Here is a 72,089-nt window from a genome sequence, read left to right on the forward strand (position 1 = left end):
AAACTTCTCTATTTATTTATTTATTGTACACAAGAAATCTAAAAAATTAAAGAATATATATATATACTAAAAAAATTTAAGTCAAATTTACACGATTTACTTTTAATAAAAATAAAATTTTTAATATAGTATGTTATAAACAATTAATGACGTAGAAAATTGTGAAATGAGATCATTAATATATGTTTTTAACACCTGTATAAATTAAATTTAATAAATTATAAAAGCTTATTTATACAAACATCATAAGGGTGAGAAGTATAAAAAACATAAGCTACATAATTGTTGTCTTTCTATGATTAAAAAAAATAAAAAGAAATAAATGTTTGATAGTAAAAAAAATTGTTTTTCATTAAAAAATGGTTCCAAAAATTAGGGGAAATGGAATTAAAATCTATGAAAAATCACTAAATAGTTACAAGTCTATAAAATACTAAGGTTGCGTTTGAATGGAAGAATTTCAAATATATTTATGTTGTTTAGAGAAGAAACATCATAAACTTCAAATCCATTATTTTTTATGTTTATATAGTATTATTTCATGTTAATTAAGATAGATTTCAAGTTCACCCAATAATTGTGTCATTTTAAATCCATTCTATTTTATATAACTAATGTGTAATAGTGTATGAATTTAGAATTTGGCCTATTATTTAATTTTTAACCATAAAATACAATTGAAACCATAGATTTGAAATCATTTCATCCAATTGCAACCTAAGAAAATTGAATGTATGTTATGTTAATTGTTGAATGTCATGAAATGCACGTCTAAATCAACATTAAATTTAAAAAAGAAAAAAGAAAAATGTAGCCGACAAAATATATATATAAATTAATTTTTTTCATTCAAAAAGTACAGAATATATAAAATTAAAAATAAAATAATACCCTTGTCAATTAATTAAATGATCAATAATAGCAATGTTTCAACTTTAAAAAAAAAAATCAGTGTTAGCAATACATGATACCAATTTACATATATCAAAGCTTTACAAATGGAATATGATGTCTTGAGAATCAATTAAAATATTGTGTTTAATCAGTTAAAAAAATAAATACACAAAATAAATGAATAAGCAACACATTGACTTCCACAAATTGACTATCTAAAATTTAACCTTAAATTTTACACCTTTTTTTTTCAACTATGCACATGCAATTAACACAAACAATACATAATTTTTGGATTATGAAGAAATTCGTATTTAATGAAAAAATTTTCCCCACATTTATACTTTTATTTATAATAGAAAAAATTAGATATTTTAAAAAAATTATATGAGGGTTATATATATAAGGAGCAATGGATATACATACTCAACCAATGATGTCCAACTCGTTCTCGACAACTAAAACTCGATACCGTGTTTTAGTGATACGAAAATTTTAAAAAAAAACAACTAAAAGCCGGTACCGAGTTTTAGTGATCGAGGACGAGGTGGACAAGAATGGTTGGACAGCTGAAAATTACTATATATATATATATATATATAAAGTTTCTTTCAAGTGTCCACCTACCATGCCCACCAATGATGTGACACTATTCCATTGGACCTAAATTTATCACATTTTTATCATTTCCAATAGAATAGTGCCACATCATTGGTGGACATGGTGGTGGGCACTTGAAAGAAACTCTATATATATCCCAAAGAAAAAAGCTAGTGATTCATATATTTTATATATATCCCAAAGAAAAAAGCCAGTGATTCAACTAGACAGGAATCAGCATATGTTGAAGAGGTCGTATCAGAGGACGAGAGCTTTTATTTTTGTGATCTAATTTGTCCAAGTTGGATTTTAGTCTTTTGACTTTGATTTTTTGGTTGCCTTTTGTGTTCTCAATTTGTTTTAGCGCTAACGTGATATTAGAAAATGTTGAAATATAATAAAAAATTGCTGATATTGTTCGACACCAAATGTCAATATTCCAACCAAATACGATTAAAAACCAACGAAAACCAAAGTTACACCAAAAATCGAACTTTGAGAAATTACGAAGTCGAAATATTTAGAATATTAAAACGATTTTTTTCCCAAAAATAAAAAAGTAGAAGGGACAACAGTTAATCGATCAATAAATAAATAATTTATTGTTCTATATAGTGAATGAAGGTTTTCACAATTGTGAACCAACCAAAATAATTGAGAATGAAAGAAATAAACTTGTAGAGTTTATACATTTTTAGTACGTAGTATAACAAGATACAAGGCTCTAATTAGGGGTGTTCACGGTTCGGATAACCGCCCGATCTGAACCGAAACCGAAAATTCGGTTCGAACCGAAAACCGAACCGAAAATTCGGTTCGGTTTTTGAATTTCCGGATTTTTGGTTTTTCGTTTCGATTCGGTTTTTTTTTGTGGTTAACCGAACCGAAAAACCATTTTTTTTTTTTGAATTTGAATTTGAATTTTTTAAATTACTTATCCAATTAGTCAAACATACTTGAATTGTGGATTCAACTTGAAAAATGTATTGATTTAGTGATTTTAAAAAATATTGATTTTTGAAATAGAAATAATTAAAAATTAATGAAGTTATATTATATATACATATATTTGCATTATATATTACATTATTTTTATAAATTCATAAATTATTATTATTGAAATAAAAAACGTTAGCAATTTTTTTGTTCTAAGTGCAATTATTTTCAAATATATTTTTCGAAGCATTAAATCACAAATATTTGATTTAACCATTAATTTTTTCCAAAAAATCATTCCAATAACTAAAAATATTTAGTTTTTTTTAAAAAAAATTAATTTTAATTTTTTTTTTACAAAAAACCGATTTTTAGAAGAAAAAAAAATTCCTAAATTTTTTTTTAAAAAAAAAACCGAAAAACCGAAAAACCGAAATAATTTCGGTTAAAAACCGAACCGAACCACCCAATTCGATTTGGTTCGATTTTCGGTTTGGCTTTTCGGAGAACCGAAATTTCGGTTCGATCCAAACTGCCCGAATGAACACCCCTAGCTCTAATATAAAAGATAGTAACCCATTTTAAATATTAATATATGCAACTTGAAGCCTATTGTAATTTCATTTCAAATCCATTTTTTTAATGCATTCCTCAAAAGTAAACGTTGTATTACAACTACGATAATAATGCTTGTCAGGGCAAGAAATCTGATTAATTTATCAAAATCATCAATTCATTGTTTCAACTTTTACCCTAAATTATCATAGAAAGATTTGTTACATAACAGGTGAATTTATGGAGTACCAATTTATACAAGTTACAATGTACATGATATATGTAACTAAACATAAAATTTTATAAATAAATTAGATGTTGGAAACATACAAATTCATAGGAAACTCACAGAAAGGAAAAAAAGGACGTGAAAACCAGGAGAAGTGTATTATATGGTTCGGAAACAATTCAAATTTGATGTAAAATAACAAATATCCGTAGTCATTCTGCTTCAACGCTAATTGGATGAAGAACTCAACTCGTTCCAAAAAGTTCAAAATCCCCAAATCCAGCAAAACTCGACACTAAATACAGGCAAAGGCACAAAGAGCTAGATCCTCCACGACCCATGATTTGGGTGGGTGAGACGAGCCAACCCGACGGACTCGACCTATTTTGGCGGCTGACGAATCTTGACCAATAAACAATCTGAAGAATAAGACAATCTTCTTTTCTTGATTACTTTTTTAGATGCTCAGAATAAGACAGCTAAAATCAATGTTTACAAAGTCTATGCACAATGAGAACCGTAGGTGAAATCAATTAACTAAAGAAAACTTCATCTGTCGCCATTCAGCCTAAAACAAGAAGCGACTCCAACTACACACTAGGTTCTATACCGGGAAATTAGTCTAATGCCGATATTCAAAAGGAAAATTGTGACTGAGATAATCCGACAAGAAAGAACATCGAACATTTTTAAATCCCGATGCCATTCCAGCCGAGTGAGTGAAGAATTCGCAATCTAGTAAGCTGAAATGCTTCCAAAGATCAACATTTGGGGGTTCGGGAGAGCTCGAATCATCTGCAGAAGAGGAGAGAATAATATCAAAGAAACAAACGTGCGGTGAGTATGAAAATAGTTATCAACATACAGAACATCCCACAGAGAAGGTAATAAATGACTCACGTAAACTGTCCTATAAAAGACAGTGACAGCATACAAGATATGCTTGGTTGAGACCAAAAGTGATGTTTTAGAGTTTCCCCGTTCGCCTTCACATGTAAGCTGCTCACAAACTAGTCTAGCTGACCACGTGGTTATTGAGCAACTTCCGAAACACAATATAATACTCACTGTAAGCTAATTCCTTTCCGATACAACTTGTGCTTAGTATCATCTGCTTTGATATTTTCAGGATACCAAACAATACGTACAAATGAATATCTAAAAACAACACTTTATGTTAAAAAAATACCACATAAGTTGTCAGACTTGTACATTCCACATTCCGGAACATTTCAACAGCAGTACTTGTATATATCAGAATCTGTCATCTTTCCTGATTTATATATAATATAATGTGCACACCAATAAAAAAAAAAGACAGCTGCTAATATTGTTTATATTACAGTCTAACATTATTTTTGAAAAAATAAATAGTCCATATTGCAACAATCATATTTTGTTTCATCAAAGTCAATACCAGCGCATGGAAATGAATTACATGATAAAACAAGATAACAAAGATAAACAAGAATCAGTGCAAGGAAGGACCACTTTCTGTATAATCAATCTTTCACAAAAACGTTGAAAAATTACAGTCACATCTTGATCTTCTATGATGGGCAATCACACAGTTCATATTTTTAATCAAGACAAGAACTCTCAAGATGATTGCGCAGATGGCAAGTCATGGTTTGAATCTAAACACGTAATTTTTTCAGTGTGCCACAGGCAGTTGCAATCACATAAAAAACAGAAAATAACTATGAAACACAAGGACATATAAAAACTCAGATTCTTAGTCTCAAGAGTAACAAAAATTTCACTAAGGTAAGTTGATCACAGTAATAAAAAAAAAGGCTACAAAAAAGACAAATTGGTAAGAATAATGAAGTACATGACAATGCACCAAGCACTTTTGTTTTCACTGATGAAGGCTGATTGTCCTCAATTCTGTATCAGAATGCATATTAGCTTCAACAACTGAGCCAGTGTGGGAGCCTTTCGTCCTCTTGACATACTTAAAAAAATACCGGTCAGGTTCTTCATCATTGCCGCCACGTGGCAAACGTAACTCGCCATCACATTTTTCAGAATACCCAGCCTGCAAGTCAATTAAGCAAGATGCACAAGCCTGTTTTGTACTCAGAAAAGTATCAGAAACCTGTCCAGCCAAACCAGATTTAGTACATTTTATCCTCCTGCTGTACTTCACAAAGTAGCGGTCACTCTCCGCATTGCAACTCCCGTCTGGCAAACTTACCTTATCACCACACTTGAAACCACGATTAGTCCTAGTATACTTCAGATAATAGCGGTCATTCTCAGCATTGCAATTTCCAATTGGCAAATTTGCCTCAGTATTGCAACTGGCTACACAAACAGTTCCTGACTCAACCAAAGGTAACTCATGTGTTGTATCAACTGTTTGTGGCAAATTTTCCTCCGTATTGCACCTGGCTACATAAACAGTCCCTGACTCAACCGGCAAATCATGTGTTCTATCATCTGATTGATGATTCTGAGATTCAAATGTAGCTCTCCGATTGTGAAAGGAGTCTACCATGCCATTTCCTTCGCATGTTTTCTGCCTGAATCTAGTTCGCTTGTAAACTACCAGATCTTGTCCAAATCTATTTATATTGACACAAGGACCACTTTGCTCAGAACTAACACAAATTAAAATCTCCCAAATATCACCATTCCACTTGATAGGCCTTCCAGTCCCAGAATCCTTCAGCTGTAACCTGACCTGCGTCTGTTCGGGCAGGGTAGACCTAATTTCCTGCCATGTCTTCCTCTTTTTCTCCCGTTTGTACATGAATGGCCCTACCGCTAATTCATTAGCATCAGAATACAACCTCTTCTTGTCAGTCAAATAATTCCTTTCAATCTCTGCACTATTAGCACTCTGGTCTTCACTTTGAACTCCCTCTGCAGCTAATCTATTACACGATAAACCATTCAAATTACCATTTTCCAAGTCATCTGAACATGAATTCACCTGGCACTTATCCCTCAATATCCTCGGAGAACTATTCATTGCTCTATGCAATCTAAAAGCCAACTCCGCATCATCGACAACCTTAATTTTTCCATTGCTATCGGAACTTGCATCCTTCTGCTCGTCCCTATCTTTCTTACTCCCAAAATCCAAAATGTGCTTCGCATTATTTGCAGTATTCTTGGCGGCTGTGGCCTTCTTCAATGCCTGAACTTTGTCAGTCCCCGCCATCTTCACCTTCTCAAGGTGAAGGGTAGCATCCTTCAAGGTCTTCTCGGAGGAATCCTTAGCTTCACTATTGTGTTTGGTTGCGTCTATATCATCGCTCCTCCCAGAAGTCCTAATCGAATTCTTAAGTGAATCCGGAACCCAACAATCCACGCAAACCCTAAACCCCAAATCTACGCCCGAATAGCAAAACGGCGCGCAATTCCTGTACTCCCCAGCACAATCTTTATGAATATTACGGTGACACACACAACATGTGAAAAGATTACCTGAATGCTCCGTTTCTTTGAAGCAATAAGGGCAGGTTTGACCGGAATTGAGCTTCTTGCGGCATTTCCTGCAAAGGAGGACGATGCGCCAAATGCTGTCCAAGGGTTGCAGTCGATCCTTGGGATTCGTGTGGTTGATTCGGCGGCCACAGCAATGGCAATCGGATAAATTGGGCTGGTCTCTGGTCCTCTTCTCGGGCGGCGGAAAGGTGGTGGTTGAGGAAGACGAAGCGGAGTTGAGAGGAGCGGCGGGCTGGTCGGTTGCGGGCTTGGGATCGGTTCTGAGAAGCTTCCGCGGAGGGGAAAGAGAATGAGGAGAAGACGAGGGTGCCATCTTTCCACTCAACGGCTGCCTCTTCTCCGAAATTCTGGTGCTCTTGTTATATGTCACTGTAAATGTAATACATACATAGTTGAATTTTTTGTTTTAAATAAAATGAAAAAAAATTTATTTTAGGTTGATATGACTATTATTTTAAATTTTAAAATAAAAATAAAAATAAAATTTTAATTTAAGAAAAAAAAAATCATTTGTGATGATGACACGAAGCTCGGATGTCAAAATATATTTTTCGTTGCAAATATGAACGTTGCCAATTCATAGTAGGAAATTGGACTACAACTTTAATAATATGACATATATTATCATTAGTTTTCTTATGAAATAGTATATACTTGAAAAGGTGTCGATTTATATGTAATTTTTTAAACATAAAAAAATATGTAATCAAGTTTGATATCCATATAACAAACATTGAAGCTTATATCACTGTATATTTGTTATTCAAGTCATTCACCATATGGTGATCGAGTGCCGATTAATTCGGCGAAACAAATCAAGATTATCGATTTAAATAACAAATCAAATCATTGAAAATCAAGAAAAGAAACCAAACCAAACCAAAACTCTAATCCAACTTTGCCTGGATAATAGATTTACTACTTTAATTTATATAAATGAAAATTTTCATGTATAACCTATTCATAAAATTTAGTTTCCTCGCATTTTATTCAGTCAACCTATACGATTTTGAGGAATCATATCTGATTGATATTTTTGAAATTACTAAGTTTTCAACCATTTGATTAACTCTGCATATAATCTGTTATTTATGTTTAATTGAAATCATTTGTTTTTTTTTTGTTTCTTAAGTGTGAAGATAGAGTAAGATAGTGTTTGAAAGAGCTTCTAGAAAGCATTTCTTTAAAAAAAATTGAAATTTTGTGAAATTTTGTTAAAGAAAAGCCAAGAAGTGCTTCCTAAAAGATGGCTCAAACAATACCTAAATAACAACCAACAAAAAATGGTAAATGGATACAGAATTCAACCTCCAGATAATAAAAACAGACACAAATGACTGCATCCAAATCGTGCACATGAATGAGTTTGATGCAAAAGCAAAACGTTAATTCAATTACGCTTTTGTATTTTTATTTATCAAGCAAGTCTCCATCCATCAAAATTCCATCCTGTTGAGTTGCTGACAAAGCATCAAGCAATTTCTTGCAAGAAACAAATGAACTGAATTGCTTGGTTTAGGATGTTCCGTCATTTAAGATGAGTAAATAGCTTAGTAGCCACCTGCGTCCAAAAAAATTTTCGGCGGGAAATTAACAAAAAATGCAGCAGTGGAGTCGTGCTCCAAAAATAATGGGGGAAAGGGGCTTACGCATTTGTCTACGCAGCGCCAATAATCGAAGTATTGCCCAGTGCAGTGCTTGTGACCAGATTCGTCCCCTTGAATTCTTTTCGCACATGCCTGCCAAATGTTCAGGTGATTAACATCGTCTGTGACACTAGAGATTTGGGTAGAGTGTAGCATATATGTTATAACCAGTGAAATCTGGAAGACCACTAGTTATAATTATAAAGGAAAAATATTGGAGAAATGATAGAAATGGTCTTTCATCAAATCCAACATCGTTAAACCGATAGTGAACGATGAACTACTATATCATAATTCATAAAATCATCCCATGCTGAAAGGGCATATTTAATGCCAGAACGCATGCTTGTAAAAGAAATTTTATTTGCTACACAGGACTTGAAGATAATACAAGTAACAGGCAGATTAAAAAAGGACAACTATAACTCGCCAAGATCAATTAGGATTGCAATTGAGGAAATAATCAGTTCCACAGTTCAACCGCAGAGGCCATTATTTGAAGATTGTAAAAGTATGAGCAAACGATCCATGACATATAATTTAAGGAAAGTCTAGAACATCACCAAATTAACCAGAACTCTATCAACTTCAGCAATAGAATGACACAATACTCGTGTGCGGTGTGTCCCAGATTTGTGCATCCATTCTGACCGTCAAATATCCCCATCCACACACAAAGCAAATTTTTTTTTTTTTTAAAAAAAGACTCCGCAAAAACAATCTAATATAATGACATTGTAGATTCATGGAAACACATTCTACTCAATATGAGAAAGGACATCAAGTATCCACTTTTCGAATTTTTCTTACACTCCCGCATAACTCGATTCAATACACAGTGATGTTCAATTTAATAAAGAGAATGGTGGCATTTGGTTGGCCTCTCAACCCAACTCAAAAGTTACAGGGAAAAAATATTAGTAGAAACTTTTGAAGTGTCACATGGAAATCGAATGTGACGTGTTTGATATGTTTACATGAAAATAATAATTTACTTCCAATTCTCAAAGCAAATTTTGCGTGCAGTTTTCAAATTTATTGATCAAATTATTTTCAAGTTTAGTTTTGAAGAGCTTGAACCCAGACAAACAGAGAATATATTTTTCTATAATAAAAGTGTCAAAGAAAATAAATGATGATTTGTTATTCTGAATCCAAAAATTATTAAATTTGTTCAATGGTTCCACTTATTTGTTATTCCTTACGAGTTCTCCAAAGCTGATCTGCTGGGATTCAATCCCCACATCCAATAATCAGTAAGATCGTTCCAATCAAGGTAATAATTCACAACTTTATCAATTCGGTTTTCCGCTCAACAGGATTTATCCCAAGAGAATTCCAATTTTTACAAGTTTCTAGGGTTCTACTTACCAGACACGACGTGAAAATAGAGACGTCTAGATATCATCCTGAATATATTCAAGCTAATTAATCTTTTCACAATCAAGAAAACAAATGCATAATTTAAAAATCATTGACCATACAAAAACTTGATCCCTGCGAACATTGAAATGCCTAATACTATTATTTTGAGGCAAGATAAAAATAAGCACCGTTTGTAACATAACATTTGACAATAGTCTGAACTTCAAATATACTGTTTCAGGGAAAAAAAATTGGATATCAAATTTAAGTATAGTTGCATACACAATACCTAATAAAGTACAAGTCCCATAGATGGCGATGGTGTTTATTATCTAATTTTTGTTTACAAGCATACATACCCTTGCACGCACATGACCAACACAAACTCCAGATTACTTTTTTTTAAAACAAAAAAAAACCTCGTTTTTCTCCAGGATAAAACAATAGCAAAGATGTTCAAATTCATTTCCAACTCTCTCTTTTAAATTTAATTCTCAGTGTAAATGTCAATTTTGGATTGGCATTTGTGCAAAAGAGTACCAAAGCGTTAATGATATGATTACAACAGTGATGTCTGTGCACGTCTAAAACACAACATAGGCCTTGAGGCACTCAGAGATGCCAGAATGGTAAAACTACTCTATCTTTATTGTTCAGGGAGATGCTGCAATCAGCTAATGCTATGATAACGCCTAAAACAAGAAAATAAAGGAATAACCTAAGAGATGAGGACAAAAAAATGAAACAAACTGTTGTCATGTGATAAAGTATAAAGAACAAGACAGCAATGAGTTGATTTTTGTTGAGATAAATTAACTTCAACTGAAATCACCTGATATTCCTTCAGTGGCCGTGTACATGGGGCTTTACATCGGTCCTCGAATTCCTTCTTTGGATCTACAGGCTCTTCGTCAGACCTAAATGACACAAATACATGAAAGAGTTTAGAAAAGGCACATACTTCTCTAATTCAGATAAACACATAAATACCAAGCATCTGCTTGCTATGTAAGAAAACATTTCTAACCTAACAAAAAATTACAATTGCCAAGATTGTGCACAGCCTTGGTGTTGAGACAGGAAGAAGAATCATTTAATTTCTTTTGAGAAAGAAAGAAAACTCATTGTCCAAAGATAAGCTAAGCCTCTTTAGAAAAGCCAAATCTATAGTTTAGTCAAGTAGATAGTGATTTACATAAAATTGTAAACTACATTAACTTCTAAAAAAAATAAAATCATGGGGCAAGTGGGATCGAGCCAAACCAAATTTCCTAAGGATGATCCAAGGATGTATATTCTAATATTAGTCAAGAATCAAGATCCATCACCAACTAATGAATACCGATAAAAGGGCATTAGTTGTTTCCAAACCGGATGGACATCTTTATGGGTGGAAACCAAGGAATGAGCAGGTCAGTGGACTTGAGTAAATGTCCTATTAATATACGCCTAACCACAAATTACACTAACTTGGCTTTATCGCTAGAAACTTGGCCTCTGGCTTTCACACGAAGTCACGAACATCTAATTGCATCCAGAAATACAAACAACACACACTAAATAACAAGAAAAATCTTACATTTACAGCCCAGTATTTAAGAATCTCACAAGGTTTGTATGCTTCTAGAAAGGGAATTAGGGGGAAAAAAAACTCCGATATCAACTGTGGCAGGCCACCATTTAATAATATGGATCGATAAATAAGGAACATATACAAAAACAATTTCTTTAACAATACGAAGGTGAAACATTTGACAGTATGAGAAAAAAACACAAGACTTACATAGTTCCAGCAGCAGAAAACTATCTAGCGAGAGAACCTGCAAAAAATTTCGGCCAAAGTCAATCGATCTACAATGGAAAATGTGACAAGCCGATAAAGAACTGCAGTAAAAACTTCGATTTAGAGATCTTACAGGAAGAACAAGATCTAAAATGTGTACGCGATAATTAGTGAGCCTCACCGGAGGATGCAGGCGGCGGATCTGATTGGAGGTGCGACGCAAGCCGGAGACGGGAGAATGGTCCGTATAATTTTAAGAAATTGGGGGTTTAGGTTTTGGAATGTTTCTGCGCCAATCACCGTGCTCCAGGTGCGTAGGGTTATTATAGGTATTTTCTTTTTTAAAAAGAATTTATTTTTGACACATTCATTTATTATTTATATTTATTATTCTTTATTTATTAATTAATTATTATTATTATTATTATTTACTATTACTATTTTTAATTTTAATAATTAAATCCTTATAAATTATTATTATTATTATTTACTATTAATATTTTTAATTTTAATAATTAAATCCTTATAATTTATAATATATTTATTAAATAATTAACTTTAGGTTGCGTTTGGACCAAAAAATCAGAGTGGATTTGATTTCAAATTCACGTCTCAAATTCATTTTATTAAATTAGTTCAAAATTTAAGAGTATTTGAAATTGAAATCATGTAATGTATTATTTAAAATTAAATTGTAACAATGAATGTGAGAAGGTCGTATCTATATCAATGATGTAGGTTAATTCGATCCATATTTATGATAAAGAGTAATAATTTTGGTTTAAAAAAGTAAATAAAAAAAATTATGGATTGACTAAAATAAAATATTTGTTTCACAAAATTAACTTGTAAAAATGTATGATATGAGTTTTTATGATTAATATATGTAACATAGCGAGGTAATAGTTTATTGTAAATTTCATTTAAGAAAATATACATATAGACACACACCCAATTTGAGGATTAAGCAAATCCATAATATAATAATGTTGCTCAATTATCTCAGTAGGTACACCAATTATAGTAAGAAATCAATTTACAAAAATATTGATTTCAATTAATTGAATACCATCGAAAGCAAACATGGATAGATTCAGTGTAATGGACTAGTTATATTTTTTTTATAAAAAAAAAAAGGGAAAAAAATATTAATAAAAATATATCAAAATCTCGTTCTCAAGCAGTAGCTTTGGTGGATTTCTCCTCCTTTTCGGAGGAGGCTTCCGCGACTGGACCGGTGACGGGAAGTGGTTCGGGACTTGATTCTTCTTCCTCAATCTCGTTCTCTGGTACTGTTGTGGCTTGGGAGGTCCCCTCGGGTTCCTTTGGAGCTTCCTCCTATGCATATTAATGTCATCGACAAATATTATATTATATATATTATATACCACTAGTCCAAGAACATAACATATATATTTATAATAGATTTTATTTATATATTATAAATATTTTCAATTTATCTTCAACAGCTCAAAATATATCACGTTTTTAACCTGAAGATAGATATGTTTTTGCGATGATTTCTAAGTTGGTTTTTAATATCTCCAATTTTCCATGAAAATGTGAAGAAGAGCTCGCCTAAAAAGTTATTAATTAATTAATATTGATGGGTTATAATGACTACATCAAATATCATATATTTTGGTCATTAAAATTTTTTTTTTCTTTTGATCAACAAATAGTAATAGTATTATTACGGAAAAATTAACGATGGATATATGAAAAAGAATAATAATTACCTCAACGAGCAACGTTCCGAGAGACTGGTGGGTCTGATCGACGTTTTCCACGACCTCCTTCTCTTCCTCTGTCTTGGCATCCTCCGCTTCCGCCGACTCCGTGGGGACTGGCGTCTCCTCCGTCGGCTGTTCCGACGGTGGTTCGGCGGCGATTTCACGCCTCATGGCCTTCGGCACACTAGCACAAGCACCCATTTTTCTATTAGTCTCTTGATTATTGAATTATTTTTCAGACCAAGATACTAGGAAAAATTGTCTCCTAAAATTAAGATCATATATATATATATATATATATATACACGCAAACCGGAAGGAAAGTGGAGATTCTTTCCTCGTATTGCTTGTTCAATATTTGTTTCCTAAATCAAATGCTTGCATTAATGTCTTTGGCTCCAAGGTTTTTAACCCGATCGAGCTCATCAAGTTAATTTTGTTAAACACATATTTGATTTGATCAGACCCATAAAAACATGACAAAAAGTTCTATGAGCGGTCTCAAGAGTCATTTTTTTTTAGACGGGTCTCTTATATGGGTTTTTTATTAAATTAATATAAAATAAATAAAAAATAATTAAAATATAGCATTTTTAAAATTTTTATCAATCTATACTAATCCGATGTCCCGGATTCAGCAGAAATGTCTGTCATCTCTGCTGACATTTAAAAAAACATATTTTTGGATAAAAAGACAGAAGAGAGGAAAAGAAATGGATTGGAAAAAGTACGGTGGGTTCTCGCATGTTGCAGAGAGAAAAGACATTGCACGATAAACAATAAAAGCCTAATCTCATACAATCCAATTAAACACACTAACTATTGTTTGTTTACAATTGATCATATTTCCAAGACCATAATAAGAATTTCATAAAGTACGTGATTTAAAATTAGAGTTATTTTCACAAAATAATCCTGTGAAATATTGGAAATATACATTTTTTTTCTGTAAAATTTTAATAGACATCTTTAACTCTGGTCTTTTATAAAATTAGCACACATATTTTTTCATATGAGCGATTGTTGCGCACGTACCCTCATTCGACTGGGCAAATATTTTGATTTTTTTGCGCCAAATATATTTCCCAATGAAATATTAAAATTACATATTTTATCACTTGATAGTATAATTTTTATATATATTCAACCCATAATATCCAATTATAAAATATTTATCAAAAATTTACATTTTATGAATTTTTATTTTTATTTTTATTTTAAATTTATTATTATTAATTAATTTGTTTCTAAAAAAATATTATTACTTTTATTTTATTAAACTAACTTCATGCTTCCCACTTTTCCATTAAATATTCATTCATAAACAAGGATTTAAATACATAAATTACCAAAATATTGAACTAATTAAAATGATAAGTTCAAGCATATTATTTTTTCGATTTCGAACTCTATAATATTGAATCAAAATCTAAATTTTTTAAAAATCCATTGCACAATTTACAGTAAATAATAAAAAAATTAAATGGTTATATAATGATAAAATTTAATTTTAAATCTATATTTAATTACTTAAAATAATATTTTTAATTAAATAACTCTGATAGTAAAAATGATGGACAAAGTTTTTTCATTATGAATTTTCTACCATAAATTTTTTGCTATCATTATTTTATTAAAATCACTTCGTGTTTCCAACATACCTTTTCAATTTAAGACTATATAATATTAAACCTAAATCAAAAAATTTCGAAAATATATATTGCACAATTGACAATAAATAATAAACAAATAAAGTGGTTATATAATGATAAATTTTAATATTAAAATATATTTTTTGTGTAAATAATACTACGATGAAATAACTAATATTTTTCATAGTTATTTAATTAAAAATATTATTTAATTCAATTAAATATAGAATTAATAGTAAATTTGAAAGTAAGAAGTGAGTTTAAAAAAATAGATCATATTAAGTTAAAGTGATAATATTTTTTTAGAAACAAATTAATTAATAATAATAAATTAAAAATTAAAAATCATAAAATGTAAATTTTTTATAAATATTTAATAATTGGATTTTATGGATTGAATATATTTAAAAATTATACTCTCAAATTATCAAATATATAATTTTAATATTTCACAGGGGTATTTGGTGAAAAAAAAATCAAAATGTTTACCTAGTCGCATGAGAAGTGCGTGCGCAATAATCGCTCATATGAAGGGGAACGTGTGTTAATTTTATTTAAAAAAAATCAGGGTTAAAGAAGCCTATTACAATTCACAAGAGAGAAATGTGCATTTTCAATATTTCACGGGAGTATTTGATACAAATAACTCTTTAAAATTATATCTTTACAACTAAAAAACGTAGTGTTTTTTCACATTAAATAAAATATAACAAAAATTGTTTTTTTTTATTTTAACATGATGACAAAATATTATCATAATAAATATAACGCAATACCATTTAACTAATTATTCTTATATTCAGATAATTAATTATTTAATATTTCATAAAATAAATATATAACATACTAAATTAATTTATTAGATATATCAATATTTTAAAGCATACAATACATATTAACATTTTTTAATAAAATTATTTTTCATTTGAGAATAATGAAATAATAATAATACAATTTATAAAAAATTAATTACAATAATTACCTTGTAACGGCTTATGAAATTAAGATAAATCAATAAATTCAATTATGATTTGAAAATATTAAAAAATGATTATAATAAAACATTATAATAAAAAAATCCATCATATAAATATATTTATTAAAATATAACAAAATTGTTATATTCTATTTATTGTGAAAAAACACTACTTGATATAATTTTAAATCACGTACTTTATAAAATGTTTATTGTGGTCTTGTAAACAAACAGGAGTTAGTGTGATTAATTCGATTGTATGGGATTAGGCTTTTATTGTTTATTGGCAATGTATTTACCTCTCTGCAACATGTCAGAACCTATCATACTTTTCCAAATCCATTTCTTTTCCTCTCTTCTGTCTATTTTACCCAAAAATATGCTCTTTTTTTTTATTATTAAAAATGAATCCAGGACAGTCTGTCCCGGATTCAGCAGAAATGTCAGCAGAGATGTATGTCAGACATCTCTGCTGAATCCGGGACAGACTGTCCTGGATTAGTATAGATTGATAAAAATTTTAAAAATGCTATATTTTAATTAATTTTTATTTATTTTATATTAATTTAATAAAAAAAAACCCTCTTATATGGGTTATCCATGCATTAAAAAGTATTATATTTTATGCCAAAAGTATTACTTATTATTATAAATATGGGTAGGGTTGACTCGTCTCACGGATGAGACCGTCTCACAGGAGTGTTACTCTAAAAACATATCATCCTTCATTTATGTGTCGACCCGTTTTACGGATAAATCAATATTTAATTTGGAAGGGCCTATATATCCAATCCAAAACTATGAAATATATGAGTAATATTCATTATGGTATACGAACTATTGATAAAATGTCAAATTGGTATATGAACTATTGTAAATGGTTTAATTGGTACATTATCAAATTAAAAGGTCAAATTTACCCTTAATCTAAATTGCTATTAAGTCCAATTAATATTAATAAAATTTGATTAGGTACATAATTTTATTTTCAAATTTATTTATTGATTAATTTTAAAAATATCATATTTATTTAAAATTATATCATGATAAATAATTCTCAAGTAAATTACACAACAACAAATATTGTAATATATTGATGAAATTATAATAAAATAAATATATATAACCGTAGCCCGTTGATCTTGTTTTTAAACTGTTGAAGAATACATAATCACCATTTTATTTTTTTCAAAATCTAGTATTGTTATGTTGTGAATTGAAAAAAATGTTTTCAAAAGAAAAGTGGATAATTATTTAATATAGATAGAAAAAATATCATTTTATTATATATTTATTAATATTTTAAAATTATATTATATTTGAATAAATAATTTATTAATGATAAATATAAATATATTATAAAAATAGTAAGATAGTTATTTCTTATAATTTTAAAGTTAATATAAATTTGTTTTTACACTTTTAATAAATAAAAATTACTTTAAAATAAAATATGCACTAGTTGAATGTAGTAAAAATAATTAGACTTAAAAGCAATTTTACTAAAAGATAAAATCGACTTTTTAGTTGGATTGTGTACCAATTAAGCCATTTTTAATAGTTCATGTACCAATTTGACATTTTATCAATAGTTCGTGTACCAAAATGAATTTTACTAAAAAATATATGGATATGGAAATTAAATAAACTGAATACCCACGTCGGTAAGATTAATAACTTTATAAAATTAAATTGGGAACAAAGTTTAATTAAACTAATAGATATCTAGTAGGATTCAAATAGATAAAATGGAAACCGTGAGTAGCTAAGATTACATATCCTCTTCGTATATTGCACGCACGCATCTGAAAACAACTACAAATATTTCTCACGTTGCGCGAAAAACAACTACAAATTAAATATTTGGTGGTCGATCAGTTCAGATCAATAAACACTTTTGTTCATTGATTTACGTACCAAGTAGAAAGTTGTTGTGACCGTGATCCACAATGCAAAGGTTTCACATATTATATAGTTTGCCGCTTTTATTTTTTATTTTTATTTTTATTTCTCATGTTGATCGATCGATCGATGTTACGTTTTGTTAATTACAGGTACAAGATAATCAAAGAACTTGGCAGCGGTTCATATGGAACTATTTCGAAGGCTGTTTGTATGCAATCTGGTGAAGTGGTACGTACCTAGCTAGCTCTCATAAAGGATCGAAAATCGATTACGTTTCTTGTTCTTTCTTTGCATCGATGAATTTATTTATTTCTCATCATCATCAAACTACGGGTTGCTATCAAAAAACTGAAAACAAGATATCGCTCGTGGGAATCGTGCATGAACCTCCGAGAAGTCAAGGTTTGTTTAATTTGTTTATTATTATTATTATTGGATTTCAAGAGATTTTGTTCGAGGAGTCGACGATTCATTAATATCGGTTTATTTTCTTGATGATCTTGATGTGCAGACGCTGCGAGCGATGAACCATTCAAGTATAATAAAACTCAAAGAAGTTATTATGGAACACGGTGAATTGCACTTTGTTTTCGAATACATGGTACGTACTTGCGTGCGTTATAATTCCCTATTCTCGCGCTTGGTTTAATTTCTTGATGATCTTGTACTTTGTTTCCCGTTGGTAATATCAAAATTTTGTGTTTCAGGAATGCGATCTATTCCAAGTAATGAAGAACCGCAGAAACGTACCATTTTCCGAAGCTGAAGTGAGGATGTGGTGCTTCCAAATATTTGAAGGCCTTGCACATATGCATAATCGTGGCTACTTCCATCGTGACCTCAAGCCAGGTTGGTATTTTGTAGTTTTGATCATAAAACAAAAAACTAAAATTCAGAAATAGTACCAATATTGATCATAGGTGAAATTAAATCTGATATAATGTATCATAATATAAAACAGTGCATGATATTGTAAATAATATTGACTGGAACAGAAAATTTGTTGGCGTCAAATGATGACATTAAAATTGCTGATCTTGGGATGGCTAGGGAGGTTGATTCACATCCTTTATTCACAGATCATGTCACCACACGATGGTGAGTTGTTTGTTGTTCATCTCTCGTATAGTCTTTAATTACTTTCGATCAGTATAAATAAATTTGAACTTCTAAATTAAATTTCCAATATATGTATGTGTTGCAGGTATCGAGCCCCTGAAATTCTGCTTGGTTCTCCAATTTATGGTCCACCAGTTGGTGAGTATATAGACATACGACACATTTTCTTAATTTTTTTTTCTTTCTTTTGGAATGAATTCCTTGACCAAATTAACATGTTTGCATGTATATATCTATTTGGTAGACATGTGGGCTATGAGTGCTATAATGGCGGAACTGTTTATTCTTCGCCCACTTTTTCCGGGCTCAAGGTACATTTCATGTCCTCCCACCATGTTTCCTTGTATTTCTCTGATGTGTTTGATTGAACATATTTTCTAAATATTGTCTGAAGTATTCACACATTTGGCATTTATTATTTTGCGCTAAATAGCCTTGTGAAGTTGAAATATTATCAGCACCTTGTCACGGACTTAGCCCTTCTAAGATCACGTGCGGCCTTTGCTCCTTGACTACGCCCCTCGCGAGTACTAGCAAAGCAGCCTTTGTTGCGCAAGTGTGTGTAAGTGTTTGAGTAAGAACACAAGAGAGCTTGGAGAATACTTTGTATTGATTTTCAACTTGGTGGTTTACAAATGAGGGCTATCACCCTTTTATAGTTGAGCTCCCTACAATCTACATGATTCTAGATTCTTCCATCTACACCAATCTAGAGTCTACTTTCTACAAGTTTCTATACAAGTCATTTATATACAAGTGTATTCTAGAGAGTTCTACATAAGCCTATATCTTGAATATTGTAGAGACTTCTAGAATATGCACAACCTCTACCTTGCACCATGCTCTAGAATCTTCCGAAATGCGCAAGAAGGTGCCGGTTGTGACAACCTGCTGTGAACATTTGCTTCATGCATGGCTTATATATGTTGTCCTTTCGTTTTGGCCTTTTAAAAACATTGAATTGTTGCTGTGTCCTTTGTATTTTTTTTTTTTTGCAGTGGAGCAGATGAAATTCATAAAATAAGCTGTGTAATTGGGAGTCCGACCAAGAGTGAATGGCCTGAGGGCCTTGAACTAGCTAAAGCAATGAATTACAAGTTTCCATTCTGTTATCCCGAGAAAATATTTCAACCCGAGCCCGTTTATAATGGGTCTACCAGATATGACCAGGGCTGGTATTTTATGGGCCGACTTGGGCTGGGCCTAATAGGCCGCATGCATCTTTTTCGAGTTCAGGTAGGACTCTGATATATATGAGATAAACCTGGATCTTTTCAAATATTCCTGAGATATAGATAAGCTTACAAAGGGACCAATGGATGAAGAGTCCTAATCCAAGACATGTTATAATTCTACTAGGTAACTTATTATTCTTTCCCTATAAATACAGGTATTGTTATGATTCATTATTGATAATTCATTATTCATTATTCACTAATCATCATTCATCATACATTCACCCTCACTTTTACATTCACGCACTCATATCTCTCAGTTTTCGCATTAATCATACCCTCTGCCTTCAAGACACTGACTTAGGCATCGGAGGGGTCACGCCGAAAACACTTTCGGCGCCCCTTGACCTAGCTGTTGCTTGCGCAGATTTCATTGATACCCGACCCGACCTACTCTATAAAGGAATTGGAGGATCCATTCTACCAGACCGAACCCGAGGTAAAATTTCGACATCATCACATTCCATTTGCTCCTTAACACTATTTTTTTTTTTTTTGGACTGTGCAGTTTTTCACTTACCCATAATCTTTTAATTTTATATGTATTAGGTTGCTGGTGTCCATCTTTGCGACATTGATGCCAGGCATTAGCGAGGACGCGATCGATCTTATTACAGTAAGAACTGAGACCCTTTTCTGATCATTCTAAATTTATATATGAATATAGATGTACTTACAAGTTTGTTTTTGCTCTACTTGTGTCTGCCAAATATAGTCCCTTTGTTCGTGGAATCCATCCAAGAGGCCCACAGCAATAGAGACCCTTAGGCACCCCTTCTTTCAGGTAGGTCGCTTAGCTTGCTTGCTTTGTTTCTGCAGTTTTTGAACATTTATCCTAATTAAAAACAGTACATTTTAAATGCTAAATCAAATTTTTGATATATTTTCTGAAATATTATGTGTTTTTTTGCAGAGTTGCTACCACGTCCAGCCATCTTTAAACTATAAAGATGCTCTTCAAAGTTCACCTCATCCCGGAACTTGGCATTTGGCCATTAAAGACCGCTCTATCATGGCCTAGGCGACGCAAATGAGGCAGCAGATCTGCATTGGCTAATCTGGAACTTGAAAATAGTTGGTTGCCATTCTTCTTAATTTTATCTCAAGATTTGTCCGATCCCATTTTTTGTAATTTGAATACAATAAGTAGTCTTCTTTGTTTTTGAATTAGAGAATGGTTGTCTACTCTAGTAAACTTTTGTGAATGATTTCTTGGAGAAGTTTTGGCATAGTGTGTACGTATTAGCTTCTTTTTTCTATTTCTAATATTAGTGGCTGCGAAACCCCATCAAGTATCCGGCCGTGTGTTTTTTTTTTTTAAAGAAAAATGATAAATCGAAATGTAAATGAATTAAAAGGTTAAAAATAATTCGTCCCACTAAGTTAAGACAAATACAATAATCACCAAAAAATAGTGTTAGAAGTGAAATATTATTTTTCAAAAAATGAAAAAATATACCTTAGAATATGACTTCAAAATATTTTTCATTTCATAGATAGTAAATATTAAATAATAATGATTAACATTTATTTATCTATTATCTATATCTATCTATCTATCTATCTATCTATACACACACATATATATATACATATACCTATCTAAAAGTATGAATCATGAATGATCTATTCATATATTAATGTGTATAAATATACTTTATTAAATGTTTTTTTAACAACAATAAAAAAAATGAAGCATGATCATCTTAATATGAAAGCACTAAAACTCGAATCTAGTTGTGTATAATATAAAATGTGATATATATAAACTTTTTATGAGAGAAAATTGTAAAACATGATGACCAAACTTTTTGGTAGAAAAATTTTATGTTTTATTGACCCATGATGAATTCCTAAACTTACACTACCGAGATGAAATGGTTTAGATTTTTTATTTTTTTATTTTTTTGGCTCTCATACTGTCATACATTCCATCTTCAAGTTACAATTCACATTGTTAGAAAGTAAAAATATAATGTTTTGAACACCAAATTAAATGAATTCATACTTTATGTGTAATTATTTAGTTAATGACGTGCAATAATTAGAAAGCACTAAATGTTGGAACCGGGGAATGTTTTCGTATTTATTATACATTATATATATATATTTTTTTTTTCTTTCTATTTTTATTACTTAAAATAATAAAAAATATATATAACCGTGCATATAATAGTACAAATCCCACGGAAGCACTAAACGTGTCATTAGGGATGACAATTTTCATTATATTTTTATCCGACGTGTCACGATGAACTCTTTTGTTTAATTATGAAAAGGAGTTGATATTTACGTTTTATTTTGTGTTATATGTATATATTTCACTTTATATGTTAAATTCATTCATATATATAGGTTGTATTTACTTAGTGAGATTAATTATATATAGATAAATAATACTAAGACTATTAAACTAATTTTAGAGGATGTTAAATAATGATGCATAAACAATCACATGTTTAATTACTTTAATTGATCAATTTTGTGATTGATATTATGATTAAATGACGAGTTATAATTTTGTCCTTTGTGTATAATATATAATCTTATTTTTAGTTTTTATTTGTAAAATTTGGATTGCAATTTTTATTGAAGAATGTAAATTATTATTAATCCACATGTAAATTATTTTAATTGACCAAAATTATTGCGTATAAATATTATTTATTTTTTTAAAAAAATAATAAATTGAGTTTAAAAAAAATTTCCATCAATAAGGATAAATTATAATGAAATGTATTAATCATATATTAAATTATTAGAATTTTTTTCATGTTTTATAATTTTTAAATGGACCTTTCGTATATTTAAATTAAATAAAATATATTAATATATCTTAAAGTATTTGAAATTTATATCCATGTTAGATAATTTTTTTAAATGAAATTTTCACATATTATTTTTTTGGAAAGTAAATTATGGATATTCGAGTAATTTTTTTCCATTAAAAATATAATGATTATTTATCACACCATTTATTTGTGATAAATCATCAAGGTTTAAAATTTAAATTAGGTAACCATGGATGAGCTTTATGAGTTATTACGGGCCCTAAAAAACAAGTAAACATATGATTGCTTAAGATTAATAATATAATTCTTTACTTATCACAATAAGTAAACGCAACCATAGAGTACACATTATTAAAAACAGAGCCTAAATTCTTAAATGAATTATGTTTCTCTATTATTATATATATTATTAATAGTTTTCACATGTTCCATTATTTAATATAATTATCGATTGAAAATTAATAAAAATATGAAAAAGTATTGAATAAATACTTAAAATAAAATTAAATCAAATGGATTATGCATCGTCCAATTAGAAAACAAAAAAATTTATTATAAAATTTTGAAAATCTTCCTTAAATACCATGTTTATCGTTGAATTTTTCTACTTATTGACACTTTTCAACACATCAAAACATATTATATCTATCTATCGATGAATAAGATTTTACCTTTAAGGTATTGCCCAAAATCATGAATTTAATTATTTATATTTAATATTTTAACACTAAACATAATTAATGTTGGAGAGCGTGACAAATCACTGAACCATTAAAGGAGTGTTTGCAATCACTAAAAAAATGATTGTTAGATTTTGGTTTTAAAAAAATCACTTTTGTGTGTTTTTTAAACCTAAATTATGTGTTAGCTTATGCTTAAATTAATTGAAATTCAAAATCTAGTCATATGGTGATTATGATTCTTCAAAAGTGATTCTAATAAAAAGATCAATGTTAAAATCAATCTAATCACTTATTAATCAAACACTATCCAACTTTGATTTTTAGATTTTCACATTTGTTTCCAAACACTACCAATTTTTGATTTTTTTTAACTTTTTTATAATTTATAAATTTAATCGCTTCTACAAAAGCATAATCTTTTACAAACACTACCTAAAATTAACAATTAGGACAAGGGAAAATTGCTTTTTTTAGTCTCGTATGTTTGTCAATTTGCGATTTTGATCCTTTATATTTTTAGATTTCAGTTTTAGTCCTTTATATTTATTTTTTTTTGGGCAAATTTAGTATTTTTTTTTCGATGTGACGCTGATGTGACACCAACGCAGTGCTGATGTGGAGCTGACGTGTATAGTTCCACGTAAGCATTTTCGAATAAAAAAGACTTAAATTGCCAAAAATCAAAACATGCAGAACTAAAACTGAAATATAAAAATATAAAGGATCGAAATCGCAAAATGACATACATTGACGAAAATTGCAATTTACCCGAGCGACAAGCCACCGTATGATAAGATAAGGTGCGGTGGAGGGTTGGCGGGTGCCATACCATTAAAAGAGATGGGGTCAGCATTAATTCCAAAAGTGGAGGTGGAACCAACTAACATTGATTACAGTAGTAAAATAAAGAAACACGAAGCAAATTGGGACGCACCATAACAAATTAATGGAGAAGATGGCGATAATGCTTTGCATTCTGCTGCTGATTTCAGCTCACATGGAGGGGGTCCAGCCCGACGCCTCCGACTGTTACGATGCTTGCTCCACGGCCTGCGTCAATCCCCAGAAACGTACGTAAAATCGATCCCTTTCCATTAATTCCGCTTCTAGATACATCGATCGATCTTCATCTGTGTTACGCACGGATCAGGAATTTTTTTTTTTTTTGGGATCCTTTTGATTTCGATTTTTCAGCTCGGGAGACGGCTAGGTGCGACCGCAAGTGCTCGATCAGATGCAGTCCAGGTGCGTGATCGCTACCGAAAATCTTGATTCATTTATTTTGTTGTTTACGACTACAAATTGCAGCTTCTTGTTTTGGTGGGAACGTATTAGATTTTGTTTGATGGTTTTTTTTTTTGGAAAATTGTTTGTCACTTTGCGATTTTGGTTCTCAATATTTTCAAATTTCAGTTTTAGTCCGCTATCTTTATTTTTCTTGGCAATTTTAGTCCTTTTTTCTGATGTGACGATGACGTGGCACCAACACAGTGCTGATGTGGAGCTGACGTGCATAGTGTCACGTAATTATTTTCGAATAAAAAAGATTGAAATTGTCAAAAATCGAAACATGCAGGACTAAAATTGAAATATAAAATTATAAAAGATCGAAATCGCAAAGTGACAAAGATAAATGACCAAAATTACAGTTTTCAAGTTTTTTTTTCATAGTATATAAAATTATTGATGGTGCTGATGATTATTCGGTCTAATGACACCACTTTTCCCAAATTTGAGAGAGGTCATGTGTTGGCATGCAGGGGCTGAAGACAAAGGAAATTAGAAGTGTAACTCTTGGGCTATAGCTGCCGTTTATTCCATGCCATGATCAGGTGGCTGTATCTTTCCAAGGTCGATAAATAAAAGGACCAAGAGTTTTGTATCACATTAAATAATATGTAATTGTGTGCATGGAATTGCTTCGAGCCTTCGACTTAGATGTGGCAAAAAAATTACAATAAAATAAAATCACTTACGTCACTTTGTTGCCTTGTTATGTATTTAGTAATAGTAATCTACGCTGACGAAAATTCGTGCGCATAAATAATTTATGTTGTATCTAAAAATATATAAATATTTTTTTTATATTTTTAAATTGAAAAAAAGTTAAAATAATAAAATTATTCAAATATAAAAAGGGTTTTTGTCCATCTATTACTTTGACAAAAACAATTATTTTTGTGAAGTTTCTTAGAACCAAAAAAAAAAAAAATACATGATTGTGCATTGATTTCTATTTTTTGTTGACGATGAAACTCACAGCCTTAGGAAGTGTGCACTAGATCAGTAAACATGCGGACTAACATAGTCCCATATTAATCATGTTAGTGAGATAAATTACATTGAAAAAGTATTGTAATAGACTTACCAAAGAAAGTATTTGTAGAGATAATCGAATCGAACTTCTAAAATCTAACGATTGGTCCAACATTCACGTATATACTGATTCGAATACTCCCTTGTAGGCAATTATTTATTTTTATTTGAAGCAACGTTGACTAGATTAGGAATATATATAATCCGGGGTTAAACATTTTTAAAAAAAAAAAATCGGATTCTAGGCATTTATATTGTATACGGGGTTGGAAATTAACCTCGGATTGAAGTTAAAATAATTTTTTTTTTAAAAAAATCCCATTTCGGTACCAAATAATTTTATTATAATTAAATTTTAGTTGTTAATTACTAATTATTGTTGATTTGAAAATATGATAAGTTTAGTAAGATAATCCCGTGTGCACGTGTGATGATTATTGAGGCAAGGTTCTGATCCCTTGATGAGATATTGTGAAACGACCCTAATTCTAAAATTAATAAATAAATATGCGGAATTTTTTTTTTTTTTTTTATATTTACTTACTAAATAAAATATGTACATATATGCCCATACATATATGCACAGAATAAAAAGTTTTAAAATAAATAATTAAATAAATAACTTAAATAAAATGCTTTCTTTAAAATAAAATAAACATCTGAGTCAAATATTTAATTAAAAAATACTGCATAAATAAAATGATTAAAACTGTATGCACTGAAAATATTCCCATGAAATATTCAAACCACAAATACTGAAAAATAATAATAATGTATCATGTTAAAAATACTCAAAACATGCACTGTGACTCAGACATCTATCACGGTCACGGGGTCACTGCATGTCCGCTCATACATCCTCGCCTCCGGTGGGGACAACATCATCCTCAACGTACTCACCTGCACCATACCAGTGTAGTGAGCCTAGAGGCCCAACATGCTAACATAACAAGGGTTTAAAATAATTTAAAACACTTTCATACATAATACTTAACCTATAAATGCATGAGCATGCTTCAAAAATAATAACATAAATGTTGCTTAAAGAAATCACTGAATTATACATAACATACATAATATCATACATACTTGAGTTGTTGAGCACTTATTTTCTTAACATCGAATGGTCCTATCCGTAAGTGTGACCCATACTTATATTGCGACTGATCAGTCTAAGAAACCATCGTACGAGGCTGGTGGCGAACCACCCATACATAAATGGCAGAAACTGCCCATACATAAATGGCCACACTACTTCAATTTCCACCTAAAATATTTTATTTGCTCAACCATAGAACTTCAATCATAGCATAAAAAAATTGATTTCATGAATGCATGTACTTTAAATAACTTGTGTGTCCTTCATTTATATTTAATTTATTTTCTAATATCATATAAATATTCAAATAACTTTTCATGCATAAAATAATTAAATATAAACTCAGGACACATGAATTTTCTCATGGTTTGATTCAACTGCTGGCCCTAGACATACAAGCCCATTAACTTAAGACTTGGCCCATTAGTGTACTTAAACCCATTAACAACTTTTCTAGGCCCAATAAATCAACCAAAGCCCATTAAGACTAACTTAGGCCCAATAACACTGTCCCTGGCCCAATGGGCTCAAAAGCCCAATAACAGGCCCAATAACTTTCATGGGCTCCCAAGCCCATAAAAATTTTTGGCCAACTTAAAAATTTAAATAAAAATTAATAAAAGCCCAAAAATAATTAAATTAACCCAAAATAATTTAATGGAGCCCAAATAGATTAAATGGTACTAATTAAATTTTTGGGAATTTAATTAGCCCATTTAACTCCTAATTAACTTAAAAACTTAAAAATAAAAATACCCGAGCCCAATTAAAATAACCCGGACCCGGACCCAACTAACTTAACCCATATTATTTTAGACCCGACCCGGACCACATGACCCGACCCGGAACCACCTTGCAACCCTAAAACCGACCCGCTCTCTCTCAGTCTCTCTCTCGGCCGTGAGCAGCAGGCCCTCGGGGCCTGCTGCCGGCCAGCTCCGGCCGCCTCTGGCCGGAGTGCTGCCGCCCAGACGTGACCCACGTCTGGGCGGTACTGACCTGAGCAAGGGCCCATCCCCATGCAGCCCGAGCCCACGCCGAACCAGCCTCTTCCATCCAACCTAATCTGCGCCCCCTACTGCCCCATGCTGAGGATTCCCGATCGACCGAGCCCACTCCATTCCAAGACCTGGCCAAGGCTTGCCCTACGGACCTAGACCAGCAGTAGTATGCACCATGGTTAAGAACCACGTGAGTATGCTTCAGAAAAAAAAAAAAAACAACAATCCAACCCGTGCGCATACAACCCAGGAAGCCAACCCGTTTCTAAAAAAAAAAAACTTGAAATCTCGATGCATAACAATATACATATTATAACATCTGATATGTACAAAAAGTAGTGAAGAATTCATGCCTTTCACCGTAAACGACGAGAAACACGGGCGTGGGACGGTTCCGGGACGACGGGGCGACAAAAAATGAACTTTGGAGCTTCAAAGATCTTGGCTATGGTGTCTTCTTGAGCTGCTGGGTCGAGGAAGGAGAGTGGAGGGGTGGGATGGCGGCTGATGGGAAAGTGACGTGTGGGTGTGTATGGGGTTGGGTAGATTAGGTTTAATATTTAAGAAAATAGGTTTTTAGGTTAATTAATAATAATTAAAAGTTTTAAAAAAATAATATAAAATTTAAACATTCTAAATAAAAGTTCAAATCAGAAACTTAAATTATAATTTATAAAATCCCGAAATTAGAAATTAGGGGAATTTTAAAGATAATTAAAAGTCATTATTTTGACTAATTTTGAATAAAATGGACTCCTAAAATTATATAAAATTAAATACTTAAAATTTTGAGATAATAAAACTCAAAATAATATTTTAGGGCTCTAAAAAGGCTCATAAAATAATTTGGGTGGAAAGTTGTCATCCCGTCCGTCCACGGTCCCGTCTACGCGATCAAATAATTAAAATACTAAAAATCATAAAAATCACTAATTATGGGTTAAATGGCTTAAAATAAATTAAATCATGCACCAATAATTCACATAATTATTTAACCCATAAATTAAAAATTTAAATAATTAAATATCCTAATTATGCATGCGGATTTACGTATTTAGAAATACCGGGTGTTACAATTCTCCCCCCCTTAAATTGAATTTCGTCCTCGAAATTAAAGTACTTACCCGAACAACTCCGGGTAGCGAGTCCTCATGTCTGCCTCGGTCTCCCAAGTAGCTTCCTCCTCTGAGTGATTCAGCCACTGGACTCTGACCATCGGTATGACCCGCGTCCTAATCCTCCGCTCCTCTCTTGCCAAGATCCGCACTGGCCTCTCCTCATACACTAGATCTGGTGGCAACTGCAAGGGCTCGAAATCCAACACATGCGACGGGTTGGAGACATATCTCCGAAGCATAGATACATGGAAAACGTTGTGCACTGCCGCTAGCCCTGGAGGTAGAGCTAAACGGTAGGCCAACGTGCCAACCCTCTCCAAGATCTCAAATGGCCCTATATACATCGGATTAAGCTTGCCTCTCCGGCCAAAACGCACTACTCCCTTCATAGGTGATACCTTCAGGAATACGTGATCACCTACAGCGAACTCCAAATCTCGTCGTCTGGCATCTGCATAACTCTTCTGCCGACTCTGAGCTGTCCTCATCCGATCTCGAATCTGAGTCACTATGTCAGCTGTCTGCTGCACAATCTCTGGACCCAGTAAAATCCGCTCACCAACCTCATCCCAATGCACAGGAGATCTACATCTCCTCCCATACAATGTTGCATAAGGAGCCATACCTATAGACGACTGAAAACTGTTGTTATAGGCAAACTCCACTAATGGCAGTCTAGTCTCCCAAGAGCCCCGAAAATCAATGACACAAGCTCTCAGAAGATCCTCGAGAACCTGAATCACTCTCTCAGACTGACCATCTGTCTGGGGATGAAATGTTGTACTGAACAAAAGCCTCGTCCCCAAAGCTGTGTGCAGACTCTTCCAAAACGCAGATGTGAATCTCGGATATCTGTCTGACACAATAGACACTGGTATGCCATGCAGTCTAACAATCTCTCTGATGTAAAGCTCTGCATACTGTGTCAAAGTATAAGTAGTCCTCACCGGCAAGAAATGAGCTGACTTGGTGAGTCTATCTACAATCACCCAAATCGCTGTGCAACCTCTGGCACTCCTCGGTAAGCCAACCACAAAGTCCATCGTAATATTCTCCCATTTCCATTCCGGAATAGGAAGAGGTCTAAGAAGTCCTGCTGGACGCTGATGCTCTGCCTTGACTTGCTGACAAGTCAAGCACTCTGACACCACTCTCCCGATGTCACTCTTCATCCCGGGCCACCAATACAATAGCTGCAAGTCTTTGTACATCTTAGTACTTCCGGGGTGAATGGAGTACGGAGATGTGTGAGCCTCTGCCAAAATCTCAGCTCTCAACTAATCGACGTTCGGTACCCACATCCTACCACGGTACTGAACAATACCATCCTCCACTGTATACAAGAGATTACCTCTAGCCTCATCTCTCTGTCTCCATCGCTGTAACTCCTCATCAGTAGACTGTCCCTCTCTAATCCGATCTCGCAGAACTGGCTGCACCGTCAACACTGACAAGCTCGGTGCACAACCACTCGGATAACACTCCAAGCCAAATCTCTGAATCTCGCTCTGTAGTGGTAACTGTACGGTCAAACATGATACCACTGACGAATTCCGACTCAAAGCATCGGCCACTACATTAGCTTTACCCGGATGGTAGCTAATGTCACAGTCATAGTCCTTCACCAACTCCAACCATCTGCGCTGTCTCATGTTCAACTCCTTCTGTGTGAAGAAGTACTTGAGACTCTTGTGGTCTGTGAAAATCTTGCACTTCTCGCCATACAGATAGTGCCTCCAGATTTTCAACGCAAATACCACTGCTGCAAGCTCCAAATCATGCGTCGGATAGTTCTGCTCATGAATCTTCAACTGTCGCGACGCATATGCAATAACTCTGCCACTCTGCATAAGTACTGCGCCCAAACCAAGCTTGGACGCGTCGGTGTACACCACTAACTCCTCATGTGGCACTGTCATAGCTAACACAGGTGCTGAAGTAAGTGCATCCTTCAGTTGATCAAAGCTCCTCTGACAATCTGGACTCCAAATATACTTCGCGTTCTTCTTGGTTAAGGAAGTCAAGGGTACTGCAATAGAGGAAAAACCCTTGATGAACTTCCTATAGTATCCTGCTAAACCCAAGAAGCTGCGAATCTCCGAAGCATTCTTTGGAATCCCCCAATCCCTCACTGCCTGCACCTTGGACTGATCCACTGCAATCCCATCCCTAGAAATAATGTGGCCTAGAAACGCCACCTGCTTCAACCAAAACTCACACTTACTGAACTTTGCAAACAGTCGATGCTCCCTCAAAGTCTGCAAGGCTGTATGCAAATGTTGTATATGCTCCTCAATGCTCCTCGAGTAGATCAATATGTCATCAATGAATACAATGACAAACTGATCTAGATACGGCTGGAAGACACGATGCATGAGATCCATAAAAACTGCTGGAGCATTGGTAAACCCAAAGGGCATCACCAAGAACTCATAGTGCCCATATCGTGTCCTAAAGGCAGTCTTAGACACGTCTGAATCTCTGACTCTCAGCTGATGGTAACCAGATCGCAAATCGATCTTGGAGAATACCGAAGCTCCCTGCAACTGATCGAATAAATCCTCTATCCTCGGTAGTGGATACTTATTCTTCACTGTGACTCTGTTGAGCTCTCGGTAGTCGATGCACAATCTCATGCTGCCGTCCTTCTTCTTCACAAACAACACTGGAGCTCCCCATGGAGAAAAGCTAGGACGAACAAAGCCCTTCTCCAACAGCTCCTGAATCTGCTCCTTCAACTCTCTCATCTCTGTAGGAGCAAGTCGATACGGTGCCTTAGAGATAGACACAGTATCCGGCAACAACTCAATACTGAACTCCACCTCTCTCACTGGTGGAACTCCTGCAACATCGTCAGGAAAAACATCTGGATAATCACGTACCACCTCTATATCTGATAAAGATCTGCTAGAAACGTCTGAGGTAGTGGCCACACTAGCAAGAAAGCCCTGACATCCATGGCGCAATAATTTCCTCGCACGAACAAGTGATATCATCTGAGGAATACTGCTAGACTGAGATGCAAAGAAAGTAAACATCTCACCTCCCGCTGGCTTTACTGACACTGTCCTACGTCGGAAATCAATCGAAGCTCTATTAACTGATAGCCAGTCCATACCCAAAATCAAGTCAAACCCGGTCAATGGAAGAACCACTAGATCTGCTCGAATGGAGTGTCCCTGCAACTCCAATTCCAGATCCCTGATGACACTAGTGGTAGTGATAGTCTGTCCGGATGGCATGGTAACATCGTAACCACAGTCGACAACCTCCGGTGTAATGCCTATCCGTCTGATAAAATCTCGGGAGATAAACGAATGCGTGGCTCCTGAATCTAGCAACGCAAACGTGGAGTTGCCTCCAACTAGAATTCTCCCTGCACGCAGAAGATTCCCAACAATTCATACCACTACGCTCCCAAGGTTAAAACACTACAACCCTTAATTCTAATCACAAAGAAACAAAATTCTTATTCTAGCATGCTGATAGTTAAACTCAAGTAACAGGCATTCAAATATAATCGCAATAAACAAAAGCAAAGAATTGAAAAAGGTCTAGGGGTTAGGTATACCGGTGATCAAGGAGGTATCTGGGTCAGCCTCCTCTGCCTGCATCACATATACTCGCCCACTGACGTTCTGCCTCTGCGGGCAGTTGGCAATCTGATGCCCCGGCTCTTTGCAACGATAGCAGACTCCTGCTCCCATAAGACACTGCCCGAAATGCATATTCTGACACTTCGGACATACTGGATATCTCCCTGGAGTAGGGGCCCCGCCCCTAGTCTGCTGCTGTGGCTTCCCCTGAGGCCTCTGCTGATTCGAGCCCTTAGATGGCCCTGTAAACTGTTTCTTCGCAGGAGGCTGCGAAGATGGTCGCTGATACCCCGTCTGAAACTGCCTCTTCCCCTGCTGCTCTCTCTGGATCTCTCTCCGACCCTCCTCGAAACGCAAGGCTCTACTGACTGCAGACTCATAAGTAAGGACGTCTGCCATACGAACATCATGCCTGATATCATCCTTCAGGCCCTCCACAAACTGTCTCATCTTCTCCTGCGGACTATCAGCAATCAAGGGCACAAAGTGACAGCCCCTCTCGAACAGCCTCACATACTCAACCACGGCCTTGTCCCCCTGACGGAGACTCATAAACTCACGGATCATGCGACTGCGCACATCCTCAGTAAAGTACTTGGCGTAGAAGATACGCCTAAACTCTGCCCAGGTCAGTGTAGGAAGGTGAACTCCCCTGGCTGCACCCTCCCACCAGAGCGCTGCATCACCTCGCAGCATGTACGTCGCACAGTTCACCCTGTCGGTGTCTGTGATCCCCATATAAGCAAAGATGGACTCCAGAGAGCGAATCCATCCCTCCGCCACCAAAGGATCGGTGGTCCCCACAAACTCCTTGGGTCCCTTCTTCTGGAACCTCTCAGCAACGTCCTCCTCGTGGGACAACCTGGGACGAGTAACCTGCTGCTCTAACAGAGCAGTAATCCCTGCCATCATATTTGCATTGGCCTGCTCCAATGCTGCAATAGGGTTCTGCGGAGGTGGAGGTGGAGGTGGAGGTGGAGGTCCCCCACGTCTGTTAACTGGTCTCGGAGGCATTCTGCACCACCACATATTTATTTACGTAAATCGCCATGCATAACTAAGTTGTTTCAAATTAATGCTAACTTAAATTCTAAAAATTAAATCATGCTATAAACACTTAAAACTTACAGACCGGTAGCGTGGATTTCTGAGCTCGCATAGCAGTAATGACCCCTCCAAGGACCGTGCTCTGATACCAACTGAAACGATCCTAACTCTATAATTAATAAATAAATATGCGGAAAATTTTTATTTTTATTTTTTTTTATATTTACTTACTAAATAAAATATGTACATATATGCCCATACATATATGCACAGAATAAAAAGTTTTAAAATAAATAATTAAATAAATAACTTAAATAAAATGCTTTCTTTAAAATAAAATAAACATCTGAGTCAAATATTTAATTAAAAAATACTGCATAAATAAAATGATTAAAACTGTATGCACTGAAAATATTCCCATGAAATATTCAAACCACAAATACTGAAAAATAATAATGTATCATGTTAAAAATACTCAAAACATGCACTGTGACTCAGACATCTATCACGGTCACGGGGTCACTGCATGTCCGCTCATACATCCTCGCCTCCGGTGGGGACAACATCATCCTCAACGTACTCACCTGCACCATACCAGTGTAGTGAGCCTAGAGGCCCAACATGCTAACATAACAAGGGTTTAAAATAATTTAAAACACTTTCATACATAATACTTAACCTATAAATGCATGAGCATGCTTCAAAAATAATAACATAAATGTTGCTTAAAGAAATCACTGAATTATACATAACATACATAATATCATACATACTTGAGTTGTTGAGCACTTATTTTCTTAACATCGAATGGTCCTATCCGTAAGTGTGACCCATACTTATATTGCGACTGATCAGTCTAAGAAACCATCGTACGAGGCTGGTGGCGAACCACCCATACATAAATGGCAGAAACTGCCCATACATAAATGGCCACACTACTTCAATTTCCACCTAAAATATTTTATTTGCTCAACCATAGAACTTCAATCATAGCATAAAAAAATTGATTTCATGAATGCATGTACTTTAAATAACTTGTGTGTCCTTCATTTATATTTAATTTATTTTCTAATATCATATAAATATTCAAATAACTTTTCATGCATAAAATAATTAAATATAAACTCAGGACACATGAATTTTCTCATGGTTTGATTCAACTGCTGGCCCTAGACATACAAGCCCATTAACTTAAGACTTGGCCCATTAGTGTACTTAAGCCCATTAACAACTTTTCTAGGCTCAATAAATCAACCAAAGCCCATTAAGACTAACTTAGGCCCAATAACACTGTCTCTGGCCCAATGGGCCCAAAAGCCCAATAACAGGCCCAATAACTTTCATGGGCTCCCAAGCCCATAAAAATTTCTGGCCAACTTAAAAATTTAAATAAAAATTAATAAAAGCCCAAAAATAATTAAATTAACCCAAAATAATTTAATGGAGCCCAAATAGATTAAATGGTACTAATTAAATTTTTGGGAATTTAATTAGCCCATTTAACTCCTAATTAACTTAAAAACTTAAAAATAAAAATACCCGAGCCCAATTAAAATAACCCGGACCCGGACCCAACTAACTTAACCCATATTATTTTAGACCCGACCCGAACCACATGACCCGACCCGGAACCACCTTGCAACCCTAAAACCGACCCGCCCTCTCTCAGTCTCTCTCTCGGCCGTGAGCAGCAGGCCCTCGGGGCCTGCTGCCGGCCAGCTCCGGCCGCCTCTGGCCGGAGTGCTGCCGCCCAGACGTGACCCACGTCTGGGCGGTACTGACCTGAGCAAGGGCCCATCCCCATGCAGCCCGAGCCCACGCCGAACCAGCCTCTTCCATCCAACCTAATCTGCGCCCCCTACTGCCCCATGCTGAGGATTCCCGATCGACCGAGCCCACTCCATTCCAAGACCTGGCCAAGGCTTGCCCTACGGACCTAGACCAGCAGTAGTATACACCATGGTTAAGAACCACGTGAGTATGCTTCAGAAAAAAAAAAAAAAAACAACAATCCAACCCGTGCGCATACAACCCAGGAAGCCAACCCGTTTCTAAAAAAAAAAAACTTGAAATCTCGATGCATAACAATATACATATTATAACATCTGATATGTACAAAAAGTAGTGAAGAATTCATGCCTTTCACCGTAAACGACGAGAAACACGGGCGTGGGACGGTTCCGGGACGACGGGGCGACAAAAAATAAACTTTGGAGCTTCAAAGATCTTGGCTATGGTGTCTTCTTGAGCTGCTGGGTCGAGGAAGGAGAGTGGAGGGGTGGGATGGCGGCTGATGGGAAAGTGACGTGTGGGTGTGTGTGGGGTTGGGTAGATTAGGTTTTAATATTTAAGAAAATAGGTTTTTAGGTTAATTAATAATAATTAAAAGTTTTAAAAAAAATAATATAAAATTTAAACATTCTAAATAAAAGTTCAAATCAGAAACTTAAATTATAATTTATAAAATCCCGAAATTAGAAATTAGGGGAATTTTAAAGATAATTAAAAGTCATTATTTTGACTAATTTTGAATAAAATGGACTCCTAAAATTATATAAAATTAAATACTTAAAATTTTGAGATAATAAAACTCAAAATAATATTTTAGGGCTCTAAAAAGGCTCATAAAATAATTTGGGTGGAAAGTTTTCATCTCGTCCGTCCACGGTCCCGTCTACGCGATCAAATAATTAAAATACTAAAAATCATAAAAATCACTAATTATGGGTTAAATGGCTTAAAATAAATTAAATCATGCACCAATAATTCACATAATTATTTAACCCATAAATCAAAAATTTAAATAATTAAATATCCTAATTATGCATGCGGATTTACATATTTAGAAATACCGGGTGTTACATATTGAATTCAATCTGCTCTTTGAGATTGGGCCCAACGGAAACTTGAATTGAATTCAATATTAATTAAACATTAGAAAATAAAAGGATTACTATTAATTAATTATTCAAAATGTATGTGTTGAACCATGCATTTTTTATTCAAAGAAACCGAAGTCGAATAAAATTTAATTAATTCAACTGGGCAAACGTAAAAACTTTTACAAAAACTCTATACGATTTAACATGCCAATTTTGTGAGACGAATTTCAGACTTAATCTGACGACTCATGAAAAAATATTATTTTTTATGTCAAAAATATTAAAAATATTATTTTTCCATCATATATATGAATTGCTTCAACCTATCTCATAAATATAAATCCATGAGATTATCTCACAAGAAAGCTACTCAAAAACTTTTGTAGGTGTAATTATATTATGTTAAAATTTTCTGTCAGATTCATAAAGTATTATGCACGAATTTAATATAAAAACCAACATTAAGCGAAAGACATAGGAAAATGAGTAGGTTTTTTTTAAAGGCGGTTTCACACATTTTTATTTGTAAGATAAATATATCGACCGGTCAATCTATTTTTGCAGTGTTTTTTACATAAAAATAATTGTTTTTTTCATTTTTCAGTCTGTTGGCATGGCATGGCTGTCCCCTTTTGCTAGTGAAAGCTCGGAAAGATACCCCGAAGGCTTCGGGATCGAGGTTTTGGTAGACGGCGATGGAATTGTTAGAGCCGATGTTCCTTTTAGAAGGGCAGAATCTAAGTAGGTGATTTACATATCTACCTTTCTACCTTTAGCACCTAAGCGCCCTGCGAACCGTCTCACCCGTGGTCATGAATGTTTTTGTTTTTTTTTTTGGATTTTATGAATGTTTTTCTTTATCAATTTGCTTCTTATAGACCGGATTGTAAGAATCTGCTTGCAAACAAAATTGCTTCTTACCCATGTACCCTTTTTCCAATAGTAGTGGATAAAAAAAAATTAAAAAAAGGCAGAGTTGATCATTTGGACCTTTCAATTTATATAAAAGGGCTGATTGAGGTAATCTTGATGGAGTGGCAGGCTTCTCTGGTGGCGGTATCCCTTACCTGACATCAGTTATCAATCTTTCTTTTGGCCTTGCAGGCAGACAGGCTAACTTGTGGAGACAAAATGGAATCCTGTATAAGTGAGAATGGCGAGTCCCGAGGGATTCAGGAAACAACTCTCAGAGATCTTTTTTTCCTTTTGGAAGATACAGAAGTCGAAGATTCCGTTGAACTTGAAGGCCTATAGGCAAAATCGAATTTCAATTTATTGTGGAACAACATCAATGGGTAGCCCAAAAAACTAGGCAATCGCTCTCATCTTTTAATGGTTACGATCCAAATCAAGATTCTCTTCTTGGTAGAAGTAGAACGAGTGAGTGCCGTTGTTAGGATTTCATATAGACCTTTATGGCCCTGGCCCGTAAATGGACCTTTATGAGCTTCTAAAATATCTTTTAGGCCATGACCAATGCCCCAGTTGAACGAATAAAGCTCTTTGAACGATGAATCTTCTCCTATTGTTATGGTAGTAGTTATTAGCGCCGAAATAGGTGAACTAAAATTTTGATTGGGTGATTCCATAACTAGTGGGGAATCCGCACTCCTACGTGGACATCTAGAAAGGGAGTACTTGGAATTCAATAAATATCATTAATTGAGAACAACTAGGGGCCCGGCACACCCTCTCGGGGTGCTTTAGACCAGCAGATGGAAAAGGTGTTGAAGGCTGAGCAATCGTCTTTTTCTTTTAGTCTGCGATGTAGCTCTCGTTCTACCAGAAGTGCAACCAAAAAAAAGGAGCCCCCTTGTATTCCTCTCTTGGGTGTTCGGTAGCTTGTCTTTCTATCAATGCATCTACAGCCGTTCGGAGCAGAGGTTCACCCCACCTATTAGAGATAGACGCTTATGACCTCCCTCTCTATACCTATAATAAAATATATCTAGAGATATAAAGATTCATGTAATATAAATCTATATCTAGTGTTGGTTGTTAAAGGCATGAATTAAAATCATGGTGTTGAAATAAAATCTATTTATGCATAATATTATTTATTGTTATTTGAAAACAATATCGGACTTGTTCAAATGCATGCTTTGATATCGTTACTTATGGCGCTTAAACAAATTAATTATAAGCTCTTAAATTTGTTCTATAAAATTTTGGGAAAATTGTGTGTGTGTGTGTTTTTTAAATCTTTTATGTTTGTATATTTGTGATTTTGATCATTTATGTGGCCAAATTTGCAGTTTTTGTCTGTTATCTTTATTTGTTTCGCAATTTTACTCCATTTTCGGACGTGACGCAGATGTAACACCGATATAATGTTGATGTGACAATAACATGTGTATTGTCACCAGGGGCGGATCCAGGAATCGAAACTGTTGGTCCCAGGTGCAGCATTACGAGATAGAAACTATGGAAATTGAAGAATAAATAGACACCAAGATTTACGTGGAAAAACCCCAAAATTATTAGGGTAAAAACCACGGGCAAGACCAAAAGATTCCACTATAATATTTAGAGAATTACAACCTCTCTCTGTGTTTCCAAAAAGACACTCACTCTTTTATACAGGAGAAAAACCTATCTCACAAATATATATAGAAATAAACAAGGGAGATGAAGAACACTCAAGAATCAGATGAGAGAACTTGAGAATGGGATGATTTGAATGCCGAGGGAAGAGCTCTATTTATAGAGCTGATCCCTCGTGTGAAATCCTGCAAATTTTCGTCGCATTAATTCTTCCGTTTCAATTTTGTCATCCGCCATATTTGACAACATTGCCACATGTTTTCTTTATGCAATTTAAACAAATATAATATTCCCACCTACAGCCTCATTATGAGGTCTTGTCTTTGGAAATTTCTGTCGACATTCTCCCACTTGAAGATTTGATTGAGAATCAAACACATCTCCACACATCCTTTCAATCTTGCCATTCTCGCTGCTTACGTTTCTGCTAGGCCACTTGAGGATCTACACCACTCAAACTTCTCCGTATTCACTGGCTTGGTCAGAAAATCAGCTATGTTATCCTTTGTATGGATTTTCTGTATATCCACGCTTCCTTCCTCTACTAATTCCCGAACAAAGTGAAATTGAACTCCAATGTGTTTAGTCCTGGAATGAAAGGCTGGATTCCTTGCAATGTGCAAGGCACTCTGACTGTCACAAAACAGGGGAATCTTATCTTGTTTGTGCCCAAGCTCCTCCAATAACCTTTTAATCCATATTGCCTCCTTGCAAGCTTGAGTAGCTGTCATGTATTCTGCTTGCGTTGTAGATAATGCCACAACTGTTTGCAGTTTTGAAACCCAGCTGACTGCACCTCCTGCAACTGTAAACACATAACCAGTAGTAGATTTTCTTTTATCTGGATCACCTGCGTAATCTGAATCCACATAGCCTCTGAGTGTAAAATCAGATCCTCCAAAACATAATGCAGCATCCGAGGTACCCTTAATGTATCTAAGGATCCTCTTAACCGTGCTCCAATGCTCTTGTCCAGGATTCGCCATATACCGACTAACTGCTCCCACTGCTTGTGCAATTTCTGGTCTTGTACAAATCATGGCGAACATTAAACTTCCCACTGCTGATGCATACGGTACTCGAGACATCTCCATCCTCTCTGCTTCACTGCTAGGACACTGTTGGAAAACTGTGTTCAGATCAATTAGAATTGATACCCGGTGCAGCGGAAGTTTAAAAATTTATTTTATTAATATGGAACGATTCCATATCTGGGTATCAAAACTTTACGATTAAATTTGTGTAAGTAAAACAAATAATCACTATTAAATATTTTACCTTGAAATCTCGAAGCGAGATTATGGACACCAACAGAATTTAATATGCTCTTGTTGTATATCCCAGGAACTGATGAATGAACGTTTCTTCAATCAAGTCCACGAATAGAAAACAAAACCCTCTGATTGATTGCACTAGAAATCAATCAGAAGTTTGCGTAGAGAATAAACAGATATGATCTGTTAATTCAGATTGTAATTTTTCACAAAAATCACAACCCGAATTTTCTCCAAAAGGGACAGAGGATTTCGAAAATCCCCTTGAATAATATAGGCTGAAATTCGAAAATTGCAAGACTGAAAATCTTATGGAATTTTTGAACACTGCAGTATATTTATAGATAATTTCTAGTTATAATTGTATCAGGACTCTAACTCCTTAAAACCCACAATCCATAACTTAAGCCCAACAAGCCAAGCCTGTTGTTATAGAAATTAATATAAAATTCATCGTGACTCCGATTGATAAACTGATTTCACCAATGTGCACAGAAACCATTTCTGCATCTTTTAGAGTCAAGATAATTTTTCTAAATCCGAATTCAGTGATTTCCAAAAATGCCCATCCCTATATCATTTTAGGAAATCTCACTCCCTTTTGTTAAGAAGTCCAACTTCTCTTTCATTAAATTTAACTCTTTAAATTTAACTATCTCTACGGGATTTTAGTAATCCATTACTTGTGTAACCCTCAATGGTTCAGGAATACAGCTAGCCGTGGGCTCACAACTCCTTGTGACTCGGAACAACAATTTCCGACTTACCCATCGAATCATGGTAAGAGCGCCTAGCAACATCGCCCCATGATTCCCTAGGTATTACTGATAGTGCCTGCAAGAACCAGTAGATTTTGATTAGCATACAGTACGGTCCCTTCATCCATATATCCCGATCGAATCAACAACCATTGGTATATCGAGAGTTGTTCGAGATTCGATAACTATGCATAACATCTTGGAGATCTATTAGTGACATCGCATGTGTTATTAGGAAAACCCATTAACCTAAAATACATCATGTACTCTGGCCAGAGATTCGTCACACTAATATCTCCTCAGATTGCATAGGATATCCACACTCGCAAGTATGTGGTGAATCCTTGACAACAAAGCATCGACTCCTATATGTGTCGTAACTGTACCCAATCCCGACACCTGATGACCCCAATAGAGTCGGTAAATGAGTCAAAGTACAGTACTAGCATATAGAGTCTCAATGATGTTTCAAGTAATAAGGACTAATGGTGTACAACCAAAATCGCGGACTTTATCCACTCGATAAGTGATAACCACTTGGAAAGTCCGAATAGGGTAGTTCGATCATTCATCATATGAACATCCATTTACATTCTTTGAACATCTCTATGTTCCATACCAATGAAACGTGGTACTCGGCATCACAAATGCTAGTCTCAATCTCGAGCGATCCTTATCCTTATTTGCGGACGGCTCAATTGACTAGGAACAGTTTAGAATATACAGTGACTATAAGATGTGTTTCATGATAGCCATCCCCATGTGCTATCACATCTTACATACACTATAGTATATTCAAGGTCTTTATCAAAACAACAATAGTATATCATAATATAACAATATGAAGAAAGATAAAGTCAATTCCATTATAAAAGTGTAAATTATATTAAACAAAAGATTGTTTTACATAGAGTCATAAAAGCCCTTAGCCACAAGTTGGCTAACCGGGCACCCACTCTTTCAATCTCCCACTTGCCCTAAAGCCAACTAGTCATACTACGTAATCTCATTGTTTCGCGATGTTTGTCAAACAATGGTCCTGGCAAGGGCTTAGTAAGCGGATCAGCGATATTGTCTGTAGAGACCACTCTCTCGACACTGATGTCTCCTCTTTCCACGATCTCCCGGATGATGTGGTATTTCCTCAGTACGTGTTTGGACTTCTGATGAGACCTTGGTTCCTTTGCCTGAGCAACGGCACCCGTGTTGTCACAGTACACCGGGACTGGACCAACAGCTTCAGGAATTACACCCAACTCTTGGATGAATTTCCTTATCCAAACCGCCTCTTTAGCAGCAGCTGATGCTACAATGTATTCTGCCTCAGTGGTGGAATCCGCTGTGGTGTCCTGCTTGGAACTCTTCCAAGAGACAGCACCGCCATTGAGCACGAATACAAATCCAGAGGTTGATTTCGAGTCATCCACGTCACATTGGAAGCTAGAGTCGGTATAGCCTTCCAACTTCAATTCTCTCCCTCCATAAACCATGAACAAATTCTTAGTCCTTCGCAAGTACTTAAGAATATCCTTCACGGCTTTCCAATGCATTTGACCGGGATTGGCTTGGTATCTGCTCGTGACGCTCAGAGCATAGGCCACATCCGGTCTGGTAGATATCATCCCATACATGATACTACCTATGGCTGACGCATATGGCACGTGTGTCATCTTTCTATCTCTTCGTCAGTCTTGGGACACATAGACTTGGATAGAGAAACTCCATGACACATAGGTAGATGTCCTCTCTTGGACTCATCCATAGAAAACCTTTTCAATATGGTGTCGATGTAGGTTGATTGAGTGAGTCCTATCATTCTTTTAGATCTATCTCTATAGATCTGAATTCCTAGAATATAAGATGCCTCACCTAAATCCTTCATCGAGAATCTACCTGATAACCATATCTTTGTTGACTGCAACATCCCTACATCATTCCCCATGAGTAGGATGTCATCAACATAAAGTACTAAGAATGTTACCGCATTCTTAACTACTTTCTTGTACACGCATGGTTCCTCCGGGTTCTTGATAAAACCAAAATCCTTTATCGTTTCATCAAATTTCTGGTTCCAACTTCTTGATGCTTGTTTGAGACCATAGATTGATCTCTGAAGCTTGCATACCTTATGCTCGCTTCCCATGGATGTGTATCCCTCAGGCTGCATCATATAGATCTCTTCCTTAATGTTTTCATTAAGAAATGTAGTCTTTACATCCATTTGTCATATCTCATAGTCATACCATGCTGCTATGACAATAAGAATTCTTATGGACTTGAACATTGCGACTGGTGAAAAAGTTTCATCATAGTCAACTCCTTGTCTTTGAGTATAACCTTTTGCCACCAATCGTGCCTTGTAGGTCAATACCTTTCCATCAGGCCCAAGCTTTTTCTTGTAGATCCATTTGCACCCAATTGGAACAATTCCATCGGGAGGATCTACTAAAGACCAAACTTGGTTAGAATGCATCGAGTCTATTTCCGATTGCATAGCTTTAAGCCATAAATTCGAATCCGCATTAGAAATTGCTTCCTTGAAGTTTCTTGGATCACATCCAATGTCGGGTTCACTTTGATCCCCTTCAAGAAGAAGACCATATCTAATAGGAGGCCTAGAAGTCCTCTCGGATCTCCTAGTAATAGGCGTGTCTTGTGATGATTCTTGAGGTGTAGGATCACTATTTTGTATCTCGGGTTCTTCTCGAATTTCTTCAAGTTCCATCATCTTGCCTTTCTTATCCAATAAAAACTCCTTCTCCAAGAAGGTGGCATTCCTTGAAACAAACACTTTTGTTTCAGCAGGATGATAGAAATAATATCCGATTGAATTCTTCGGATACCTTACAAAATAACATAAAGTGGATCGACTATCCAATTTATCTCCCACTGTCTGCTTCACGTAAGCATGACATCCCCAAATCCTCAAGTACGAATACTTAGGAGCTTTGCCATTCCATAACTCGTATGGTGTTTTATTTACTTCTTTAGTGTGGACGTTGTTTAACAACAATACCGCCGTTTCAAGTGCGTAGCCCCAAAACGAAGGTGGGAGCTCATTGAAGCTCATCATGGATCGAACCATGTCCAACAAAGTTCGATTGCGACGCTCCGAAACACCATTAAGCTGAGGTGTCATAGGAGGAGTCCACTGAGAGAGAATCCCATTCTCTTTTAGATAGTCCAAAAACTCGGTACTTAAGTATTCTCCACCTCGATCCGATCGAAGTGCCTTAATACTTTTACCTAGTTTGTTTTCTACTTCAGCCTTGAATTCTTTGAACTTTTCAAATGCTTCAGACTTATATTTCATTAAATATAAATACCCATACCTAGAATGATCATCAGTAAAGGTAATGAAGTAGGTGTTGCCACATTTAGTACCAATCCTAAATAGACCGCAAACATCTGTATGGATCAAATCCAACAGATTTTGACTACGCTCAGGTTTCCCTTTGAAAGGAGATTTAGTCATTTTTTCCTTTAGGCAGGACTCACAAGTAGGTAGAGAGTTAATATCAGACATATCAAACATGCCCTCTCCCACTAGCTTGTTCATCCTCCTTGAGGAAATATGACCTAGCCTAACATGCCAAAGGTTTGCCGGGTTTTGACTATCGTACTTCCTTTTAATTGTTGTTACCGGTTTATCAACATAATTAATTGGAACGTCTTTTAATTTTAAACTATATAGATCGTTTTCAAGTTGTCCATTTCCAATCAAACATTCATTCTTGTAAATATTGCAAATCTCATTCACAAAATTGCAAGAAAAACCATCTCTATCAAGCATAGAAATAGATATAATGTTTTTGACCAAATCCGGAACGTATAAAACATCTCTCAAAAATAACTTAAAATTGTTCTGCAAAACTAAATAAATGTTTCCTATAGCTTTGGTTTCGACTCTAGAACCATTCCCGAGCCTTAGCTGGGTCTCACCCATCCTTAGCTTACGACTTCTTGTCATCACCTGCATATCATTGCAAATGTGAGATCCACATCCGGTATCCAATACCCAAGAAGAAGTATTAAGCGAAACATTTATTTCAATGTAAAACATACCCTTTGCAGTTCGCAACTGTTCGAGGTATTCCTTGCAGTTACGTTTCCAAAGACTGGGTTTCTTGCAGTAATGGCAAACATTTTCATCTTTTATCCCAATTGAAGCCTTGGTCTTTCCCTTCTTATTTGGTACAATCTTCTTGGGCGAGGCAGAACGTTTCTTACCCTTTCCACTTGGTCCTTTCTTAGAGTTAGAAGAGGAGCCAACCAAGAGTACCGGTTTATCCTTCTTTAGTGTGGCTTCATATGTGACAAGCATATTGATCATCTCTTCAAGGGTGGCCTCTATCTTGTTCATATTGAAGTTCATTACAAAACCGTCAAACGATGAAGGAAGTGATAGAAGCAACAAGTCAGCGCTAAGTTCATGCTTCAAAGTCAAGTCGAGTGTTACCAACTTTTCAATGAGCCCAATCATGTGCACCCCATGCTCAAGGACCAAAGTCCCATCTCGCATGCGGCTCGTCATGAGCTCTCTGACGGTGGCATACCTCTCCGACCTTGACTGAGCTCCAAAGAGTTCCTTGAGGTTCTTGTGAATGTCAGCAGCATTCACGGCATCCTCGAATCTCCTTTGAAGCTCATCAGACATCGAAGCCTGCATGTAGCATTTGGCCTTGATATCATGGTCCCACCATAAATCAAGTTTGGCCAACTCTTCCGGACTTGTATTAGCCGGGGCTTCCTTCGGAGGCGGCTTCTCCAACACGTAGAAAGCTTTTTCCGAAGTAAGAATAATTTTTAACTTACGGAACCATTCCGTATAGTTTGCGCCAGTCAATTTGTTTTGTTCGAGAATTGAAAACAGTGGATTGTGAGAAGTCATTGTAATAGTATACTGAAAAGGAAACAGACAATAATCAATGATTGTTTAATTAATTTACTAAGACATAAAATATGACGATTTTTAATTTTATGAATTGCACTCCCACTATTTTAACGATTTCACTACCCTCTAGTGAAAACGGGAAACTGTTTTCCTTAATGAGAACATGGAGTCCAATTGACAAATCATGATCCCGAATAATATCAGCCAACCATAATTTTCAAAAGGTAGAGCCCAATTACTTCCAAAGTAACCCCCATGTTTTTACCTCATGTCCAATAAGGGCCCAATAATATGACGCCGTTTATTGTGACATGTCAAGATAACCCATCAATATTAAGTTGTGATGGACGGTCGCCATGTGGATCCCCAATAATATGAGCCAATCCCATGGGAGTTCCACCCAACTTACAACATGTGTCGATCCAATGTACAGCTTTCCGACGAACGGCCCCCCCCAATAATATGAGCCGGACCGTATCCGCGGGTAGCATCTCATACATTGATCGTTGATGGAAGGTAGGAATATTTAAACAATATTTAAATTCCCTTTTTATTAATCTTGATATCAATTTTAAATCATATTTAAAATGAGGAATTTTTAATTTTGAAAATTTGTCTCATCATGCAATTTATGTATGCTTGCGGGATTCATACAATTTAGTCTAAACATGCATACATCAATAATATCATATATTATTTAAGGATGATCGATCTCATTAACTAATCGACCCGTGGTTGCCAATCACGAGTCTAAGTCCAATCCTAGGTGATATGCAAGTATGCAATGCAATCCTATTACATTGTGCTTTCAATTTACATTTCTTCGGTCTTCATTGTCTGCTGGGCCCACCATTTCTTCAAATCTTTGTCTCCCACTAAGTCTAATAAATTTACAATAAATTTCGATGACAAATATGGGATACATTTTTAGGGGTGGGAACGGGCCATAAATCAGGCCACTTTTATTACATATGACAATCATATTGGGCTATAAACCAAGCTCATTAATAAACACCAACAACAATAAGACAAATGTAAATCACCTAACATACACCTAAAACATTGGTCATGGCAATCGATCATCCTTTATCCATTAATTAATTTAATAATTAAATAATTGGATAAACATGCAAAGACATCATAATTTAAAAGATAAAATCATATTTTATCTTATCCATCCATAAGATCATATCTTATCATCAATTGTACCAAAATAATTAATTTTATAAAATTTAATTTAACGGATAAAACTTATAAATTTTCCAAAAATTCAAATTTATCCAAAAATCAATCTTAAAATTTTTGGACTCGAACAATTCGATCCGATGCCTCGTGAACCAATCAAAAACAATTTTCGATCGAATCAAAAACTAGAATTTCAAAAATTAAAATTTTAATTAAAAATTAAAAAATAATTTTTTCCGGGCTGCCCGGGCAGCCCGCTCCCCAAAAAGGGGCCCGGGCTGGGCAGCCCGTCGCTGCCCCTTGGGAAGCGACGATCGTTGCCCGATTTGTCCATTAAAATTTCAATTTTAAATTTTCGTTTTGTTTCAAAAAACCGAGGCTTAAAAATTTTGTACAATCGATTAATTTAATCGTTTGATCTGAGCAACCTGGCTCTGATACCACTGTTGGAAAACTGTGTTCAGATCAATTAGAATTGATACCCGGTGCAGCGAAAGTTTAAAAATTTATTTTATTAATATGGAACGATTCCATATCTGGGTATCAAAACTTTACGATTAAATTTGTGTAAGTAAAACAAATAATCACTATTAAATATTTTACCTTGAAATCTCGAAGCGAGATTATGGACACCAACAGAATTTAATCTGCTCTTGTTGTATATCCCAGGAACTGATGAATGAACGTTTCTTCGTCCACGAATAGAAAACAAAACCCTCTGATTGATTGCACTAGAAATCAATCAGAAGTTTGCGTAGAGAATAAACAGATATGATCTGTTAATTCAGATTGTAATTTTTCACAAAAATCACAACCCGAATTTTCTCCAAAAGGGACAGAGGATTTCGAAAATCCCCTTGAATAATATAGGCTGAAATTCGAAAATTGCAAGACTGAAAATCTTATGGAATTTTCGAACACTGCAGTATATTTATAGATAATTTCTAGTTATAATTGTATCAGGACTCTAACTCCTTAAAACCCACAATCCATAACTTAAACCCAACAAGCCAAGCCTGTTGTTATAGAAATTAATATAAAATTTATCGTGACTCCGATTGATAAACTGATTTCACCAATGTGCACAGAAACCATTTCTACATCTTTTAGAGTCAAGATAATTTTTCTGAATCCGAATTCAGTGATTTCCAAAAATGCCCATCCCTATGTCATTTTAGGAAATCTCACTCCCTTTAGTTAAGAAGTTCAACTTCTCTTTCATTAAATTTAACTCTTTAAATTTAACTATCTCTACGGGGTTTTAGTAATCCATTACTTGTGTAACCCTCAATGGTTCAGGAATACAGCTAGTCGTGGGCTCACAACTCCTTGTGACTCGAAACAACAATTTCCGACTTACCCATCGAATCATGGTAAGAGCGCCTAGCAACATCGCCCCATGATTCCCTAGGTATTACTGATAGTGCCTGCAAGAACCAGTAGATTTTGGTTAGCGTACAGTACGGTCCCTTCATCCATATATCCCGATCGAATCAACAACCATTGGTATATCGAGAGTTGTTCGAGATTCGATAACTATGCATAACATCTTGGAGATCTATTAGTGACATCGCATGTGTTACTAGGAAAACCCATTAACCTAAAATACATCATGTACTCTGGCCAGGGATTCGTCACACTAATATCTCCTCAGATTGCATAGGATATCCACACTCGCAAGTATGTGGTGAATCCTTGACAACAAAGCATCGACTCCTATATGTGTCATAACTGTACCCAATCCCGACACCTGATGACCCCAATAGAGTCGGTAAACGAGTCAAAGTACAGTACTAGCATATAGAGTCTCAATGATGTTTCAAGTAATAAGGACTAATGGTGTACAACCAAAATCGCGGACTTTATCCACTCGATAAGTGATAACCACTTGGAAAGTCCGAATAGGGTAGTTCGATCATTCATCATATGAATATCCATTTGCATGCTTTGAACATCTCTATGTTCCATACCAATGAAACGTGGTACTCGGCATCACAAATGCTAGTCTCAATCTCGAGCGATCCTTATCCTTATTTGCGGACGGCTCAATTGACTAGGAACAGTTTAGAATATACAATGACTATAAGATGTGTTTCATGATAGCCATCCCCATGTGCTACCACATCTTACATACACTATAGTATATTCAAGGTCTTTATCAAAACAACAATAGTATATCATAATATAACAATATGAAGAAAGATAAAGTCAATGCCATTATAAAAGTGTAAATTATATTAAACAAAAGATTATTTTACATAGAGTCATAAAAGCCCTTAGCCACAAGTTGGCTAACCGGGCACCCACTCTTTCAGACACATCTCAGAAGATAACTTGAAGTTAATAGGAAGAGGGGTTGAAACTAGCTTACTATCTTGCATGTTGAAGCGCTGCAAGACTTTCTTCAAATAATTTTTCTAGGAAAGCCAAATCTTCCTGTTGCTTCTGTCTCGGTGAACTTGCATCCCTAGAATCTTGTTTGCTGGTCCCAAGTCCTTCATATCAAATTTCCTTGCCAACTGTGCCTTCAATTCTTGGACCCGATCTTTGTTGGGGCCTGCTACCAACATGTCGTCCACGTACAATAGAAAAATGATATAATCATCATCACCAGACCTCTTGAAATATGCACAAGGGTCTGCACTGAGTCTGTTGTACCCAAGGCTCATGATATAGGAATCAAATCTCTTGTACCAACACCTCGGCGCCTGTTTGAGACCGTACAGAGATTTGTTCAACCTGCAAACCAAGTTTTCTTTGCCTTTTTCTGCAAAACCTTCTGGCTGGAGCATATAAATTTCTTCTTCAAGATCGCCATGAAGAAATGCCGTTTTCACATCTAGCTGTTCTAGATGTAGGTCAAATACCGCACACAATGCCAATACTATCCTGACTGTTGAAAGCCGAACCACAGGAGAAAATATCTCATTGAAGTCGATTCCTTCTTTCTGAGCATACCCTTTGACAACCAATCTTGCACGATACCGCTCCACTTGGTTATTGCCATCACGCTTGATCTTATAGACCCATCTGTTACCGATAGCTTTCCTTCCTCGTGGTAGTGTAACAAGATCCCAAGTTTTATTCTTGTCCAATGCTTCCAATTCTTCCTGCATCGCTATCATCCACAGAGATACATCCGAGCTTTGAGTAGCCTCATGGAAACTTGATGGCTCACCATCCTCTGTTAATAGACAATATGCAATGTTTCTTTCAGTGACATAATCTGAAAGCCAACCTGGTGGTCTTCTCTCTCGAGTTGACTGCCTCACTTTGGAAACCTCTAACTTAACTGGTTCTTGTTTCTCGTGCTCTGGTACTGCTTCACAAGAAACTTGATATTCGTCTGTCTTATTTTCCACCTGAATGATAGTAGTTTTTGAATTCTGTGTGCCTTTGTCTCCCTTCACTTTATCTTCCTCGAAGATAACATCTCTGCTGATGATAATCTTGTGGACAGTAGGATCCCACAAGCGAAACTCCTTTACTCCATCAGCATAGCCCAAGAAAATACACTTTTTGAATTTAGAATCCAACTTTGATCTTTCTTGCTCATTGTACATAACGTACACCGGACTTCCAAATATATGTAATCGAGAATAATCAGCTGGCTTGCCAGTCCACACTTCCATCGGAGTCTTCAAATCAATCGCCACTGAAGGAGAATGATTGATGATGTAAGAAGCGGTTTTGACTGCTTATGCCCAAAATGACTTTGGTAGACCCGCAGTACTCAACATGGCCCTTGTTCTGTCCAACAAAGTTCTGTTCATCCACTCTGCCACTCCATTCTGTTGAGGCGTGTAAGCCGTCGTGAACTGTCTTTTGATGCCCTCATGCTGACAGAATGCATCAAATTCATCACTGGTATATTCTCCTCCATTGTCAATCCTCAAACACTTGATTTTATTGTCAGAATCAAGTTCAATCCACGCTTTGAAAACTTTGAAAACTTCCAAAACATCTGACTTCTTCTTGATTGGATACACCCAACATCTCCTAGAGAAATCATCAATAAACGAGACAAAGTATCTCGCTCCTCCTAGGGATACCATCGGTGTTTGCCAAACATCAGAATGAATCAGCTCCAATATTCCTTTGCTCTTGGCAGTAGATGTGTCAAACTTCAATCTGTGTTGTTTACTGGTAACACAATGCTCACAAAAGGGTAGAGTCACTTTTGTAAGCCCTGGTAACAGCTTCCGTTCAGAGAGAATCTTCATTTCTCGTTCTGACATATGTCCAAGCTTTCTATGCCACAACACTGTTGATTCTTCTCCCGAACCAATTGATGCAACAGCTAGTTCCGCCTCTTTGTGTGTTTTCCCAACAATACATACAGATTTGCAGCAACCTTTTCAGCCTTCATAACCACAAGCGCGCCTTTCACAATCTTCATGATCCCTTTCTCAATACGGATTTTGCACCCAATATCATCCAATTGCCCCAAAGACAAAAGATTTTTTGTCAGGCCCTTCACATGTCGTACCTCCTGTATGGTGCGAATAGTGCCATCAAACATTTTGATTTTGATGGTACCGACCCCAGCGATTTCCGAGGCATGATCGTTTCCCATGAATACAGATCCTCCTGAGACTGGTTCATACTGGTCGAACCATTCTCTCCTTGACGTCATATGCCACGTCGCTCCTGAATTCACAATCAATGCATCACAAAATTTGTGTCTGCCTTCCGCAATCGTTGCTGCTTTGCTGAATAATATTTCACCACTTCCTGAAGTACTGGCCATATTTCCTTGAGATCCCTTTTCGATGCTCTTCGTACATTCTCTCTTGAAGTGCCCTTTACCGCCATATTTAAAGCAGTAAATATTCTTCTTCTTACTTCTTGACTTTGATCTACCATATCTGTGGCTCCCACTGGAGTCACGCTCCGTCAATCTTCCTCTCATCATCGGTAAAGCCTCTGCTTGCTTCGACGTTGCCAACCTATCTTCCTTGTTCCTTCGACGACTCTCTTCTCCAAGAACCGCAGTTAAGGCGTCGTCAAAATTTAAATTATCCGAAAGAACATTGTTGGTAACATTGATGATGAGCTGATCGTATGAATCTGGTAGACTTTGAAGTAGAAGATCCGCACGTTTTTTTTTCTCTATTTTATGCCCCATAGAGGTGAGCCGGGAAAATAGAGTATTCAGTGTGTTGATATGTTCGGTCATCGATGAGAATTCCGCCATCCGAAGAGTATAAAGCTTTCTCTTTAGGAAAATCTTGTTGTGTAGTGACTTGACCTCGTATAATTTTGTCAGAGTATCTCAAATAACTCTTGCGCTTTTTATTTCCGAGATACTTGACAAAACTTCATCTGCTATCGCCAAGTGCAAATTGGCAACAGCATTGTGATTCATCTTATTCCACTTTTGATCGTCCGTGACATCCGCCGGTCTATCTCCAATAGCTGCCAAGCAACGCTCCTTTGTTAGAATTGCTTGCACCTTCAATTTCCACAGCAAAAAATTGTTCCCATTGAACTTTTCTATCTCGTATTTTGCCGTCATCTTGACTACAATAATCCTGCCTTATAAAATCTCAAAAAATCTTTTCTGATGTGGAAGATCAGTCACAGCTGCAACCACAGAGCATACTCAGAATTTTAAGAAATTTTATGCCAAGGCTCTGATACCACTTGTTGGTCCCAGGTGCAGCATTACGAGATAGAAACTATGGAAATTGAAGAATAAATAGACACCAAGATTTACGTGGAAAAACCCCAAAATTATTAGGGTAAAAACTACGGGCAAGACCAAAAGATTCCACTATAATATTTAGAGAATTACAACATCTTTCTGTGTTTTCAAAAAGATACTCACTCTTTTATACAAGAGAAAAACCTATCTCACAAATATATATAGAAATAAACAAGGGAGATGAAGAACACTCAAGAATCAGATGAGAGAACTTGAGATTGAGATGATTTGAATGCCGAGGGAAGAGCTCTATTTATAGAGCTGATCCCTCGTGTGAAAGCCTGCAAATTTTCGTCGCATTAATTCTTCCGTTTCAATTTTGTCATCCGCCATATTTGACAACATTGCCACATGTTTTCTTTATGCAATTTGAACAAATATAATATTCCCACCTACAGCCTCATTATGAGGTCTTGTCTTTGGACTTTTCTGTCGACAGAAACTACCTGGGGCTGGCTCCGTCCCGTGCGTGTCAATAAGAATTAAGGTGAATATTCGATTAAAACCGAATCAAAATTTTTAAGATCGAATTATCGATAAATTAAACCAAATATTCTGAACTTTACTGCAAAACAGAACAAACCAAACCGAACTTAGAGATTTTTTTGAACTTTACTGCAAAACAGAACAAACCAAACCGAACTTAGAGATTTTTTTTTTAAAAAAAATCAAGTTTTAATTTAAAAATGTAATATAGAAGCTGAATTAAATAGATTTAAATTTTTATTTATTAAACTATATTTTTTCAAATGTAGTTCTATTGCCTCCTAATAAAATTTATTATTAAATTTAATAATTTTAATTTTTTTTTATAAAATTCAGTTTATCGGTTAATTCACTTCGATTGGTTATTTTGGTTGAAACAAATAGTTTGCTCACCTCTAGATTATAATTGATGTATGATATTTTCGTTAAAAATAACTTTATATACTTTTTTTTTATTTTCTTTATTTCCTAAGTTACCGTATTGTAAATATAATCATACCAAAAATTTCAACACTGAATTATTTTATAAATCTCATAATTATTCAATTTTTGGTTCTTCTAAATCGAAAAATATCAATACAAGCCTAATAATACTTGCAACATCAATAATTCTCAACTATTTCAACCAATTGATTAATTTTCCCAAAATTTGCATCTATAGATTTTTATGGTAAAAATTCAAACTCGAAATTCATATTTTATATACGTCATTAGTCAAAATTATAGCAATTCAAAAAATAGCGACTAAGTATTCAACATAATGTTAGAGTTGTCGAATTTACGTCAAATTCGTATAATTTTTAAATCTACGATAACAAATCAAACAATAGAAGAGAATGAAATGTGATTTGTGAAAATTGTTCTATTTTTAAATTTTTTAGATGGGGCTGAATTTTGAAAAATAAAAAAAAATCATGGGGCTGAAAAATAAAATAAAATTTAAAACTAGTAAAAAAATATTTTCAAAAAATAGGTGGGGCTGGAGCCACCCTAGCCCATAGGGTGGCTACGTCTCTGATTGTCACGTCAGCTCAACGTGAAAAAAATGACTAAAATTGTTAAAATTTGTAAAATACAGAACTAAAACTGAAATTTTATAATATAGATTTTTAAAATCGTAATCAGACAAATATACAAGATGAAGTAGGCAATTTTTTTTAAGAGCCTATGAGTTGCTTGATGGTTTTTCAACCATTTTGAAAAAAAGTTGCGTAACCCGAATGAATTTTATAAAATTTTAATTATTTGAACATGATTTAAAGACTCTCTGCTGCAGGGTTTAAAAGTGGGGGACTGTATTTTCAAAACTAGAAAAAGCGCACGGCCAAAAGCACACTTTAAATTTTTTATTTTTTTAAAAAACGAAATTTAAACGAATTATTACAAATAAAGTAATAGTATCAATCTTTTGTCTTCAATCCATCTTCTCTTTAACGAACCTTAGCTGCAAAGGATTGAACTTATCCACATATTCTCCATAAAAATATAAATTGAAACATATATTTTTAATATCCTTCTTAATATTAATATTAATTTTAACATTTCTATTACTTTAATTTTTCTCATTTTTGTCAAACCACTATTTATTTATTTTATTTTAGAGTAAAATTAATTTGGTACATGAACTATTGATTAAATGTCAAATTAGTACGCGAACTTTTGTTATTTGCTTAATTGATACATGTTCACCGGATTTTGACCAAATTATTTTGAAAAAAGGGTATAATTGTCTTTTGATAATACAAATTAATTAATGCAATAATATTATTTTGTTTTAAAACCAGCTTCATCGTTTTTGTTCGCCAAAAAAACCGAGAACGCCTTTTAATTTATTTTTAGTCGTGTTCTCTTATAAAATTATTGTGTTTAAATAAATTTTAAATTTTTTATTTGTTGATTAAAAAACATGTGATACGTTATGGCGGAATTTAATTGATATTTTGATGAATTTTTATTATAAATATAATTTGAAATTTTAAATTAATTTTTAGTAGAACTTATGCAATATTTTATTAAAATAATATATCTAATAAATTTTTAGATTTTTAAAATATTAAAAAATATTTTATCACAATCACTATTTATTCAATATTTTTTTCAAAATGTTAATGAAAAAATTATGTACACAAAAATTAAATTTTTAGCTTAAAAAATATTTATTTACTTTCTCTGATATCACTTTATTTATTTATAATTAATATAATTTATATAATCTTTCTCGTTGAAATATATAATTTATTTAATATATCTAATATAATAAATATTATGTACAAATAAAATTTTTAATCAAATCAGTTTTTACGTCTAAAATATAATATACAAATATATCTAATTAAAATTAAAAATAAAATGTGTATTTTTTGTAATAAAGGGCAAATTGGACATTTTACAAAAATGTCACTTGAAATTGACCGGAATCCGGTGGACATGTACCAATTATGCCATTAACAAAAGTTTATGTACCAATTTGACATTTAACGTGTACCAAATTAATTTTTACTCTTTTATTTTATATATGTGATATACATACATCTCCCTGTTTTATATTTCCACACACACATATATTTATATATATAAGAATAATATGCATAAATCAAAGTTATGCGTCCATTAATTATTGGGAACAGGGAAAGACTTAGCATTATTGAGATTGTAGTCCTACTTTACATATTACATAATTACATTGATTGATGATTGCCAACTCTCTTTTGTAATCAATTTTATTTTCCCATCGTAATCGTTGCTTTTCAGTGTGCATTAAGGATTTTGATTCATTCTTTAATATTTATCTTATTACTGTTCAAATTCATAAATTTAAATTCTAGGTGAATTTTTTAAAAGAAATCTTGTGTATATAACTTCACAAGAAATCTTGTGTATATCACAAAAAGATACAAAGAATAACAGCAAAAGTTATCTCTCGATTCATTGATTGATTTCACAATAATGTTGGATTCTGAACTTCGAATTTCTTCCAAAAAGCCATAAAGCTAGGAAGAAATTAAGCTTTTAAATAAGTGAACAAAAAATTACAATTTCGATTATCACTCGCGTAACGACTACAAGGAATGATGATGCAAATAAAATTAAAATAATAATCAAGTTTTATTATTATTTTTAAATATATTATTTTGGTTTAATGAATAGTGCTTTAGAAAATATAAATTTGAAATTATAGGATGCATCAAAATCTTGTATTTGGAGTATTCCTTCCTTTCTTTACTTTTTTTTAGTTGAAGAAGCAGATTTTTGTTACAATTAAGGACCCGTTTGGTTTCAAAAGCTAGACAAAAAAAGCATTTTTTAAGTGCTTTTCAGTTAACAAAGTGTTTGGTTGACCAAAAAAGTGTTTAAATAAGCACTTTTTTAAGTCAAAATTACAGCTTTTTTAAAAGCCAAAAATTGTAACTTTTAAAAGCATTTATTTTAAAAAATCTCTACAAAATCCAAATGAGCTCTAAATCTCGAACTCAAGATCTCGTTTCATACTTAAAACCTTAATGTCAGATGAACTACACATCATCGACGGACGGAGTATACGTTTCTTCTCACCCAAGAAGTAGGAACTAGGAAGATCGTACAATTGGGAAACCAGACCTCTTTTCGAGGAAAAGCTCGAGTCCTCAGACGGTGCCACGTGGAGGATGCCCAATTTATTTTTGAATTTTTTTTGGGTTTCTATTATTCCAAAATCCAAGCATATTTGTTTGCTTAAAGAGGTAAGCCCAAAGAATAAAGCTAAAAAAGGACACTCCATACCACGGGTTTTAAAGATTCTAGAGCACATTGATCTTGGCAACGATCTAAAAGAAAATTCTTTATCACTCAAGATTGATAAATGATGGAGCTTTTTGGCCCATCTAGAAACTATTTTTTCTCAAAATCTTCGGATCACCTGGACATACGTCCCTTGTTTCACAAGGATTCATCTTATATATATTGTAAGCTCTATGATATCTGATTCACCTGTTGTAGTATAAACATACAATTTTCTCGATGAGTTTAATTAACAACACATTTCAAATCTAAATATACGCGAAATCAAAATATAATTTTTATGTACACAATCCGAGATTCGTGATAACATCGATATTGTCAATTTTAAAGATATTTAAGATATGATTTAATAACATGAACAAGTTAATTTGTTTTTAAAATAGAGCGAGTCCAGTGCTTGTCACACAAAAATTATATGTAATGGTAACAATAAAACTCAAAATTTAAACTAGAAAATAACTCAATGTTCAGATTACTCTCGATTTGGAACGGCTTGATCGATAGTCTTAAATCTCAAATTTCGGTATTGTGAAATTTAAAGTCACACATGAAAGATCACATTATTTAATTTTAATTCAAGCATTAGCTTTTGACATAAAATTGTAAAAAATTAATTGTAATAATTCATATGTGACATGCCAATTATCAACAAAATTAAAGCTGTAAAAAATAAGTAAAAAAAAAGAGAGAAATACGAAGCCGCATTGCTGACAGCCGACAGCAGCAGTCAAGAGTTAACAACACCTGAGGGGTGGAAATTGGAGAATATTTTTTTAATAGTTTAAGTACATTTTATATTATTATTTTATATAATGTAACTTTAATTCGAAACAAAAATATTATTCTGATTCTGTTTCTTTATCGCAGTGTTTGATGGCAAATTGGCATTACTTAGTCGTGAGGTAAGACAAAACACACGTAAGAATCGATGGCTACCTCTCTTGAGAATTAAATATTAAAATTAAAATTAGCTTCATGGTTTTCAGGACTATAAATAATAATACGACCAATTCACTAAAAAAAAATTAAAAAATATTTTTAATATGAAATTTTTTTTATCCATCAAATATATAAAGTAATTTTCGGAATAAATTTCTTATTAAGACGGTCTTACAAATATATATCTGTAAAATGATCTCATAAATATAGATATGTGAGATAAGTTAATTTGATCCATATTTTTAATGAAAAGTAATATTTTATCATAAAAAAATAAATTTTTTTTTACTACAAACTAATTTATAGTAACGTGCACATTTTGATCCGTAACTTGTACATTTTTTTTAATTAAGCTACAAACTAATTTTGCAGTTTTAGTGCAACAACTTACATTAATTCCCCAATTTAAATTTTTTACAAAGTTCCTAGCTGGCAGCCAGGTGCGGAATTACAAAATAAAATTTGAGATTTTATTTTTTAGTGGGAAACTAATCTATATGGATTTCTTTATTCAAAACACCTCATTGTATAATACGATGAAATATGTAATATAATAACTACAAATCAATATATTTGAATAAAATAATGATGCATGACAATAACTTTTTATGAAATTTAAACTAAACATTGGATAAAATAACAAAACAATGATGAATAACTAATCAACATCTTACGACTCTTAATCATTGTTTGCAAGTGATTTTAAACTTCTTAGCCAATGAAATATGCGAAAAATATATATGCAAAAACTAATTAACATTTAAAACAAGCTCTTACAAATACTACTTAATCGTTTTCGCACCAAACGAGGCCATACATATAAATTGCACACGAGAAATTCCACGGTAGAGTGAAGGAATTAAGGGTGTCACGAATTGTACAAGCCAAATGAGTAGCATTTTGATCCAAGGTTCGTATATGCTTCAATAAACCTCGACACGTGGGACCCTTTTGTCCATCCCTAATATGCACAAAAAATCATCTGCAAAATTGACCCCTAACTGCGTATGTCTTCGTAAATAATTCTGCTGCCAAAACGTACAACCATCGATGCACGCTGTACAACCACATTTCAAAAAAAGAAGCTCGCACGTACTCCGTTAGATAACGACGTGAGATAACGGCGTCAAATCCGTCTGTCTATATATATATATATATATATATATATACACCTCCCCTTAAATATATATTTCCTCGTCTCCACTCCACATCTTCGATTCCATTTCCATATACACACACACGCGCGCGCGGAGAATCAGGGAACTTCCCCCCAATGTGAAGCGCCTCCGCCCGAACAACCGCCGGAGCGTCTCGCCGGACGTACGTTACTCTCGCCTTCGTTGATTTCTGATTACAGCTGCATGCGTGGTGGAATCGATGACATTTCTCTGACTGTACGTTCTTTTCTGCTATAATATATTTTTTGGCTTTTTCTTCGATTGATGCGTGCTTTGAAGCTGAATAAGCCCTAAAATCGTTGGCTTTACTGTCGTTGTTTCACAAGGCTCAGCCGACTGCGTTTCGATTTACATTTCATCTTCAAGGGTTTTTTCTCGAGTTTTAGCTAAAAATCCACTCCTTCTTTGAGGTGAAAACATTGATTTCGATTTGCCTGACATTGTGATTCGGTTTTTTATTTCTTTTATTTCTTTTTTTGTTTTGTTTTGAAGATTAACAGGCGAGGGATAAATTAAATACAGCTAGGGAATGGTAGCTAGCTCAGTCTATGAGTTGCTGCTAACAGTAAGGTTTCAGAACCGGACAATTTCTTGGTTTCCTTTTTGAGATTTTATCCCTTTCTTTGCAAAATCATAAATGCTTTGAAATTACACTATACTGAACAAAACGGAAAGAGAATGATTGTGCTTTAGAACAGAGAACGGATATGATTATTTTTCGGGGTAAAGTTTTTATAATTATTTTATAAATATTTAATAAAGGAAACTTGTATATGTATTCATATATAACACTAAATAAAATTCTTTGAATCGATATTTTGTGTGTTTTTAAAGTAATAGTTGAAATCTGAAAATAAACTCCACCATGATTGAACTTAAGTAGCAGTTAAAGGACTTTCGTAAAAATTCAAGAATATTCAAGTTTTTTGCTGAAGTTAAACAAATTTTATGATACACATCTTACATAAAATAATGTCGAAAATTATATCACATATACTTTGAATATGTTAAATATATACTCATGTGTGTGTGCATGCAGGTTATTTTCTTTCTTATGTTATTATAATATAAAAAATTTAAGGGATATTTAGTTATGAATGTAATAATATATAGGGTTTTAGCCTGCGAATTTTTCATCTAAAAATATACAAGCCATTAGATTTTCACGAGGGATTTTAAGAAATTTGAAATAACACTCTGATCCTATTCCAAGTCGCATTTCTCTCTTTAGTTCTTTTTTAGATCAGTACTATCTATTAATTGCCGGCCTTTTGTGCTGTCCTTTTTTAAATTCTTGATCAATATATATTGTTGGGACGTGGTTTAAGTCATTAAAGGATGAAAAATCATTATAGCATACCAAATTACTGCTCATCACCCAATGCCCAAGGATGTACTTACTGGTATCTAATTTTTAGCATGAAATGGTGAATCCCAAAATTTTATGGGAAAAAAATGTACATTTATATCTAAAATCAACCGTCATCTTGAATTTGAAATTAAGTTTCTCTGAAACATTGCATTTTAAAGTGATATTATGTATTTATCATTCATTAAATTAGTATTTACATATACCTAAATACTTTTTCTTTATAAATAATTTGCAGGTAATACTTAAAAAAAAGGGAGCTAGCTAGAGCTAGAATTATTAATATAATTTAGAAAAGAATAGGTGGAAAAGGAAAAGCCGTAGGTAGAAGAAGAGAAGGAAGGTGATAAAGAAAGATGTTGACGTGTATTACTTGCTCAAAGCAAAGGATGGAAGATAGAGGCGAGGATGAGGACGATGGGTACCCCTCGCGTGGGACTCCAAATACAAAAGACTCCCTCAAAACTCTCACTTCACAGGTTTTGCACCTCACAACCACCCCACTCCCACCCCCTTCCTGTCTTGTACATTCGTATATAATATACTTACATACATATATTATTTAGCCAAGAGTTTTGCATTAATTATTACGGGCACATAACAAAAACTAAAACCTTTCCATGTTTGTATAATTGGTTTAATTAGAATCTTACAGACTATCATTAATGACCACATTACAATTAATGGAGTATGTCTCGTTTGAAGTTTGAACTCTACACCAAAATGTGGTGTTGGTTATTTTTCCAAGTTTTGAGCTTCGATTACATGTGGATGGATGATGATTAAAAATATTCACTTAGTTTGAATCCCAATTGTGACATTGCCACGTACAGTATGCTTTGCTTTCCTCTTTTTCCTGCCACCCTCTTTTTCCTTATTTATGAACAAAACAAAATGTCTATTCACCACTCGGTAGCTTTACCAGTGCCCAACGACGGGGCCCACATACATATGATATCCTTTTGTGGGGCCCATTCGATGGTTAAGAATTTTATTTTTTTGCTGGCTATTTCACTGGCCCTATAGCTAGCTCTAAGTTTAGAGTTTGGTTTTAATTTAATTCTCTGTTTGCCTTTTTCTATTAATGAAAAAGATGAAAAAAATAATTAGGAATGACGAAAATTGAATTCCTATAGTGAAACGACGACCATTTTGGTTCCATGGAAGCTACGTACTTTGGTAAATTAATGAAGAATTTTTCTAGAGAGAAATTTAATTTTGAATATGTACTTCCAAAAAGTTAAAAAAATTCGAAAGCATGAAAACCCAGTGCCCAATTTGGGGCTAGCAAAGAAAAGGACTAAAGGGGACATTACCACGCCACACCTTGGATCATGTGTCAAATTCTTGGTCCCAAAATGTTTGTCCTTGAGCCTTACTACTACTAAATTGCCATGTGACTTCACCATACTAACATCTCATATCTAACATGACAATGTTTTGCATGGGGCATACAAGCATCCACCAAAGGGAAAATAAATGAATTATTCCTTTCATTACATTAAATTTTTCACACCATATTCTTGTCTTGTGCATTGTCGACATTACTCTATGTTTCTAGACCAAGAATCTCTTGTCGTGATGACAAAAATGAGGCTAAAAACCTAATGATTTTGGGTTGAAATCTCATCGAGTTTATTTATCAAGATTAGATTTAGATTTACATAAATCTCCACTTAATTATTGAGGTGTAGCTTGCTTTTTGGTGTCTTTTCGAGTGCAAATAGTTTGATAATCCCCGAAGAAGTAAGCACGTGGATGTGCGTTGTTAATATTTATGTGGTCCACAACATAGCAAGTTGCGCAACAATGTATTTTTTTGTCTAAATCAAATCCCACTTAGCTCTAGATATTTTATTGTGTTTTCTGTTGTTATTATAGGACAATAAGTTTCATAACTTTATTACATCGGGATTGCCAAACTAGGTCACATCATTTTCGTGGGGAGCAGACAAGGTCCCACGAAAAAACAATTTTATATGGCAACCTGGGGGTGCTGAGGGCCTAAAAAATTGCAAGTTCTAATTAAATATTGTGATCATCATTAATAATTGTTTGAGCTATATATTCACTTTTGCGTCCTATGCTTGGTCTCCTATTTGGCTATTTGACAGTCTAGGTTTTAAATTAGTGAATCCCCATCTTCATCTTAATATTTGCATCGAGAGTCGATGCATAGAGAAAAGACAATGAAAAGACCATATGCCAGTATGTTTTAGGAAAAGTACTAATGTTTTATGATCCATCCGATGTGTTTACATCCCGTAGATTTTAATTGTTCATTATTGGGAGTGGAGTTCACGGAAAGTTCTTAGCTGCCCTCCAAGATAGTGGCCGAAAGACAATCCAACGGATGATGTGATGTGCACAATGGCCCGGGGCCATTGGATGTGGCAGACCGGTATAGAATTTCCCGGAGTCCACACATTTATGTAAGCTCTACTCCTGATGAACGATGAACCCGGTGTAGCAATCAAACTTCCCATGTTTTAGTGAAACTACTAGATGTTTACTTCCAGACTTGTGAGTTGAGGTGCGTCAAAAACAAATATTTTCAAGTGTCTCGATGATGGTAAATATTACAAGCTCCTCGGTCATGAATTCATTATAAACTTTTTGTTACAAGTACTCTTTAGACTAGACACTCAAATTGTAAAACCTTTAGGATTTTTCGGAATATCTAAGGATTTTAAATTCGAGGTAGCTGAAAACTTTGTCCCATTAGTTTTAATTTATGATCAAATATCGGGGGATTCTATTGAGTAAAGAAAAGACAAGACTCCATGATTGAAAAGACTCATCTTTTTTGTTTTTTATTTATATTTTTTTAAAAAAAAAGAAGAAGAAAAGACTCATCTTTTACAAGACCCACCATTGAATTCCTGTCAATCAATGTGAACCAACTCTCAAAACTGGCGCTGGTAAGTTATGAAATGGCTACTGATCACTTGAAAAAGTTAGTGCTTCACTATGATAGTTAATTAATTTATATGCCATAACAGTTGCTTTGTACTGCAAAAGCACCCGGTTTTTGTACTGCAAAATGCAGTAAAGAGCCGCCGATGGCAGCTTTAAGGGGACCTTCATTCAATTTTTAAGTGGAATTTAGCTAATAATACACGGCTCTAGGCATTTCTTTGGTAAATCAGAGACCTTAAGGCTAGCTCCAGCTCACAGACTGCGGCTGCTGATATAAGGGTAGGACTTCATTTCACTGCAGTGAAAATCTCTTTGGCGGTAATTTGCGTAGGGACTGTGGTTAAAGGAACCATATATTTCACTGTCCCATAGCGTTTTTGAAAAAAGGTTGCCTGTTTTTTAAGTTATATTATATTGCAGATGCTAAGTATTCAATTTTGGCTCAAAACTTAAGAGTAGAAGACTGATGCACCCTTTAAAAGCACGGAGGTTACATAATTGTCATAATTTATTCATATATATAGTTATGTCTATCGCATTCAATTGGATGATATATAATTCTGTAAAACAAAATTAAGCTATCAAGATTTCTGTGACATTTGACAAGGGCCTACTGGCATCATGCTAACAGTTTGTCTGCGCTGCCAATCAATAAATTTTCTTAGACATGCATGTATGACTATTAATCTTTAGAAGCTCCATGATGAGTTATATTGATTTATACATCAAGAAAAAAATGATAATTTACTGTATTTGATATTTCCATTTGATTCCTTGAAGTTGAAATGTCAACTGCATGAAGTCTGGATCGTATAGCGAAAGTTTAATTAACCTTGTATAAATATATATGTTATGCATACGAGTTAGAAAATTAATATTAAAATTTAAAATAGTTTATTCTGCTTACAGATGAAGGATATGGCTATGAAGGTCTCAGGGTCTTACAAATGCAAGCCTGGTCAGGCAGAAATTTATTACAAAAAAGGGGGAAATCCGTATCCTGATTTTGATACTATCTCAGAGGGGGTGCCATATCCATATGTGCCCCCAGGAAGCTCAAATTCTTCATTTGGTGGCATTAGAACTCAGGCTGGATTTGAATCTGTCTCAGCACGGTCAGGGGAAGTTGTACTAGATGAGGAAAATGGACCTAAAGAATGGATGGCACTAGTGGAGCCTGGTGTTCAGATCACTTTTGTGTCCCTACCTAGAGGTGGTAACGATCTTAGACGCATCCGGTTCAGGTACCGTTTGCAAATACATCCATTCCTAATAAACTACATGTTATGTCATATTTTCATTGAGTGTAGGCCGAAGTTGCCTTAGTAACATGTTCTTGAATTTGGGTAGTAGCGACTTATTGATTCACACTTCCTGATCTATTTCTTATATAAGAACATTTTGTACTCTAGATATGGACGAACACAATTCCGTTACAACTTTCATGATTCATAGGAACCATGAGCTTGACAGCATGTTTCACTGAATTCAAACTTTTGTAATGATCTGTGAATGTAACTTGCATCTGAGAAGTGACATTCAATTTTAATGTGTCTGAAGCCGGGAGATGTTCGACAAGTGGCAGGCTCAGAGATGGTGGGGCGAGAATTACGAAAAAATAATGGAGCTCTACAATGTCCAGAGATTCAATCAACAAGCTCTCAATACACCAGGGAGATCTGAGGATGGGGTAAATTTATATGTTACTCATCATTTTGATTATACGATGAAAATTCTTGCACCCAACGACTTGGTGGGTTGAGGGTGAACCCTTTGCATGATTACATGAACTATAACCGAATTTTGGTCTTGATGTCCAAGTGCTATTCCTATGATGTAATCTTGATTCAAATCCTTCACTCATGTGGCTCCAGAGAGACTCAACCTACTCAAGGCTCGGTTCTATAAGGGAAAGCCCTCGGATGACACCTGCACTGAACAGGGAGTGGGCTCCAAGGTACAAACATTTTGGAGACAATCTCCAACATCATAATGCAAGATCAAGTGGCTACACCACAGGCGGGCCAAAGGGCGACTTCTCGTCAATGGAAGCATCAAGAACAACGACTTCATCCAGAGACGAAGCTTCAGTTTCCATAAGTAATGCAAGTGACATCGATTCAGAATGGATAGAAGAAGATGAACCTGGTGTTTATATCACCATCAGACAACTAGTTGATGGCACTAGAGAGCTACGTCGTGTGAGATTCAGGTAAACAAGTTTTAGATTCATAAAACTTGCTACAATCTAGGTTGTTTTCCTCTTGACAATGATCCATTGATTGGATGCAGTCGAGAAAGATTTGGAGAGGTGCACGCGAAACTGTGGTGGGAAACTAACAGGGACAGAATACAATCTCAATACCTTTGCCAGTGATCAGTTTATGGTGTCTACGGAGGAAACAATGGAAGATTTCATTAAAATGGACTTTATATTCTGGTATAAAGGCTTCTAATGGGGTAGTAATCTTAATATTATCTAACTACAGAAGTTTCTTAATTAGGACCGTTATAGTTTTTTTCTCTTCTTCTTTTTTTTTTTTGTTTTGTTTTGTTCTGTTCTGTTTTTTTTTTTTGGTGTATTTAAAATCACTTACCACTATTCTAGAATGTCATGATTATTAATTACATGCTTTGATCTCCATCAATTATTTTCTATACATACATATATATGTATACACACACACACACACACAAGGTTTCATTTTTACAAGTTACTTTCAGATAGGTATACTTGAAAAAGGAAAATATTTCTTTCTATACTACTTTTTTTTTTTGGTGATTATTGTTTTGAAAGAGTGAAATATTTTTATCTATACTACGTTTTGGTGATTATTGTGTTTTTACCCTAATTTAGGGGGACAAATTATTTTTAATCTTTTAATTGTCTTTAGCGGCCAAATGCCAAGTCCCAGGTTGAGCTGAACTTTTAAGAGCATCTTTATAGCTTAAAAATGGCCGGACGTAGTAGCAACTCTGCACAAAATATGTCAAAATTTTGATTAAGCATTTAAATTCTTAAGTTTTTAGGATAAATTCTCAAAAACAAAAAAACAATGCAAGCATTAAAAGACCTGGAAAAAAGGGTGTCCAAGAGCCTCTCTTGCCGTGAGCCTTTGGGATGGATTCCACGAACAAAGAGACTATATTTGGCAGACACAAGTTGAGAAAAACAAACTTGTAAGTACATCTATATTCATACATAAATTTTGAATCATATATACATGATCAGCAAAAAACAAGTTGAGAAAAACAAACTTGTAAGTACATCTATATTCATACATAAATTTTGAATCATATATACATGGCAGCAAAAAGTCTTAGTACTTACTGTTATAAGATCGATCGCTTCTTCGCTAACGCCTGACATCAATACCGAAAGATCGACACCAGCAACCTAACATTTTATAACATTTTAATTTATATAATATATATATATATATGTATATTATATACAAAAAAATTTAAACAACGTTGTATATAAACAAAAATGCATAGTGCATATATAGAAGTACAAGTGATAGCTAGCTAGGGAGCAACTTAATGTTGTGGATTAAACTGAAGCGAACATGACGATAATAGAAATTGCGAAATAAAATAATCTTCAAGAACACCAAAGATTTACGTGGTTCACCCAATATAGGCTACGTCCACGGAGCTGCTGCAAATCTTTATTACCGAAGAAATATTACAAGTGTATACAAAACACTATATCTCTCCACACCCAAGCCTCGAGTATTACCGAGAAAATATTTCTCTAACTCACACAAGAGATCACCGAAAAAAAGAACAACACTTTTTTTTCTACTCTTTATTTTCTTCTCTACTGTCAATACAAAAGAGAAGAATGTGATACAATAACTGAAATAAGGGAGCTCTATTTATAGTAGATCTTTCATTCTTCTTTCTTCAAACATTCGATGTGGGATTCTTTAATGGGCCTCACCCTTAACAATTCTTCCACTTGAAGACTTGATTTCAATCATGGCTTCATACAGTCAATGCAGCAACTCATCCCTCCTTGCTTATACTTGCAATCCAACTGAAGTCGAACACAACTTCAGTTTGTCAGTGGTCACCGCCTTTGTGAACATATCAGCTGGATTTTTACTTCCAAAAATCTTCTCAAGCATCAAGATTCCATTTTCCAAAACTGATCTGATAAAATGGCACCGAACCTGTATATCTTCGTCCTAGCATGATAAACAGGATTCTTTGCCAAATGAATAGCACTCTGACTGTCACAGTGTAATGTGCTATCCTCAAGCTTCTGACCCAACTCTTCAAAGAATAATCTCAACCAAATCATCTCTTTGCTCGCTTCCGTGACTGCAACGTACTCAGCTTCAGTAGTTGAAAGTGCAACAATCTTTTGCAACTTGGACACCCAATTTATTGCCGTACCACCCAATGTGAACATATATCCAGTAGTACTCTTTCTGCCATCTAAGTCACCACCCATGTCGGCATCGACATATCCTTGTAAGTCCTGATTAGTCCTCCTGAAGCATAGAGATAAACCAGTAGTACCTTTCAAGTATCTGAGAATCCATTTCACTACTTTCCAGTGTTGTTTTCCCGGATTGCTCATAAACCTGCTCACAACTCCCACTACATGTGCTATGTCTGGTCTGGTGCACATCATTGCATACATGAGGCTTCCGACAGCAGAGGGAAAAGGAATCTTATTCATATAAGCATACTCCTGCTCCGTCGATGGTGATTGGACTTTGGTTAGTTTGAAATGACTAGCCAAAGGAGTACTCACTGCTTTAGCTTCATCCATGTTGAATCTGCTAAGCACCTTTTTCATGTACTCTGCCTGAGATAACTTCAAGACTCCGTTCACCCGATCTCTTGAGATCCTCATTCCAAGGATTTGCTTTGCAGCACCCAAATCCTTCATTGTAAATTCTTTTGATAATTCTCTCTTGAGTTTATAAATCTCCACCAGACACGATCCTACTATCAACATGTCATCCACATATAGCAGTAGAATGATATAAAAACCATTAATCTTCTTCATATAACAACAGTGATCCGCCTGACACCTCAGGAAACCGTTGTTATTCATGAATCCATCAAACTTCTTGTACCACTGTCTTGGAGCTTGTTTGAGACCGTACAAGCTCTTCTGAAGTTTGCGTACCATTTTCTCCTTCCCTCGTACTTCAAATCCATGTGGCTGCTTCATATAAATTTCTTCATCCAAGTCACCATGAAGAAACGCCGTCTTTATATCCAACTGCTCCAGATGTAAGTCTTCCTTAGCCACTAGTCCAAGTACAGTTCTGATAGTGGTTAACTTCACCACTGGAGAGAAAATCTCGGTATAATCAACGCCTTCCCGCTGTTGAAAACCTTTCACAACAAGTCTCGCCTTGTACCGCTTGCTACCGTCAACTTCTTCTTTGATCCGGTACACCCACTTGTTGTGTAATGTCATTTTGTCTTTCGAAAGTTCTGTTAACTCCCAATTCTGATTGGATGACAGTGAATCCATCTCGTCTTTCATGGCTAACTCCCACTTGATTGAATCATCATTTTGCATCGCTTTATCAAAGGTCTCTGGTTCACCTTTATCTGTCAGCAAAATATAATGAAGTGCAGGAGAGTATTTCTGAGGTGGTCTGATTGTTCTTGACGATCTCCTGAGTTCAATCACCGGAGTTTGTGGATCAACTTCTTGTGCAGTTTCTTCTTCCTGATTACTATCCTCCGACTCATTCATAGGAATATATATCAATGACACTTCATTTGACTTCTGGACTTCAGGACATTTATCTTCTGCTGCAATGTCTCACTTGTCCTTGTACAAAACTTGCTCATTGAAAATGACATCTCTGCTCCGAATGATCTTTCAATTTTGGTCATCCTAGAACCGATAACCAAAATCATTATCTTCATAACCAATAAAGAAATATTTCTTTGATTTTGGATCAAGTTTCGTTCTACTGGCTGAACCGATGTGAACATATGAGAGACAACCAAACACTTTCAAGAACGAAAGGTTTACTACTTTGCCACTCCAAACCTCCTCTGGTATTCTGCAATCAAGTGGTACCGAAGGTCCTTTGTTGATCAGATACGCTGCAGTGTTAACTGCATTAGCCCAGAATGATTTCGCTAGTCCTGCGTGCAATCTCATGCTCCTGGCACGTTCATTCAGGGTTCTGTTCATTCTTTCAGCCACACCATTCTGTTGAGGTGTACCAGGAATGGTTTTCTCCATCTTGATCCCGTTTTGTGCACAATACTTCTTGAACTCAAAATCTTCATATTCTCCTCCGTTATCAGACCGTAAGCACTTCACCTTTAAGTTGGTCTCATTTTCCACCATGACTTTCCACCTCTTAAAGGTTTCGTAAATGTAGTAGCCCGTAACCAAAATCAGTAATTAAGGAATTAATCATAATTACTTGGAAAGAGTTCGGAAGCTCCGAAGGTGAGTTCGGAAGCTTCGAACAGGATTGGAAGCTCCGATGCAGGATCGGAAGCTCCGATGGTATTACGTCAGGCATGACGTGTGGTTGGATCGGAAGCTCCGATCACCCCTATCCGAAGTCAACTAGTGATATTTTGACACTTGGCAGATCAGGATCTTCGGAAGCTCCGATGGCAGGATCGGACATTCCGATCGAGGTTCGGAGGCTCCGATCGTTAATAGAAGGCCGAGAATTCATTTTCAATTGCCAATTCCGGATTTCCTCTCTACTCTAGTCGTATTCGAGTTTTCTAGCCTTCCTAGGCTTGACCCGGGAGTCGTCGAGGCGTTCGGAAGTCATAGCAGAGTTGTGCCCAAGTTCTGGAGGCATCGACATCAAAGGGCTAACGACGGACGAAGGTATAGCTTTTGCTTCCTATAAATATTTAAGAGTATGCAATAGCTTAGTTAAGGCTTTTAGAGCACTTTAATGATATTAGTATCAGTTGGCAGTGTAGAGCAGACTATAGGCGTGGACCTAGAGTTGGTAGAGCTCACACTGATTTGAGGTACGAAAGTACTGTTCGAGATATCCTGACTGAGTATGCATGTATTATGTGACTGCATGGTTTATATGTCATTGATTTATGTTGCATTCATTTGCATACTGAGCTATCTCCTTCGAGATGTCTGTTAGTAGGGTTTTTCCCTATCCTATTAGTGGTTGGACTTCCATCGATTTGGGTCCGGCATATCCAATGGTATTATGGTATGGGAGCCACCTCCTGAAGCGACGGCACAGCGTGCTACATACCAGGGCCCGGCCTGTCTCTGTTATCTGATCCTTGACCTCGAGTTTATAGGGAGTTCACTTTGCATGCATGTATACTCATACTCTCGTACTGAGCGTTTTATGCTCATGTTTCATACTCTGTGTTTTTGGACACCCTATTCCATGGGGCAGGTTTGCGATTGGATGAGGCAGGTGGATCCAAGAGAGGCTAGGCAGTTGTTGGCCAGCTGGAGCTTCGCCTAGGTTTTATTTTGTTGTTATTAGTTTGATTCAGCTGTTCGATCTGGTTGTATAATATTTGGGTATTTACAGATTCCTTGTCTTGGGATTGTATATTGTTTATGGTTTTCGCAGTTTTATTCTGATATTCGTTTAATTAAGTTAATTGCATGCCTAAGTTCTGTTTAGTAGGTGATCCAGGTAAGGGTCACTACAGTAAACATCATATTTATTTTTTAAAAAAAAACCAAAACCTTCCTGCTCGAATCATCAATAAATGTGACATAATATCGTGAGCCGTCAAGGGATGTCACAAGAGATGGTTCCCATATATCAGTATGAATCAAATCCAACTTTGCTGCTTTTGGTTCTCTACCGCCTTTCGAAAAGCTCACCCTTTTCTGTTTTCCAAGAACATAACTTTCACACAATTTGTGTTCGACAGTTTTTAACTTCGGTAGCTTTCCTTTTGATATCAGCATCTTCATTCCCTTCTCACTCATATGTCAAAGTCTACAATGCCATAGACTTGTGTTGGCTTCAGCATCCACAGCTGCTAAAATTTCTCTGCAACTGGAAGTCATATAAAGAGTTCCAGTTTTTGTTCCTCGAACAATAATCATGGCCCCTTTGCTAACTTTCCAAGAGCCATCACCAAAGGTCACTTTATGGCCTTCGTCATCGAGCTGTTCCACTGAGATTAGATTCCGAGTCAACTTTGGTACATGCCTCACTTTGTTGAGCTTCCAGATAGATCCGTTTGACATTTTCAAACTGACATCACCCATACCAGCTATTTCCAAAGGTTTTCCATCAGCCAGGAAAACTTTTCCATAATTACCAACAGTGTAATTACTGAATAGCTCACGATCACTAGTGGTATGAAACGAAGCTCCCGAATCCATAACCCAAGAATCAACCGGGCTTTCCATGAATAGTACTAAGACATCATGTACATTCTCAGTAACAACATTTGCATTATTCTTGGGTGATTTGCAGTCC

The 72,089-nt window shown here is 34.8% G+C and overlaps 4 protein-coding genes, 1 long non-coding RNA gene and 1 pseudogene across 17 annotated transcripts; 3 read left to right on the plus strand and 3 right to left on the minus strand.

The window, feature by feature from the left end:
- Window positions 1–3,392: 3,392 nt before the first annotated feature.
- On the minus strand, window positions 3,393–7,018 carry LOC140863930 (uncharacterized). 2 transcript variants are annotated; one of them, XR_012144066.1, is made up of 2 exons: window positions 4,115–7,018; window positions 3,393–4,009 (listed from the first exon to the last, which is right to left on the minus strand). XR_012144066.1 is itself a non-coding variant. In XM_073267730.1 (2 exons), the coding sequence occupies exon 1, from the start codon at window positions 6,984–6,986 to the stop codon at window positions 5,076–5,078; it is 1,911 nt and encodes a 636-aa protein (XP_073123831.1). In that variant the 5' UTR covers window positions 6,987–7,018; the 3' UTR covers window positions 3,393–4,009; window positions 5,049–5,075. The 2 variants fall into 2 exon arrangements, 1 of the variants encoding a protein (XP_073123831.1); XM_073267730.1 differs by having other exon boundaries at window positions 5,049–7,018.
- A 5,532-nt stretch (window positions 7,019–12,550) lies between these two features.
- Window positions 12,551–21,108, plus strand: LOC140861256 (cyclin-dependent kinase F-4-like). Its single transcript, XM_073264249.1, has 12 exons — window positions 12,551–12,565; window positions 17,890–17,960; window positions 18,066–18,135; window positions 18,245–18,334; window positions 18,441–18,582; window positions 18,729–18,831; window positions 18,938–18,990; window positions 19,097–19,163; window positions 19,851–19,949; window positions 20,637–20,703; window positions 20,803–20,871; window positions 21,001–21,108. The coding sequence occupies exons 1-12, from the start codon at window positions 12,551–12,553 to the stop codon at window positions 21,106–21,108; spliced, it is 954 nt and encodes a 317-aa protein (XP_073120350.1).
- Window positions 12,644–13,428, minus strand: LOC140867405 (uncharacterized). The gene is made up of 2 exons (XM_073272470.1): window positions 13,207–13,428; window positions 12,644–12,805 (listed from the first exon to the last, which is right to left on the minus strand). Exons 1-2 carry the CDS (start codon window positions 13,399–13,401, stop codon window positions 12,644–12,646), a joined length of 357 nt encoding a protein of 118 aa, XP_073128571.1. The 5' UTR covers window positions 13,402–13,428.
- Window positions 21,109–24,421: 3,313 nt separating the features above from the next.
- Window positions 24,422–25,542, plus strand: LOC140867532 (uncharacterized). The gene is made up of 3 exons (XR_012145170.1): window positions 24,422–24,632; window positions 24,757–24,807; window positions 25,323–25,542. It is a non-coding gene; the product is annotated as an uncharacterized lncRNA (long non-coding RNA).
- Window positions 25,543–59,402: 33,860 nt separating this feature from the next.
- Window positions 59,403–66,423, plus strand: LOC140860106 (protein BREVIS RADIX-like). Of its 12 annotated transcripts, none has more exons than XM_073262908.1 (8): window positions 59,403–59,579; window positions 59,690–59,773; window positions 59,856–59,933; window positions 60,971–61,564; window positions 64,561–64,895; window positions 65,212–65,341; window positions 65,526–65,863; window positions 65,944–66,422. In XM_073262908.1, the coding sequence occupies exons 5-8, from the start codon at window positions 64,561–64,563 to the stop codon at window positions 66,026–66,028; spliced, it is 888 nt and encodes a 295-aa protein (XP_073119009.1). In that variant the 5' UTR covers window positions 59,403–59,579; window positions 59,690–59,773; window positions 59,856–59,933; window positions 60,971–61,564; the 3' UTR covers window positions 66,029–66,422. The 12 variants fall into 12 exon arrangements, with proteins under 12 accessions (XP_073119009.1, XP_073119003.1, XP_073119001.1 ...); XM_073262902.1 differs by having other exon boundaries at window positions 60,971–61,211; XM_073262900.1 differs by having other exon boundaries at window positions 59,856–59,928; window positions 60,971–61,211.
- Window positions 66,424–66,531: 108 nt separating this feature from the next.
- LOC140861257 (cyclin-dependent kinase F-4-like) overlaps window positions 66,532–72,089 on the minus strand; it is a 9,041-nt pseudogene continuing 3,483 nt past the window's right edge.

This window comes from Henckelia pumila, chromosome 4, assembly GCF_033568475.1.
Source record: "Henckelia pumila isolate YLH828 chromosome 4, ASM3356847v2, whole genome shotgun sequence".
NCBI lineage: Eukaryota > Viridiplantae > Streptophyta > Magnoliopsida > Lamiales > Gesneriaceae > Henckelia > Henckelia pumila.

What these genes read in the sequence shown, in the direction of transcription:
- LOC140863930 (XM_073267730.1), bottom strand. Translation starts at nt 6,986, where the DNA reads ATGGCACCCTCGTCTTCTCCTCATTCTCTTTCCCCTCCGCGGAAGCTT.
- LOC140860106 (XM_073262902.1), top strand. Translation starts at nt 61,089, where the DNA reads ATGTTGACGTGTATTACTTGCTCAAAGCAAAGGATGGAAGATAGAGGC. An exon ending in TCAAAACTCTCACTTCACAG is followed by an intron (nt 61,212 to 64,560) that starts GTTTTGCACCTC and finishes TTCTGCTTACAG; the next exon opens with ATGAAGGATATGGCTATGAA. An exon ending in CTACGTCGTGTGAGATTCAG is followed by an intron (nt 65,864 to 65,943) that starts GTAAACAAGTTT and finishes GATTGGATGCAG; the next exon opens with TCGAGAAAGATTTGGAGAGG.
- LOC140861256 (XM_073264249.1), top strand. An exon ending in ACTTTGTTTTCGAATACATG is followed by an intron (nt 18,335 to 18,440) that starts GTACGTACTTGC and finishes TTTGTGTTTCAG; the next exon opens with GAATGCGATCTATTCCAAGT. An exon ending in AATTTATGGTCCACCAGTTG is followed by an intron (nt 18,991 to 19,096) that starts GTGAGTATATAG and finishes TCTATTTGGTAG; the next exon opens with ACATGTGGGCTATGAGTGCT.
- LOC140867405 (XM_073272470.1), bottom strand. Translation starts at nt 13,401, where the DNA reads ATGGGTGCTTGTGCTAGTGTGCCGAAGGCCATGAGGCGTGAAATCGCC. An exon ending in TCGGAACGTTGCTCGTTGAG is followed by an intron (nt 12,806 to 13,206) that starts GTAATTATTATT and finishes TAATATGCATAG; the next exon opens with GAGGAAGCTCCAAAGGAACC.